Source organism: Diachasmimorpha longicaudata, chromosome 9 (genome assembly GCF_034640455.1).
Source record: "Diachasmimorpha longicaudata isolate KC_UGA_2023 chromosome 9, iyDiaLong2, whole genome shotgun sequence".
Taxonomy (NCBI): Eukaryota; Metazoa; Arthropoda; class Insecta; order Hymenoptera; family Braconidae; genus Diachasmimorpha; species Diachasmimorpha longicaudata.
In genome coordinates this window covers 2,598,211-2,669,629 of record NC_087233.1, presented here as the reverse complement: position 1 = coordinate 2,669,629, position 71,419 = coordinate 2,598,211, and the positions used below count along the sequence as shown (strand labels likewise).

Below are 71,419 nucleotides of genomic sequence, written 5' to 3'. Positions count from 1 at the left end.
TCCACACGTGCTATACACATGCAGTGGAAAACCTTTAAGATAAACAGAAAGTAATATTTTACGACCTGAGACCGACTTTAAAATAAACTCGACCCTCTAAATTTTTCTATAATAAATGTGTTTATTTGACGTGAATTTCAACTTGACATTTCAAATTGAATCATTTTCTTCACACTCGAGAAATGTTTTTTATTCCCTTTGTCCATTGTGTAGTGGAATAATCTTTTCCAATATATCAAATTTAATTACGCAGTTTGAATCTCGCGGTGATTCAAGCAACACACGCGCCCCCCTGACCGCTCGAGATATCAGGACATCACATAATGTTATGTCCTATCAAGTCACTAGTAGGACGGTGGCGCCATTCACGAATATTTGCGCCAAGGTTTAAATTCGTGGAATCCGTTAGCCGCTAAACCTCTAATGAGGACTCCGTCGATGTCAACTCGTTGAAAGGAAATAATTGGATTCAGGTTCTTCCAAATAAAATCAATGCAAACACCAGTGCTTAGGAGAGCACGTAACACACACTTTATTTAATAAGTTTTAAAACTTAAATTGAGTCTCGAATTATTAATAATGTTTCAGAGAAACTAACAATTCAAACTAGACTGAAATTTGGCGATTAATGATTTGAAGAGAGAAGCGGCAATGAAACAAGTTAGAGTCGAACTAAACTAAACTTAACTAATTTTCCAAGGGTTGGGTCCTACAACCCCCACTAGTCTATATGTTGCGCACGCAACTTGGTCGAGAAAAAGGGAAGAGGGGTAGAATAAGGAAAGCGGGGAAAAGGAAAACGCGTGACATCGCGTTTTCTCTGTCAAGGGTCTCAGGCCCCCAGCTTTCGATACAATGGACAAAGACCTCACACGTGTTGGATCAAAACATGAGCAAAAACAGAACTGGTACTTTACGACCTAGACTGTATGGACTCGAAGATTTATGATTTCCTTCTCAAGTTTCAGGTTTGGAGAAAATGTTTATCCAACGAATTTTACGGGTAAATAAATGGAAAGCTAAACTCAAGATGTTTAAGAATTATGTGTAACGGTTTTTCCCACACTGGTAGTGTTGTTTTCATTGTTCATTGTCCATTGTCCATTGTATCTACTTATTTTGTGCGTATTTTCGACACTGATCAAAAATATAAAAATTAAGATTAATTTAAATTTCGCGGACTAAGATTAATGATGTTTAGTGACATCTACTGGCTATCAAGCTCAAGACATCACAATAAGTACAAAAGGGTGTTTCAACTCGTGTGATTGGCAGCCCTCGGTCTGGCCTCGGGCAGCCAACTTCACGCTCGTTGCAGCCTCATCGCACTTGTATCGAAATATACTATCAAAGAGGATAGACCAAAGTAGAGGCTCAGTTCTGGGGGTTTGAGTGACGCCAGTTTCTCCACGTTACCGACGTGATTTCACCCCCGAAGAGACGGGGCGCCACGAGTCCTACTGTGGTATCAGCATATCGGCCAAGCGGGGGGGCTCCGTTCGTACTTGTTCAACTGTACAAATGATCAACTGTACACAGAATTTTCAAACGGTGAGAGCACCGTTTGAAAATTCTAAAATTCTAAAAAGCTAGGCTGTACATGTGGCGCTGGGTCCACATGTACAGCCTAGCTTTTTTTCTCGACAGTTGAATCCCTTCACAGTGGTGCTCTCACCGTCTGAAAATTTTGTGTACAGTTGATCATTTGTATAGTTGAACAAGTACGAACTGAGCCCCCCCGCTTGGCCGATATGCAGATACCCCAGTAGGACTCGTGGCGCCCCGTCTCCTCGGGGGTGAAATCGTGTCGGTAACGTGGAGAAACTGGCGTCAGTCAAACCCCCAGAACTGAGCCTCTACTTTGGTCTATCCTCTTTGTATACTATTATCTATGAGCTTAGCTGTGGAAATAAGCGAATATTTCGAAGATTATCGATAACAAGTCATTTGTAGGTTTTCTGAGTCATACGAAGAAAAAAGAAACAACAAATATTTTTCAGTTGTAGCAGGTGCACAACACTTGAGAATTTCTGTGGTTTCTTTGGTTGGTTTTTGCAGCAACTGCGATTAAAGTACTTAAAAAAAAGAAGATCGACTCCAAGAGTGGGGAGTATGTACATAAGTGAGAACTAAGGAAGAGTGGGGGTAAAAAATCTACAATCTCGCTCGTACGTTCTGCATGCATTGCACTAATACCGGAACAGCTGTTTACACAACACCGATAAAATTTTAACCCTCAATGTATTTTGATTTGATGGAATTTTCGTGTAAGAATAGCGCTCAAGTGATTCGTATCTATTGTTTATCAGTGTTGTAAACGTTGTTGCTGAGAAAGATCTAGTGAAAAAGTGATTCGTGGACGCTAAAAATGGCAAATGCGGATGAAGCACAATTACATCCCAAAAGCATAAAATTGCCGCCTGCTGTTGAAGTATTTGCTAATTTAAAAAATGCACAGAACTTTGCCATCGACATAGGTAAATAGAAGCACAAGATTTTTATTCTTTAGATCAAAAGAAGGACAACTGCATATCATAGCCAAATATGCGGTTTGAGGTTAGATTCCAATGGGTTTTGCAATGTTTTGTATGCTTTTTTGTCGTTGAAAGTCAATTGTGGGAAATGAATCGCAAAATACTCAATATAACTGGGTGGATACAGACAAAGTGATGTCTTATCACATACAAGTGACACTATTCGCATGCCTTATTTTTTATTCTTCTCGATTGATCGCCAGAGCGGGAGTGAAAGATGAATTTCTGTATTTCCAGAATGCAACTATCGAATGCAATTAATTTTCTACATAAATGAATTCGATCAAATGCATCTTCTCATAAACTATGATATTATTAAACCAATTACACATAAATTAAATGCTAAAGATATTGGCCTAATATTTGATATATGCTCATAAGTATAAGTTAAGGGGTTACTCTCATGTGATCACTTCGAAAAATCGATTTTTTTTTAATATTTTGACAGTAAAACCTATTGAATACATGCTGTGAAAAATTCAGACCGAAATTCATAGTATTTGATAAGTTACAGCTCATAGCCGCCGAGGTCTCGTAAGCGACTGTCTACCAGAATTTAAACTTTAAACGCATTTTTCTCGAATCATCATTTTCTGAAACTGTTATGGTCCTAGAAAAAAAAGTATTCAACCGATTGCTTTAAAATTTACATATGTTCTTCTACTCATTTATAGTTATCGTCCCTACCAAAATTGTTTATTTTCGAAAATATTTTCATATTTTTTTAAACGATTTTTAACGAAAAAGAACAAGATTTTCGTGATTTTTTTTTTGAAGTTCAATATTTTTTTTTTATGAAATTGATTATATTTGGTAGGGACGATAGCCGCAGATCTACTGAATAATAATCCATTCGATTTTTTTATCTCAGACAACATGAACAGCCGCTATCACCTTGATCAGTGAACTACCTTTTTTTGTTGGGGACTACTTTGACTTTAAAAAAATATATGTTAAAAATGTAAAAAACGAAAAAAAAATTTTTTTTCGGACAGTTCAAAATACAAATAAAAATATATTAAAAAATCAACATGATTGAAGTTTGTTGTCGCCTAAAAAAAAATTTCCTAAAAAGTGGTAAAATATAGGCGTTCACATGAGAGTAACCCCTTAACAACTCCAGCTACTGTCCATTGGTGCAGATGTTTACCCCGACTTTTCGCTGTAGGAAAATTTCCAAAAATATTTCTACTGAAAAATAGAAAAACGAGGAAATCTCTAAACTTCCCAATGGGGGTATTCATGGTTGATTAGAGCTATATAGGCGAAATTAAGGCAAAACAAAAGAAGAAATTGGACCAGTAGGTTTTGAGATGATGAAGAACATGTTTTACATATAAAGTGGAATATCTCAGAAACTAAGGTACCAATTTCGTTCAATTGCCATATCAGACTTTGTTATTGTGAGGCCTAAAACGATACGAAATTTTAGACTTTTATTGTTTTTTAAGTTCTGGTGCACATAAACTATTTTAAGGAAAAAATGAAACTGGCGACCGACCGAAGTGATGCAACTGTATTTGGATTATTTGATTTATTGTGAATATTTCGATACTTACATTATATAATGGGATTCATTGAAGTAACGCACCGATGCACGATGGATCGATAATAAACGTTGACATATGTATGACTTATTTACCAAAAGTCTGAGTTCATTACAAGATTAATTTATCATTGTGTAGAGTTTATCACTAAATTTTTCATAACATTCCTATCGAATTTCCACTCACTCAATCATTTTTTTTGCAACGTTTCGGTGCTAAAATTGAGCCCGAAAGAAAATGCATATTTTATTTAATTGATATGGAGTAAATGAATAAATAAGTGAAACATTGAAAAAGATTGGATAGTTTTCAAGATATTGAAGAAAAGCGATTTTGATATAAAGTGGAATATCTTATGAACTGATAATCTGATTCAGGCGCTCTTCAATATTAAAGATTTTATTGCCAAGAGGAAACTTTCTGTAAAATTTCAAATCGCTGAATGAATATAAACCGTAGCATTATTACGCTAACAAACCTTTTCTGGATAAAACGGACAACTTGGAATATCTTGAAAACTGTGCCAGAACGGGTGGGACATATTTTGATTGGATGCAATAGAGTACATGGAGAGGAATATTTTTGACGTGGAAAATTGAAATGAATTCGATAGTTTTTGGGGCATTTGCGAAAACCCATTCAGAACGAAACGGTAATTTATAAAAAATGGCTGGACCTATTGCGGTAAATTTTAACCCAGACTTAGTGCTTAGTTATAGTCCTTAGTAATTTGACAAAATTAGACCTTTCTCGGAATAACTTTACCCAGTTATTCATTTAATTTTCTGAAAGAGTAGGCGAAGTTCCCTATACGCACATGTAAGGTGCACAAATTTTGTATTTTTACGTATCAGACTATTCTACATAGTTTCCAAGCACAATCAGAAAATCCCGAAATTGGACAATTACAGTTTCCATGCGGATGTGAAAACGAGAATGAAAATAAATTACTACAGGTAGAATGGTGTCCTCTCGACTCCGTTGTATAGGCCGCAGTTGGTCATGACGAGTATTAAAAAAATCGAAGCGGTTAAACGTTTGAGGAGATATCGGCGAAAGCCGATTTTTGAGAAATCGTTATATCTCCACAGCTGCTTAACGAATTAAGCTGAATTTACTCCTAAAGTTTCACCAATGAAAACAGCAATTACCGAAAAATGACCACAAGTGTACATACTAGGCCGGCTCATAAAAGGAGGCAGATGATTATCAAGTTGCGATTTCTGAAGAAGGGCAATAAAAAAAAAATAGGCCATGTGATTTTTTTTTTAATTTCTAATCACGTAATTGACCTATGCTCCAGAGGATTACATTCCGTATGGAGCTTCACACATCGGATACAGACGACATGTGACAACTATTGTTTTCAACTGTCACAATGCAACGCCAGATCAGCTTACATGAACTTCCTAATTCCGTAGTGGAGAATATGGCAAACGAATCCGCTTTTTCAGAAAAAAGTTTGTGACTGAGATAAAGAGTCCACTTTCTGCTACAATAAGGGGTTTTTAGGGTTGTATAATTTATCTCACAAAAATCAAAAATAGTTTTTGAAAAAAATGGCCAAGTCCGTGTTTCAATGTACTGTGTTTTGTACGGTTTCGTCAACTTCACTGGTTTCAAAAAATGCTAAAAATAAAAAAAAGCCAAGCTTGTATAAATACACTGCCTTAATTACGAAGCCACTACTCTGAATACAACGTTTATGCCAAAAACGCCTAATATTTGGTCGAAAAAAAAATTTTTTTTTCAAAAACTATTTTTGATTTTTATGAGATTTTTAATATTTGGTCAAATATATTTCAAGTTTTTTCATCTAAATAAATTTTTATACTAATGTTAAGAAGTCTCTAGCTAACTGTATTTTTTTTATGAGACATATATATCTCTCGAATATTTTTACTTCCAACTTTTTATTCCTTATTCCTTAGCCCGGTAGCTTATTCTAATTTTGACGGCAGATGTTGGTACTCCTTAGGGTATCTTCGAGTTAGGTATAGTAAGAAGATAACATTTAAATAAAATGGAAAAGTAGATAAGAAGAAGACACGTGGGAAAAAGGAACGCAAAGACATTACTTCAGACATTTTATAAAGTCCATTATTTTGTTTTCAAAATCACCACAAACTTCTAGTCTTCGTTGAGCACATGGTTTTCTTACTTCAAATAAACAGTCTTCTTTTCTATTACATAGTTAATATTTGATATTTTCACGCGCCTTTTGCCAGAGCTGGGATGTTGAGATCGTTGTTCGCCATGTTGATAAACTGAAAAAACGAGGGAGGATGCATTCACCAACACTTCACGGCACTGTACACTGTTGTCTAGGGTCTCTAGATCGCCACCGTCTTACTAGCGAATGACCAATCACGATCGAGATACGCGGTAGCGTATCGGCCAAGTACACGTGTCATAGGCGAAAGATCGCCGAAAGCTACCAAGTATCTATACACCACACAACGTCCCCTTCCACTACCTCCAGTCCCTTTTCCTTAGTTAATAAACTTACGCGATAATTTAGATGAAAACTGGCCTTAGTTACATAATATAAATCGCGTATCAGCTTTGCACTACTCCAATTATCGGTATTATTTATTGAATATTAACGAAGATATGTGCATAGCAACGAGCTATCATGCACATTTCTCGAGTTTTTATTACGCCTATCGACTAACGGGTTACACTTAAGCCGCTCATTTGGCAGTGCGCAATGTAGTGTAACACATAATCGTGATGAGCCATTCGCTAGTAAGACGGTGGCGATCTAGAGACCCTAGACAACAGTGTACAGTGCAGTGAAGTGTTGGTGAATGCATCCTCCCTCGTTTTTTCAGTTTATCAACATGGCCGACAACGATCTCAACATCCCATCTCTGGTAGAAGGCGCTTGAAAATATCAAATATTAACTATGTAATAGAAAAGAAGACTGTTTATTTAAAGTAAGAAAACGATGTGTTCAACAAAGACTAGAAGTTTATGATGATTTTGAAAATAAAATAGTGGACCTTATAAAATGTCTGAAGTAATTTCTTTGCGTTCCTTTTTCCCATTGTCTTCGTCTTATCTACTTTTTTATCTTATTTAAATGTTATCTTCTCACTATACCTAACTCGAAGAAACCCCAAGGAGTATCAACATCTGCCGTCAAAATTAGAATAAACTACCGGGCTAAGGAATAAAGAATAAAAAGTTGGAAGTAAAAATATTCGAGACATATATATGTCTCATAAAAAAAATACAATTAGCTAGAAACTTCTCAACATTAATATAGAAATTCATTTAGGTGAAAAAACTTGAAATATATTAGGCAAAATATGAAAAATCTCATAAAAATCAAAAATAATTTTTGAAAAAAATGGTCAAGTCCACGTTTCAATGTATTGTGTTTTGCACGGTTTCGTCAACTTCACTGGTTTCAAGGAATGCTAAAAATGAAAAAAAAAACAAGTTTGCGAAAATACACTGCCTTATTTACGAAGCCACCACTCTGAATACAACGTTTATGCCAAAAACGCCTGATATTAGGTCGAAAAAAAAATGTTCAGAAAAATGCCGCGACCAACGTACTTGGCGCGGTTTCTAAAAAACCCCGTCAGATGAGAGCTGCTTTTCACTGTAGATATAGGTCTTACATTATAGGATTGGGTTCAGGAAGTGTCCCAGGACAAAAACATCATTGCTGCCTTACCGTGCCAGACTCATTGATGTGTGGATGCCAGATTATCCAATGGTATAAGTTAATAAATTCCCCTAATTCCAGGGTTGCACTTTTGAGCAGCTCTGGGTTTAAGCCATGGAGGAATTCCAACTGATTGAAATAAAACACATTATTATCTCATAATCTGCAAACATATCCTGGGGGATCCCCAACTACGTACGCTCAATCTCTCTCTCAAGAGGTGCCCCTAGAAAATGACCAAGCCATCGTTATCGAGTCAATACAAGGAATTAGGATTGCGGATTATGTGATCTCTGTTGGAAGGAAAATAGGCGCTAGCAACATTGACTCTGCTCACCGAATGCCTGGAAATCGTATTTTCGTATTTCTCAAGAACAAAAAATTCGTCCAAGAACTAACTTCTCCTGAAACCGAGCTGTATGTGGGAGAACATAAACTCAAGATAAAGTCACTCATCACGCAGAGTAGTAAAGTAATTCTAACTAGAGTTAGTCCTATCATTCCTCAATCGGTGATTGAGGAAGAATTCAAGAAGTTAAAGATCACTACAACCTCCAGCATCACCAGGATGAAAATGGGTATCAGTGAGCCAGAGTATAGCCACATTAAAGGTTTTCGCCGACAGGTATACATTAGAACAGAAGACGCGGGAAAGCTTCCGGGAATCGTGTGGTCAGTTCATTCGTCAACAATCTCCTCGTTTAAAGGCCCATATGATTGTCTCTCCAGGTTTGCATCCATTTGATTATGATGAATTTGTCAAGTTTTTTTATCGAAGCCAGAAAACACGACGATCTGGAAGCCTACCTTAAGACGTACGCCATCGACACAAAATCCTTAATAAAAAGTTTGAATCAAGCATATATATTTCTGGACAGTAAGGTCATAAAAGGATGGCTGACAACATTAATTAAACGCATTGAAAATCCTAGGGCTGACTGCAATTCCTCATCCAGCAACTATCACTCAAACATCATTAGATATGTTCATCTTAAACATGAACATATTTAATTATCACAATCAGACTCATTCCACTCAATTGCGAAGGTGTCAACTGAGAATTGTTTACTGCAACTGTCGCAGTCTTCGACTTCGTTTACCGGAATTGCAAGCAGCCGCCAACAACCTGGACATCATCGTCTGTGCAGAAACATGGCTTGACCCATCCTATACTTCTCCAATTAACTTGCCTGGCCACAAAGTAATACGTTTTGACAGAGAATATGGGCCCGGAGGAGGACTGTTGATAGCTATTAGATCGACCATTGCGTACAAGCAAATTGATAATATTAATATTTCAAGTCATTTAGTAGAAGTTGCAGGCTTTGAAATAACTAGTACCACCCCTAATCCTAATCTATTCTGCAACCGTGTACTTCGAGAAAACCAAACACGTCACAATCAGTTCCAGCAGTCCCAGACATGACTCTTCAACATGAAGCGGAGGCCACCATACCCTCCTCCGAGGAACCCAACAGATAACATTCTGAATTATTTCCCTTCTCACTCTTTTGCTTTTACTAATTGTAATGATGCTGCGAATGCTAACGCTAATCCTCGCTAATCCTAGTTCAACCGTCCATGGCCGATGGAGCATGATCTAGAATGATTACTTGTGTCTGTTGTAGCAGGCGCGCCTGATTACTTGTGTCTGTTGTAGCAGACGGGTCTGATTACTTGTGTCTGTTGTAGCAGACGGGTCTGATTACTCATGTCTGTTGTAGCAGACGGGCCTGATTACTTATGTCTGTTGTAGCAGGCAGGCCTTATCACTTATGTCTGTTGTAGCAGACGGGCCTCATCACTTATGTCTGTTGTAGCAGACGGGCCTGATTACTTGTGTCTGTTGTAGCAGACAGGCCTGATTACTTGTGTCTGTTGTAGCAGACGGGCCTGATTACTTGTGTCTGTTGTAACAGACGGGCCTGATTATTAGTGTCTGTCGTGGCAGACTAACTTGATTATTTATTTTTACCTATTTCACCTTACTCTATCACCTTTGAATTATTTCAGCATGAATGAATGTGCGTATGTGTCATGATGAATAATATACGCTTATTTTTGCTTAATGCATGTAACAATTCCGAAAGCATTCGAAGAACTGCAATCTTGTGAAGTTTGAATTTTTGGTAGTTGCTTATAAACTAGTTGCTAGTAGTTGTCTGCAGACAAGTAGTTTGTAAATATAGTTGCTTGTTATTTTCATTGAATGACATTCTCATTTAAATGTTTTTTTTCCTTTTCTAATTTGAGGAAATCTCTGTGTTGAGTTGTTTTCAGATACTGTACCCATAACGGAAATTTTCAAGTGAACCATTCTGCTGTTTCAGAAAATGAACAATGAAAGTTCGAGTCAAATACTGACATTCACACCCTTAATGAATAAGTCAATTAAGAACACTTCATTCCTCTTGCTCAACATAACCCATTGAAAATTGTAACAAACACTTTCGATAAATTATGATTGTATAGAATCAAACAAATATTAATCGGCTGTTCTTTAGCGTTGATTTCTGGGAGATTTTAGCTAAAGAACAGACTGGGGCTCTCCCTATGTGGGATCTTGGAACGCTTGAATTTTTCAGTTTGTCATAAATTAAATCAACAAATCCTTGAGTTGTAATACCTCAAACAGTCCCTGGTGTAATTGCCGGGGCGGCAATCTTTTTGCGGAGGGGAGTAGTGTTACGTGTCCCCCTTCGAAGACTCATTCATTTGTCTATGATCTGAACTTCGTCAGAATCACGACTGTCTCTTGATTAACATTAGTCTTGGTGTGTCTCTCTTCGGAGCTCTTACATGACACATCGTAATACTCCTTGTAACTAATGAACCGCCCCAAACATTTGTCAACCTGTGTTATCTTCATTCTTCGCTGGATATAACAATAATAATCTCTCCTATGTCTGGCGTACATGTAAAGTTTTGAAAAACAAGTGGGTAAACTCGACTATCACGTCGGAAAATTTACAATTGGGCAGCAACATTGAGAACACCCTCAGTTCAATCAGCCTCTCATGGACCCCGGTAGATCCAAGCTATTGTCCTTCGTGCCAGGACAATGATATATTGAGCGCTCCCTTTGATTTCGTTGAGTTCAATATCGCGTTAAACACACGAAAAAATAAGTCGTCGCCGGGAAAAGACGGCATAGATTATGTTTTACTAAAGAGGATACCCGTCAAACTCAAATTAATTCTTCTTGATATTTTTAATGGGATGTATGACAGCGCTGATTACCCATTGGACTGGAATGAGCAATTCATACATTTCATTCCTAAGGGTGATGGTGTTGGTGTTCGTCCCATTACCTTATCGTCGTGTGTAGGCAAGCTGTTTGAAACTATTGTGAAAAATCGTCTTCAATGGTGGGTAGAACATCATAATTTCTTGCCTGATTCACAGAGCGGTTTTCGAAAAGGCCGATCGTGTTATGACAGTTTGACAAATCTCTCAGTATACACGGAACGAAATCTATTGACAGGGCGTGAGACGATGGCTTTATTTCTTGATATTAAATCAGTCTTCGACAATGTTGACGTACGAATATTATTAGACAAACTAGCGGTCATGGGGTGCCCAGTTAATCTCGTGAGATTCGTCAAATCAATCACATATGAAAGAAATATTACCTCCTTATTCAATAATCAGTCTAGAAAAGTTTACAAAGGAGTTCCTCAAGGAGGGGTACTCTCGCCCCTATTATATATCATTTATGTTAATGACATTGCTAAAAATATTCCCTTGGGTGGAAGTCTCCCAATTTGCTGATGACATTAGTATCTATACCAGCTGTTCCTCACTCGCTCAAGGTACTAATATAATGGAGAGTTGGATTGAAATTCTAAAAAATAATTTAAACTCTATTGGTCTGACATTATCTCCACAAAAGACATCGATGATCCACTTTAATAAAAAAAGACAACCAATCACTAGTACAGTTATCACAATTGAAGGTCACAAAATCCAGTGCAGTTCATCTGTCCGATTTCTAGGTTTGATTTTCGATCCCAAATTATCATTTAAACACCACTTAACTAAAGTACAAAATTTAGCTCTCAAGGCATCAAACATTATAAAGTTTATGAGGGGTACGTGTTAGGGGGCTGATCCTGAGACTCTCATCATGATTTATAAAACATTCGGGCGTCCGATAATTGAATATGGATTGTTTATATACTATCCTGGCCGAAAGGTGAATAACTCAAAATTAGAACGTATACAGTACGCTGCCATTAGATATTGTATGGGATATAGGATATGAACTTCTGTTAATATTTTACTGGCTGAAAGCAAACTCCCCACAATTAGGAATCGAGCTGCATTCCTCTGTAAAACTTATATAATGAAAGTGCTCTCTAATGCCGATCTCCAAGTCTCAACCACCATTGGGGAATCAATCCCCCAAATTGATTCCTCTACATCACGACTTGCTATTCTAAAAACAAGTTTGAAAGAAACTGAACATTTGTTAAAAAATCTAGATATTAAGAGCTGCTTTAATATTTATAGTTGTCAGTACCGTACTGCGCTCAGCTCTTTACCTATCGATGTAGGACTTGGAGAAACTATTAGAACTCATGCAGCTCTACATAATAACCAAAACCCCATCATAGATAATCATTTTCCAGGGACCATAGCAATATACACAGACGGCAGTAGGACGATGGGGGGTACCTCTGTTGGTGCAGCTTTTCATTGCCCTCTGCTGAATGTTCAAAAATCCTTTTCAATCAACCCTAGAGCTTCAATATTTGCAGCGGAATGCATAGCAATTAGTGAGGCTGTGAACTTTGTGCATATGCATTCAGACAAAAATTTTGTGTTGATGAGCGACACTTTAAGTGCTCTACAATCTCTTTCTCAACCTTCCACAAGCATTAGATTAAACAAGTTTATAATTGACGTCAAAATAAAATACGAACAAATCGTACAGCATAATAATCAGGCTCTAAAATTGGTCAGGGTTCCTTCACAGTTGGGGGTGGAGGGTAATGAAGCAGCTGATCGGCTGGCGCGGGATGCGACCACTCGTGACAGTGATGAAGCTTATCAACTCCCTTTCACTCATCTCCGTGAGGAGTTCAAGCAAGAATCTTTCGACAAAACTTGCGACCTGGCTCTCGAACTTGGTCAAACCAAAAGAACGATGTATTTTAAACATTATTACGCAAGAAAACGAAAACCCTGGTTTAAGGGGAAAAAGTTGAGTCGTAAGACCGTATCATGGGTAAATAAAGCCAGGGCCAACCATCATAGTCTAGCAGAATCACTGGCGTGGGTTGGGATCATCAGCTCGCCAAGCTGCAAATGTGGACACGAGGAGGAGAATATCGGACACGTCCTCTGGGAGTGTTAATTGTATAATGGTGCTAGGCAAATAATGATTAAAAAATTATGCGACCAAAAGTTTTTTCCACCGTATTATTCTGGGGAATTTTTGGCCAGACTAGAGAAAAAATCTATTATGATCATTAGTGAATTTCTAGAAAAATGTTCGATAAGAATTTAAGCAATATAACCTTCTTGTATCCTACCATTTGTATACAAATTAAACCGACCAGGTTTAAAACTGTTTAATAAAAAAAAAAAAAAAAAAAAAAATATGCAAACACCTTCTGTGGCAATAGTTTCTGATCCTGAAGTGTGCTTGAAGATACAGAACCTCTTAAGCTAAATCCTCGTTAGTAGGGAAAACCGCGCCAAGTGCGTTGTTCGCGGCATTTGTTTTGAATATTTTTTTTCGTCCAAATACCTGGCGTTTTTGGCATAAACGTTGTCTTCAGAGTGGTGGCTTCGTAAATAAGGCAGTGTATTTTCGCAAACTTGGCTATTTTAAAATTTTTAGCATTTTTTGGAACCCGTGAAGTTAACGAAACCGTGCAAAACAAAATACATTGAAACGTGGACTTGGCCATTTTTTTCAAAAATTATTTTTGATTTTTATGAGATTATGTATTACACTACAGTACACTACACTGCGCGCTGCGAACTGAGCGGCTCAAGTGTAACCCGTTAGTTGATGGACATAATCAAACTTCGAGAAACATGCATGATAGCTCGTTGCTATGCGCATATCTTCGTCGATATTCAATAAATAAAACCGATAATTAGATCAGCGGAAAGCTGATACGCGATTTATATTATGTAACTAAGGCCAGCTTTCATCTAAATTATCGCGTAAGTTTATTAACTAAGAAAAAGGGACTGGAGGTAGTGGAAGGGGAAGTTGTGTGGTGTATAGATACTTGGTAGCTTTCGGCGATCTTTCGCGTATGAAACATGTACTCGGCCGATACGCTGCCGCGTATCTCGATATTAAAATTAAAAAGTGGTGGGGAGAGGCTGGACAACGTCGTGACGCAGTCAACTTTTGCGAGCCACCCCCATCCACGTTCTAGAATTTGGGATGCACGTGTGATCGGCAAAAAAATGACGTTCTTGGGTTTGATACAAAGAATACAAAGGGAGATCTGTTGGGATTTGTCATGGACCTTTCTCAAAAAATTTACGTCTGAATTTATGGGTTTATGACGACGCCAGTAAATCAACAGGCTTCCAATATTTGTATGAACTCCCTTGGTACGTTTGTTATTTTCAACTGTTTATTTCCGATTATTTATCCTATTACTTCCATGAATAAGCACTCTGTTATTGAATTTTAGAAGAGACGTCATTGTCCACCAGAGCACATGTGTTCAGCTATGCACTATCAATAAAAATAAAATAATTGAATTATTAATGAAATTAAACGGGACATACTGGAAGTTAAATTGACCGCCAGGTGCGCAATGCCATCTAGTTACGAACACCCAACGACGAAACAATATGCTAATCCTTGACAACTAGAAGGCTTCGTGAAATTTTGTCAATGGATTTGGACTGTGTGTATTAGAAATGGGATAGTTATAATGATTCTAAACGTGTGACTGTTATTTATTCTTTTAGTTCATACGCTCGAAAGGCACAACCGCTCTGGTTCGTTTCCTTACAGGAACCAACTAAAAAGACTAAAGGGCCACAACACATTAACAATGGTCCCACTGATGCACTTCTGTTTAGACCCAAGAAGACAGCAAAACATCACACCCCACACTTCTTAGAATTTTCACTCATAAAAATGTTTTTCAATCTCAAGTGGAAACACGAGAATGAAAAAAATACATATCGTACAAAGATCTATTCAGTCCAACTGTAAATTAATTTTTGATAAATAGTCTGAAAAGTAAACTCCAATAATGCGGAATCTAATCTTTCTAAAGGGCGCAATTTCAATGTTTATCAATTATAAGAATGTCAAAATTTGAAACTGACATTTGCTTTGTGGATATAATTCTTTTGCAGGTCTATCTTTAACAAAAATTGCCTACTACTCAACAATCAGCTATCGCAAAGCTTCTTATGATGAAGAGGAGAGTGATAACTCAGGAGATAGTGCTTATAAACTACAAAAGGGCAGTCGCCTCCACTTCGTAAAATTTGAAACTCGTCATATTGAGAATTGTCTTGACTTTGTCAAGCAGCATTTGGTGAACGCCGAGAGATTCCAGGGGAAAAGTATCAAAGTCACCGGTGGTGGTGCTTACAAGTACGCCTCATCAATCCAATCAAAATTAGGTCTTCTCGTCAATAAAGAAGACGAGATAGACTGCCTCATCAAAGGTTGCAACTTTCTCCAGAAGAACATCAGTTGCGAAGCATTCGAATTTGAGAGACATAGAAATCCAGAGTACAAATTTGAAAAAGCTGGTCCAAACATCTTCCCTTATCTTTTAGTGAATATTGGCAGTGGTGTTAGCATTTTAAAAGTGGAGTCTGAACGCGAATACGAGAGGGTTTGTATTAATTTTGCAAAATGTGTCTAATGAGGTTTATAAAGTGGTCGATTGGACAGTTATTGTAATCATTCTGACAATCAATTATGAATTTTTTTATCGACTTTTCCACATTTTTCGATGTTTAAACCATTTGTCAATAACGCTCGGGAAAGGTCTTCATGTAACAGAGCTGATTAGATTTTTGAGTTATTCGCTCCTGCGATTCTTTGAAAAATTCCTGGAAAATGGTCTAAAACAGACTAAGTGAGTATGTCTCCTGTATGAATGATGTGATTGAGATTGTCAATATCCAAATATCACTAGAGTCAAACACTCCAGTGATTACTCCAGTATTGGCTTAAACTCCCATGATCTTTTGAAAACGCAGTCAGAGTTTTCCCAACATTTTTTGGAGAGAAATTTTCAGATTTAAACGATCAAGATTTTTCATGGACAAATGATGCGAAAGAGATTATCGATAGCAGAATATGACTAAAATGTACCATTTCAGTAATTCTTCTAAAATATTCATAAGGTTATTATGTGGTTATAATAGTTGTAATTTACTTATAACTTTCAATTCACTCAGCTGAACAATGCCACTTCATTTCTGCATTGCATTTTCAAAATCTTTCCACCATGAGTTGACTACACACAAAATTTCCAAACTTGAGTTTGACTATTGCTAATTTAGTAACAAAAATTACGGTAATGCACAGAAAAATTTAGTGGTAAAGTACAAGATTTGATGTGTAATTTACGATATTTTTAAACTCGCAAATTACGATTTTGAGAACGTAAATTACATCTCGAAAAATATAAATTATGAGTCTATAAAATGTAATTTACGATTTCGGAAACATCAATTATGAGATACGATCTCGTGAATTACGTTTTTTTGGGGCATAAAATCATGTGATTTACACTTCTTGGCCCGTCATTTACGAGATCTCAATCACGTAAAATCCTTGGTTGATGAGATCGTAAATGCAATAAATTAAAAAAATTGACTTTTTTTGACAATATGAAATCATTACGTTCCAGATCATTCTGATAAACTATTCTATTAAACTATTAAAAAAATTGCAAGTGTCGAATTATTCGAATTTTCCATTAGGGTTCTGAGGGAATTGCAAAGATTCAAAGTAGGTTGGCACTTGCAGATCTGTTATTGGTTTACGAAACGTTTTGGAAAAAATGTCTCTGAAAGTTGGGCCCGAATGGCAAAAAAAGTATTTTTTGTCCATTGCATTGACGATTTCATCAATCAAGCATTTGACGTGATTGAGATCTGGTAAATAATTAACAAAGAAGCACAAAATAAGAGGTTGGATCTCGTATTCTACGTCCCAAAAAAACGTAATTTACGAGGTCGGATCTCGTAAATTACGTTTTAGAAATTGTAACTTCCGTTTTCAAACGCGTAATTGACGTTTTTTTGAAACATAATTTACGTACTTAAAAAGCACGGAAGTTACGTTTGAAATCTTATATTTTACGATTTTTTTTCTTCCCAAACATCTGACACCAAAATGAATATTCCAATCGTTTATATTTTCATTTCGTCATTATTTTTCACCGAGTATAAAAAAATCACGGAGTCAAAGAAGGTTAAACTCCTTCTCGCCTCAACTAACTTCAAGATATATTCTTTAAGAAGATCCTATTGTTTCAACCATTCACTAGGCGTCATTGATGAAAATTTTTTATCACATAAGAACACATTTTGATCTATACAGACAAACAGGTCACTACAAGTCTATAAAAGTAATATCGACCAGAAAACGTCGTCCATAAATATCCATAAATTTTCACATTTCCTTTCCGGATTGATTACAATAACTGTCCTCTACATTGGAAAGTTAATAGTATAACTCGATACAAGTTGGCGTCCCGATGCGAAGCCGAGGGCTACCAATAACACGTATTAAAACACGCACGTGTATTCGGACTATACTGTTTGTTAGTGATGCTACATTCAGGAAGTGGCGAACTGCGCGATTTTTCCTTTACTCGTAAATGAAAAACCACTTTTTCGTTACTGAGGTGCGGAAAGCGCTTCCTACCCGACTGGTTTGAGGACGATAGGTTAAATATTATAAGACCAGACTCCACCGAGATACATTACTGCTCCTAGGAGTATAGGTGCTTACCTACCCTCTACTATGCCTCTAACGGAGACTGTCGTAACTTTGGGGTGACATGACAGTCGAGCATTATTCATTATTTAAGGGGTTACATGGATTTCCTCGGGCAAAAAACGGTCTTTTTTCAATAATTCTTTTTGCATATAAAAAATGAAATATTCAGATGAAACTTTTTATTATTTAAAAGCTACATATTTAATAAACATTTTGTGAAATTTTCAAAAAAAAATATCAAGATGGCGGCCATTACGACGCCATTTCCGGCAGTCCCTCGGAAAAAAGGTGCCTCCGCGTTGTCAGCAGAACTTCTTTCAGGATTATCTGAAATGAAAGGAAAAAATTCGTGTTTTAGTAAAGACAATAAACTAGGTATTGGACGAAGGAAAAAAAAAATGAAAATTCGATTTTTGGCAGACATTTTTATAAAAAAATGCAAATTTTGATGAACATTTCTCGAAAATTTTTTATTTTTAAAAAGTTGTAATTAAAAAAAAAAAAAATCCTTCGTTCAAGACCTTGTAAATGATATCTCGAAGACTTGTGTAAAATTTCATTAAGATCGGTTGAGTAGTTCGCGAGAAATCTTGACAACCGACTTTGAAAACATAGTTTTGAGAAAAACGCGTTTAAAGTTTTGGAGACAATAAAAGTGGGGAAAAAAATTTTTTTTTTCAACTTACATTGAATCGTCGATTCCTGGGCCATAAAGTAGAGAACCTGCTGCAGCTGCAATGTCCAGGGCATCCTTTTGCTCCTGTCGATGACGAACCCTGGCTTATCTGGGCTCTAGACACTTTAAACGGCTCTAGACACTTTGAATTACCTGACCTCGAGCGTCCGTCTTTTCAGGGCTGTATCTCCGAAACTATTACTCGGATCAACTTGAAAATTTAGGACAATATTCTAGAGATGTTATAGAATTTAATAAGACAAAAAAAATCGATTTTTTGAAACCCTGAAACCCATGTAACCCCTTAACGCATTATTAATTTTTTAGTATTTCGATTACGATCCCCCCCCCCTTCGTCCACCCGTCATAGGTCTTCGTAACAAAAAACAGAATGTGGCATGGGGACGATGGGATCGGATTATCAGTCGTGTGAAATTTGCAGCTCTCGGTGTGACAAGTCTACGTCTCGTGCTGCAAACTCCACACTCCTTACAATCCTCCACCTATCGTCCTCATACCATAATCTACTATTTATCACTGCTGTTACATTCAGCCCGTGTCGAAAAGTGCCTTCTCGTTTACTCACTGGACGTAACATTACTAAGCGAAAGCATCGAAGTATACTATTTGGTAAAGTTCTTATTCTCCAATTATTAAATCTCAACTGTACAGGTTGGAGGGACAGCTACTGGAGGAGGGACGTTTTTGGGTCTAGGATCCCTCCTAACTAAAGCAAAAAGTTTTGACGAATTGTTGGAATTAGCAGAAAGAGGAGATCATAGAAACGTTGATATGCTGGTGAAAGACATTTATGGAGGTGATTATTTGTCTCAAGGACTTTCTGGTGACTTGATAGCTTCTTCTTTTGGTAAAGCGATGTCCTGCAACACTGTGAATGGTGGTAAAACTTACTCAGAGGCTGATGTTGCCCGAAGCCTTCTGTTTACAATTAGCAATGACATTGGCCAAATAGCGAGTTTGTACGCCGCCATCCATAACATGGATAAGGTTTACTTCGGAGGTTATTTTTTGAGAAATCATCCGTTGTCGATGCACACCATCTCCTTTGCTATCAAGTACTGGTCGGGTGGGAAAGTTAAACCATTATTTCTTCGGCATGAGGGCTATCTCGGTGCTATTGGAGCTTTTTTGTACGGAGCTGAACAGAGTAATGAGTACAGTTGGCTTGAAAATTATGCTGGTAGCTCTGGCTTCAAGGATTCCATAGCTACAGACATGGGGATTGAAATGGATCAGCTGGAGATCGATAGAGCAGAAAATGCTGTGACGTTTTGTCCACTTTTGAGGGACCCAGCTTCGTATAGTCCTGATACTACTGATCTTGCCCAGGATAAGGAAGCTAGGTGAGATGTTAAATTCACATCGATTCATATTGACATTGGCCACTAAACATTGTTGGATTTTTCAGCGTGGTATTTGTAAATTTAAAATACAAGGAGAGAAGTAGAGATGGATCATACCGAATGAAATATTGAAATTGACACTGTCCATATAACTTAATCGATCTATCATTACATTTTTTATTCTAAATATTCACCGATATTTGTGTAAAGACACCCATTAGATAATGAGAAGGGGCATTGTCAAACTAAGGGAAATAAAAGTAGTTCCCTGCTTGATACTTTGATGATAACCAAATATTAAGTAACTATTAAGTATCTTTATTCAAATCTCCCTTAGGTACTAAGTACATTGTTACTTAGTACGACATGTAATATTACGTACCAAGTAGATTGATACTTAATACTTAGAACTATCTTGAGTACTGAGTACTTTTCAACTTAGCACATAGGCAATTCAAACATGCCAAGTAAATTTACGTAGCAGAGTGCTCAATCAGGGTGGAAAAAAATGAAAGTTTCCAGTAGAGCTGGAAACTGTTCAATTGTACTTCTTGAAGTCTCGTTACGTTAAGATTTTCTTAGCACAATGACTGGACGTAGTTATTTCATTAATAATTTACACTTAGTTCTTGGGGCATTCATATATCTCAGAAAAATAATGGACTCGGTAAAATGTCTGATCATGCAATAGCTGAGTGTTTCTTCCACTATTATGTACTTGTTTCCATGGGTGCAATTATATTTCTACTATGTTGCTCTCTTTCTATTGAGACTTTGAGGAATAGTCTGAATTCCCACTAAATTGTTTGAGCAGTCTTGAAATCCTCCAAATTTTTTCTAGACTCCCACCTACCCTCAAAATTCTGCAAATTCCCTGTATTTTGACAATTCACAATATTTTTGTACGACGTCTCGCAATTTCCTCATAAATTATAAGATTGCTACGGATTTCCTCTAGTTTAATCAAATTTCTTATATATTTTCGGAGTTATATAATATATTTCGGACATTGAAGTATACTAATTTTAAGATTATAAAATTGGTACAAATCTATTCGGAAGCTATTCAATTCGAGTACTATACCCATGGACCTTCCATTAGGGGATCCAACTTATTTCAGAAGATGAAAAAAATGCATCCTTTTTTTTGTTTTTCTATGTATTTATTTTATTCCATCCATCCGGAAAGTTTTGGCAACTTCGACATATCGAGTCGTAACATGTATTCTCTAAAGAATAGAAGTTGAACCATTTCTGTTCCAGTAACATAAAAAAACCGAAAAATTCTCTTTATTTTTATAATTGCTTTGGAAGCATAACAATTATAATTTTGGCATTTTTCAGTTGCTTGTTTTAAAATAATTCGACTTATATGAATAATTTATCTTACTCCAGGGATTACTGGTTGCAGTGTTTCGAAGAGTCGATCGACAAATTTATTTCAAGGGCGATTTGTAGTCAACCACAAAGTCCTACTGCCAAAGAACGTGCGAGCAAACTGAAGAAAAAGTACATTAACAGACTTCATTATCTTCATCTTCAGCCTTTGTACGGTTATTAAATGGCATCGACACTAATAAATCACATTCTGATTTTTTAAGGATTCTCTCTATTATTGATTTTTTTTCAGTGCTTATGGAGCGCTAACCGTGAGAACTCTTCTTGATACGATAGAGCATTGTATGAAAGAATTTGATTTCCCAGATCCCTACTTGCAGGTAGGAAAAATCAATTATTTAATATTTTACAACAATCGATAATAAAATAATTAAATGAAGAGACCGATTGAAGGATTTTGACATGATGAAATTTCGGGATTAATAGACAAAATTATCCCTCGGTAAAAATGCCCGTGGAAAGTTTCCTCGGAGAAAATCTCACCCATAAAAATCGTTAGACCAATAGTTTGTTCGTGGATACCTACTGTATATCATGATGATATCACTTCTGGGCATTTTTCAATTTTGATATCAGAGAATGAACAGTCATAATAAAGGCTGTTAATGTGTGTTAATATCAATCGCAGCAGAAGTGCTACGTAGTAAATTTGTTAGGATGTTTATCGCAGTGGGTTTTACCTTCCATCGTATATTTTCAAATAAGTCTTTGTTTGCTGGTTATAGAGGTGATGTTTGAAGATGTTACGCACGCTTGCCACAGTTATTCTCTTCATATCCTTATCGAGATTTGTTCTCGGACTTTTTTTTTATGGGACCTTTTGAGAGAGTGTGTTTTGGAAAAAAAATCCTGTTGGAATTTGGAAAAGCGTGTGAATTTTTCAGGAAAACGAGGACGGGGTTGAAGAGGGATTTTTTTTTGCGAATTTATTCCAAAAAAGATTTAATACTAGAATATAGACGAGCAATACAGATATCATTAACTTGTTTAATATAATTGCTCAGTATGATAAATATAAAAGAAAAATTAATTACTGCATTTATATTTTTAGCAAAAGAAAAAGGAAAATGAAGAAGCATTAGCATATTTGAAAGCTCGTCTAGAGTTTCTGGATGCATTGGAGGGCGAAGAAAAGGTCAAAGCATTAATCGCAGGTGTTCTTTCTGGAAATATGTTTGACTGGGGAGCTAAGGAGGTTGCAGACCTCATGGAATCTTCGACTTTTGGGTTCGAAGATGCTCAGAGTAAAATTCCAAGTACGATAATTCAATTTTAAATCCTTCGCATGAATTGAATCTGTTGAAAATAATGATGCATCGTGATTTGCTTGTAGGTCGACCATGGCTCCAAGATGATTTGGATGAGTGGATTTTAAGACTGCGAAATGAACCTCCTCACAATTGTGCAGCTATATTTGTGGACAACAGTGGGGTGGACATTGTTCTCGGGATTTTGCCCTTCACCCGAGATTTATTGCAAAGAGGAACTCGCGTCATCCTCTGTGCCAACTCAATGCCTGCTCTCAATGATGTCACACATCCAGAGTTATTGGTGATTCTGAAGGAAGCTGGGAAGATTTGTAAAGATATAAAATATGCTCTGAAGGAAAATCGACTGATGGCCATGGAAACTGCACAAGCTGGGCCCTGTTTAGATCTAAGGTAATTATGAAAAAAATTCTCACGTAAAATAAATTTTTTACCCATGTTTTGTATAATCATCTACTTTGTCTCAATTGGTGAATTAATCATTCGAAATTAAATGTTCTATGCCTTACCATAGTCGGCAACTCATTCCCATGCATACGTTAATTAAAATTCGATTACTCTGTTCAAAAATCACTTCAAGGCCTGGATTCATTATCTTCAGAAAATGATCGGTAAATCGGTTATTTTGTTTATCTTTTATCGAACAATTTTAACCAGATTATATGTTACGTAGGGATCTTCGACCATTACAAATTTGGTTTGAAAAAAAAAGAAACAACAATCAGGTTGTGATGTGAAGGTTGTAAAGAATGTTGTAGATCACGTTCTAAAGATAATCGACTTCCGGCTTAAATAAAATTTTTTTGAATTACTTTCAGATACAAAATTATTGAAAATTAAAATGATAAATTTTTCCATGTTCTAGTCGACTGAACTTGGACCTTTGTAAAGCTATGATTAAACAGAACGTGGACCTGGTAGTAATCGAGGGAATGGGTCGTACTCTTCATACAAATCTTCATGCAAAATTGAAATGCGAATGCTTAAAACTGGCAGTAGTAAAAAATCGTTGGCTAGCAACAAGACTAGGTGGCGATATGTACGCTGTGATATGTAAATACGAGCGACCATCATTAAAAACGCCATTGAGACTGCCAACCGATCAAACCTGCCCAGAGGCGTGCAGAAACCGCGCGTTGCCTGGATTCTAATGAACAAAGTATCACAGCTGAGTAGAGTATCCGTTATGTATTGAAAGGATCAAAACAATAGCAGCATCTCATCGAGGGTTATCAGTTTTAGAAAACATTGGGAAGAAAATTTACCTGTCCGTTTTTTCAATTACGATTATTCTTCCGCGTTTCTCCTAAAGTCAGTTGCTCACTGAATAATTGCATAATTATGTGATACCAAACAGAAGTAATATCATAGTTATCATCATTTTATCATTCCAACTCTAATTTACAATTTCCTAAAAACAAATAAACTTGATTGTATCAAACTTTCTGTCATTGCCGTCAAATTTACTTAGTTTGGACTTCCTTCACGAGAGAAATAAAGATTTAAAGTTGATAAAAAAAAAATCCAGTAATAGAATGTTGATATTTTGAAAAGATATTTAAGAATATGCAGATATTCAGTGTTGCATTGAATTGACAGGTGATCATAACGTTGTCCATGTCAAAAGGACGAATAAACACCAAAGAAAACTTAGATACACGATACAATTTTTCTTTTCAATCATTATTATCTAGTAATTTCATTTTTTGGAATGAATGAACTAATCAAAAGACGGATTTATCAAACGACAATAATTGTTCTCACCCTGTAAGACAATTCTCTGTGATAATAATGTTACATGTACCTGTGCATGAAATTACATTTCTATATAATTTTAAGACTGTACCAGAAAACTATTTCATTCGATTTTCTTATAAGATTGTCAATTGTGCTTGATCATTTCTGCATGATTATTCTTGGAATAAAGTGGATCTAATGAGCAATTCGAAATGAGTAATCAGAAAATATATTATGAGTTTTATTGTTATGAAATTATGTTCAAAAATTTTCAAAAATATATTGGGACGGGAAATTTTTTTTCATATTTTAACGATAAAGTTAAATGAGGTTTGGATTAAAAAATGAAGTTTATTAAATTGAATGTATTTCGTAGTTATCCGAGTGAGAGAGTGAGAGTCAGTGGGTGTGTGTGTGCGTGTGTGTGTGTATGTTGGTAGGCTCTGAACGTAAGATTAGAATCAATCATTACTCCCAGATAATTGGTCTCCCAAACCCTTTCAATTTCACAGCCGTGTCTACATATTACTTTCATGTGCTCGCCAATATTTTGCTTCTTATGCTTAACCACCATAACCCTTGTTTTATTTACATTCATTTTCAATTTATTCATATCAAAGTACTTCTCCAGTACGTCAAGCTGTGCATTCAACTCGTTTTGGACGTTCTCTGAACTTTTACCGCTCCCAAACAGGACCATATTGTCCGCGAATAACCGTATATTGAACTCACTCCCATTTCCAGATTTTATGTCATTGATATAGATTATAAAAAGTAGTGGTCCCAGAACCGATCCTTGTGGTACACCCCAATCTACGTGAATGTTTCTTGACGATCCTGATCTATAATTTACGCTTTGAGTGCGCCCAACCAAATAAAATTTGAACCATTGCAATACTTTACCCTCAATTCCACAGTTCCTCATCTTTATTAGCACAATATTCCTATTAATAATTTTAAATGTTCGTATCAAGTCTGTGAATATCGCCTCCACAATATTTCTCCTGTCTATACTTTCTCTCCAATTAGAAAGAACTACTTGAATCGCTTCCTCACAAGATTTTTCCTCCCTAAAACCAGATTCTTCCTGTATCAACAGATGATTTCCTTCCAAAAATTGCAATAGTTGTCTCCCTACTATTTTTTCCAATAGTTTTTCATACTGCGGAAGCACATTTAGCGGCCTGAATTGTTCCGATTTTTGGGTATGTTCACTTTTTGTATCGGTATTATCTCTGCATGTTTCCACTCTTGCGCCACATAGCCTTCTTCCAGCGATGCATTAAATAGTTTAAGCATCTCATTTCCAGCAGCGTTATAAATAAGTTTCAATACTTCATTCGAAATCACTTCACTAGTTCCCTTTTTTTTCGGTAAATCATATATCAGCTCTTTTAGATAAAGCATTGTAAGTGGTGTAAATCTTTCAACTCTACAATTCATCATACTATGTAATTTACATTCCGAAGCTTCACTTTTCATACTTCTAATGCTTTTCTTCACACTACTGACAAAATGAACATTAAATCTATTAGCTATGTGACCATCATTCGATACGATCGTCTCATCAAAGTTTATTTCACATGGTAAACTATTGGTTTGGTTACTTCACAGCTTTTTTGGGTTACTTTTAATGCTATCTATTTCATATGTATTAAAAAAAAGAAGAAGGGTTGCCTCCTAATCATCACTAGGTGAAGCTTTCGACTATGCTGTACCTCGCAATTGCGTACCAGCATTTGTTTTGTCTCATTCATCGACCTGCTCTTTTTACTGTTTTAGGTTTATCCACATAGATACTACCCAGCTAGCCAGCGCTGTCGTTGGGTGATTATGAGGGAGAATAAAAAAAAATATGTGTATGAAATTCATGCACGACAGAAGTGAAACTTCTTAGCCATAGACTGTTAAAAAATTTTGTCTGAATTTTTTGTGATGTTTTTTTTTCATCTCTATTTGAACCAATTAAATGGTGGCATTTCTCGTCACGTGGTACAAGTAAAACGGTTTTACTTCGGATATTTCCCTGTTTGTTGCTAAGCAATGAAAATATCCGATAAACAATTTGTACGCGTTTCAAACCCCAAAACTGTCATTACAAAAAATCAAGTTTAAAGACCTTACCTTGACATGAGCAAATTTGGAGGAGAATCCTTGGAGATTATTGATCAAAAAATTAAAAATAATGTTCCTAATAATACAGTGAAGACAAAAGCCGCAATTCGGAAATAATTCTCTGCATTTTGTGGAGACAGAAAATATACGTTGGAAGCCACAACTACGAAATGTCACACATTTAATTCCTTGAAATTGAAATGAAAAACATAATCCACCCAAATAGCCCTCGACCTTCAAAATTCATGGGATATTTCCCTTCAGTTTCCCTGCATAGCACCGATCGGGATAAGTTTTGCAGAAAAACGCTCGGGAGTTGTGACCTGCAAAACTTATCTCTCTCGTTGCTACGCATCGAAATTGTCGGGAAATATCCGATAATTTTGAAGATTTGGGGTATTACTACTGATTATTTTTCCCACCCAAATTTCAGCCAATAGAATTGCACCATTTGTTGATATTTTGTATAGTCTACCTCGAATTTCAGCGATTATTTTTCCCATCGAAATCTTGGCCAATAGGATTGCACCATTCGACGTTATTTTATATAGTCAACACGGTATTTCAGCGGGAATTCTTGGAAATTTCACTGGAAATTTTGCATGTTGATATATATAAAAAAAAACAAATGTTGAAGTAACCCTCAATTGTATCTGACAGATTAAATGGCAATTCGTTGAAAATTATGTCTCATGGTGCAATTCTATCGGCCAAGATTTGGATGCAAAAAATAATCCCCCGAATACCACTCGAATTTCGAAATTATCTGATATTTCCCTCAAGGTTCCCTACAAACAAATAAGCTTGTCAAGTTTTCCAGAAAAATCACTCGCGCTTCGCGCTCGTGATTTTTAGACTGGAAAACTTGACACGTTCATTTGTTTGCAACGAACCTATCGGGAAATATCCGATAATTTCGGAGCTCTTGTCAAAGAGGATAGACCAAAGTAGAGGCTCAGTTCTGGGGGTTTGACTGACGCCAGTTTCTCCACGTTACCGACACGATTTCACCCCCGAGGAGACGGGGCGCCACGAGTCCTACTGGGGTATCTGCATATCGGCCAAGCGGGGGGGCTCCGTTCGTACTTGTTCAACTGTACAAATGATCAACTGTACACAGAATTTTCAGATGGTGAGAGCACCACTGTGCAGGGATTCAACTGTCGAGAGAAAAAGCTAGGCTGTACATGTGGACCCAGCGCCACATGTACAGCCTAGCTTTTTAGAATTTTAGAATTTTCAAACGGTGCTCTCATCGTTTGAAAATTCTGTGTACAGTTGATCATTTGTACAGTTGAACAAGTACGAACGGAGCCCTCCCGCTTGGCCGATATGCAGATACCCCAGTAGGACTCGTGGCGCCCCGTCTCCTCGGGGGTGAAATCGTGTCGGTAACGTGGAGAAACTGGCGTCAGTCAAACCCCCAGAACTGAGCCTCTACTTTGGTCTATCCTCTTTGGCTCTTGTGGTATTATATGCGATAATTTTCGGAAATTTGTATTGAGCCACACAGGAAGATTTCAGAAAATTTTGTCATTGAAAATTCGGGATCTCGTGGAGAAACCAAATAGAATAATCAATTTCTGTTTCATATTTCCCTGAAAATGAACGGAAAACAAGGAAATTGCATTTTTGAATTCGGGGAACATTACGATTTCATTGAAAAATCAAGGAAATTGATCTCCAATATCCATATTAGAGTACATATTTAAATAAATTACGAAATTCTGATTTTCGTACCGCTTAAAATTCGGGAATTTTACTGAAGAATAATTTAGACCGGAGATTTCATGATTTTCAAATGTGTAAAAAGCATTTTGGTAATTCCCAGTGAACTATCCCAATATTAATAAAACGGTTTATTAGTATTGTTCATCATATTAACAAAATGAGCCATGTTCCTACCCGACTCTATCACGTTTTCGTTTCTCTCCCATGTCTCTTTCCGTCCGACTGCCCCACCACGCGCGCCATCCCCTCCCTTTTCCTGTCGCATTTTCGTTACATACGATATTGGAATTACAGCCCAACGAGCGCAAAGAAGTTTCACTTCAAAAAGTATCGTTGTAAAAGGGTCCATCCTTAGGCCCCTCATAAGCCTTTTACTACTATTGCTTTATGACCTTTTGCTCTGAAAACCTTCCAGTAGATGACGTAGGGTCAATTTTTCGAATCTCCACGTTCTGGTCGCCCGCGGTCGATACATCAGAGCGTTAGTTGCAGGCGGGCTGCTTTAGTAAACAGATGAACGCAGGGGTATTGGCGATTTTTCCAATGATTCCTCATCTATTGTTCTTCCCTCGTCATACTGTTTTTCTTTTTCTATTCATCTAACTCATTTAGCAGCTCTGTTTCATAACTTTTGTAAGAATTTTGCTAAATGAAAAACGGACCCCGATTTTTTCCCCACCATCCCCCAACCAACTGCCATCTACTGGTCCATCGAAATTCACGGTAGTGTCACCTACCGTCGATCTCTAAAAAAAGGGTCTACCACCCCTTCTGAGTCATCGAGCCTGGCTCGTAAGAGAGGTCTAATGGGGCCCCATAAAAAAACGACCCTCGAAATTAATCCGCTTACTACTGTCGATGTACTGTCGATCTTTCTACTTTGCCACTGTCGACAGTACCAGGACAGTGGGTCAATTTTTGTCGACAGTGACAAGGCAGCAAGTCGGATTTTGGCTAGCTGGGTACCAATAGTTTGGCTGTGGTGTTTATTTATCGTCGTGTCCGCGTATGAGAACACGAGTGGACCTACATCTTTAAGTGGGTTCCGAACCACTGAATTTCATATGTATAATAAACCCTCTTAGCTTTACGCATTACTGCCACTGTCATTCCTTTTTTTTTTAAAGTCAACCAATCGGCTGTTGTCTGACTATTCACCGCATTTTTGAATAAATTTTCTCTCTCTTTAATGTGCTGTTTTATATCCTCATTAAACAACTTTTTTGACTTGATTTCTCTTCTAATTATTATTTCTTTCATCGGCGCTTCTGCATTTGAAATTTGCTTACATGTGTGAATAAATCTATTAGCCCTATCATCTAAGCCCCCGATATTATACGCATCTACATTTTCACAGTCAAAGACATTTTTAATTTTGGTGGTAAAATTGGTTGCATCAAGCTTGTTGCAGTCCCGAACTTTTATTTTCTCGAGGTATATGATAGAGTGATCAGTGATCCTTGGATTGTTTGATACTGTCACGTCTATTTCAGTATTACTAAATACCAAGTCAATTATTGTTGAGCTATCTTTTTTAATGCGGGTGGATTCATTTATACATTGTTTCATTCCCAGCCCAGCCAATACAGTTCTTAATTTTTTGGAGTAGAATCGGTTTGTCAAAACATCAATATTAAAATCTCCAAGCCAAATACAGTTTTCTTCTCTATCAACAGGTTCACATAACTACTCTATATACCTGATAAATTCTGAATCACTGGCCGTTGGTATGTTACGTTCCCGTGTTGGGGGAGCTCCGTTTGTACTTTATCAACTGTACAAATGATCAACTGTACAGAGAATTTTCAAACGGTGAGAGCACCACTGTGCAGGGATTCAACTGTCGAGACAAAAAGGTAAGCTGTACATGTGGCGCTGGGTCCACATGTACAGCCACATGAGCCCCCAAAGAGGATAGACCAAAGTAGAGGCTCAGTTCTGGGGGTTTGACTGACGCCAGTTTCTCCACGTTACCGACACGATTTCACCCTCGAGGAGACGGGGCGCCACGAGTCCTACTGGGGTATCGGCATATCGGCCAAGCGGGGGGGCTCCGTTCGTACTTGTTCAACTGTACAAATGATCAACTGTACACAGAATTTTCAGACGGTGAGAGCACCACTGTGAAGGGATTCAACTGTCGAGAGAAAAAGCTAGGCTGTACATATGGACCCAGCGCTACATGTACAGCCTAGCTTTTTAGAATTTTAGAATTTTCAAACGGTGCTCTCACCGTTTGAAAATTCTGTGTACAGTTGATCATTTGTACAGTTGAACAAGTACGAACGGAGCCCCCCCGCTTGGCCGATAGGCAGATACCCCAGTAGGACTCGTGGCGCCCCGTCTCCTCGGGGGTGAAATCGTGTCGGTAACGTGGAGAAACTGGCGTCAGTCAAACCCCCAGAACTGAGCCTCTACTTTGGTCTATCCTCTTTGTGAGCCCCCCCCGTGTTGTTGGCTGGTTTCCAGATGGCAGGTCCGATGCCCGTGGAGTGCAAAACCACTCTGCTTCACAAGTGCGCAATTTTTAAATTGAATAAATGAACACAAACACCAATGTATGGGATTATCATAATGAAAGTTTTATTATTAGGTTGTAGACTTAAACTGAACTTTTCCGCAGTCTAAAATCCATCTGCCTTACAATCTTCCTCCAATTTTTATCCTAAGTATCAGGACGAAGGGCCCTGTTCCACAATAAGGAGTAGGGGACCAATTGTGGCCTTGAGCTCAGTTAGGGGGTTGGCTCTACACCCCCACGATCCTCTGGGCTTACTCAGCCTGGACTCCGGGGCTACATTATTTTAACAAAGGGGCCTCACATGTGAATTTTAACGAGAGAGAGAAAATACTTGAGTTTCTCTCGGCGAAATTAGACTGTCTCCGAGAAAAGGTTTTATGGCTTGAACGGTTTGATGTGGGACTCAAATTACACTTGGAAAGTCTATTACAAAAAATTACACAAAGAATGTTTTATTTGGGAGGCTTGAGCTACGTCAATAAATTGCTGTCGAATTGATCATTTATTTAACCCATTGAGTAATTTTTCATTTTATTCCGGCCAGCATCACGGCGTAAATAAAATAATTATTTATAATTAATGAGTGAATGTATAAACAAATAAAAATCTAGTACATTCATGTACTAACGATGTATAATCGAATACATAAGTTAGTAGTTTTTCTAATTATTGTACCCTTCCTGCTAAGTACGCGGGGTTCCTGTTTAGATCTCCCCTTGTCAACATAACCTCGATAAGAATGTCCGGAACAACGCTGTGTCGTCTGTGTGGAAAAAACACGAAAGAATATATCAATATGTTCAGTGATGAAGGATTAAAACGGAAATTGGGAATAAAAACTGCTACTTGTTTACAGATTCCTGTGAGTTTAAATATCGTAATATAGATCAAAACCTGTATGGGAAAGTAATGCAACCTAATAGTCTTTAATAGTCGACCCGTTGATAGTCGATTCCTTTAATATAAAATATTCCCATTTAAGTTAAAAAATAATCCCGATGTAATAGAAAGTTATCTCGAGTGCATTTGTCGATAGATTGGGCCGAATGATAACATACTAATACATTTGCTCACTTATTGCAATTAATTTGATAATGAAACGTGAAAATCTCATGATAGTGCTGATTTCTCAAAAGTAGGAGAAATCATCAAATTTTTTCTGGTATCATTTGCGTTCATAAGAACATGGTTAGTGTTCTGGATTGAATATCCAAGGGTTGAGGAAGTTTAAAAAAAATCCTTTATTCGTGTAAGGCACTCAAATCTTTGATAAATGAAGATTGACATGAAGGAGCGAGATACTCTCCAGATGGGTTGAAGTTACTCGTGTAATGAGTGTTTTGGAACTGAACTACATAGCTAATGAAGGCATGTCTCAGAGTTTTTTTTTGGAAAAGTGAGGAGTGGGGGTATTAGAGACATTGAGGCTCAATGGTTCAGGAGACGTTTGGCGCTAGTTTTGGGGATTTTACGTGGAATACATATTTGTGATGTTTTTAGAGATTACAAATGTTTTCTAAGGATTTAACTTACGTACTACGGTCAATGTATTTATCTATTTGTTTAGCTGCGAAAATAAGAGAATATTTTGAAGGTTATTGATAATAAGTGTTTCAGGATTTTCTAGTTTTTACAGAAAATAACGACTAAATCCCTTAAAATATAGTTGGTATACAACATTAAGTAAGGTCGTGTCAAATATTCATGCGAAACGGTACGTATTACCAAAATCATTTTTCCCGAACTATTTTATTTTATTGAACCCATTCGGTTATCCGGTATTTTTTTCTCAGAAAAATAAAACGATGACATAAACCGTTACGTAAGTTTTTAATTAACGATTTCATATTAATTTTCCTTATTACTTTACATTTCAATAATTAAAAAATAATTCTTTCATTAATATAATGTTATATTGTAGGATCATATCATTTTTGAAATAGGTTTTGACAATTAAATCACTTGGAAGAGGATAAAGGTTTTTCCTCACGATTTGATCATCATAAATTCTGATATAGATGATTTTTCACTCTAAAAAATTTATAATTCTATAATTAAACTGTTAGAGATCTATAGTTAGATGGCACTTCTTGCATTTCGATAATAGGAAAAATCATTTCTTGAATAAGAATCACCGGCAGAAATTACCCATTACCATAATTATTCAGTCATAAAATCAACTAGGGTAAACATATATTAAATGCACACTTAACTCTTGACCTGCCCCTTCCAGGTACGAATTTCTGCTAAATTATTGTGTACGTGGCATTGAAGCTATTCAATGCCAAGAACAGTTATCAAAAAATTTTAGCTTTACGAGACCCTGCGTTACCTGACGTTAAGGGTAGGGACATGACGGACCATGGCAACGTATGTAGGTACACTTACAGATGATGAACAGTATAAAGATATATGGATGTAAACCTGATAAATTATAGACGATACAGAATGTTATTTCTTCCAATATCTTGGGCCACCCTTCTACGCATATTAATTCACAACATTAAAATTAAAATCTAATAATGTATGTAGAGAATGAGAATAGATGGGGAATATTCTGTAATATCAGTTACTATTAATGGTTAAGTTTGTGAATGAGCCCCGCAGTACTTGCTTATGGCAAGCAAACATTTCCTCCGTCCTCCTATCATACGGACTCTACATCCATCACAGTGGTCCTCATCAATTGCCGCAGCGTTTTCACAGACATTCTACCTGAGATCCGGGTAGAATCCCCTGATGTGAATCTACTATGTATTTACTATAAATTATTTAGTAAAGCGTTGGCTAAACAGTATATTTTACGAATTCCATTTAAGGTGTCGGTGTGTGATGTGCTGCCAACAATAATCTGCCATCGTTGCTGCGCCAAACTAGACGACTCTTACGAGCTGTTCGAGAGAGCATCTAAAGTTCAAGTATTCTTGGAGAGCATTTATCACCCAATAAGTGAATTGCAAATAAAAGAAGATCCAGACTCACCGTATCCAGAGAAGTTGGAGAATCTGACAAAATTATCAAAAAAAGATGGAAAAAGAAAAAAGGATGTACCCTCCAAGCCCAGAATCTCCGAAACTTTTCAAGGCTACCCCTGGACTTGCGTTCTCTGTAGTTCCGGAGTCCTGGACTCTTTTCCAGATTTATGTCAACACTATACGAATGTACACAATCGTTCGCCCATTTTCAAATGCATCCACTGTGCGAGACAGTACGATAGATATCGAAGCTTTACGAAACATTGTATATTGCACCAGAGCACCAAAAAGTTTCAGTAAGGCACCACATCATAATAACTGGGAATGTTCGAAAAATTTCAAAAGGATTCTTTTAAAGACCATACAATTGTCGTACAAATCGCATTTTTTAAATTCATATTCTACTCGATATTTGGTAGAAAAAAGCCATGTTACTTGCCATTTTGTAAGAATTTTTTTCATTTAGATTTTTAGTCTATTTTTGAGAACTAATTTTCGAAAGAATTTGCACCATATTTTGTTTTATTTCGCATCAGAGAATATAAAATTTATGCCCTAGTATTCTTACGAAAAAACTCAATATAATATTCCAATAAAACAATATAGCTCGATTCATTTTTTCAAACCAAATTCCGTCGAACTGGAACCGAATGATAAGAATACCTTTGGGTAATATTATTCCTATAACAATAGCTCTTCTTTCCAAACCTGCAATATGATCTTTCACATTTTCACAGTTCTTTTTACGGAATGTCCATAATTTTTTTTGTGACGTTTTAATTACAGATGTGAACTCTGTCAAAAAACGTTTAATCAAAAGTCGATGCTAAATACTCATGCCCTTGTTCATACTGATGATAGACCTTACGAGTGTAAAATATGCAAAAAATCATTTAAAAGTAATTACGCATTGGAAGTGCATTCGAAGCTTCACCTGCCAATAGAGAAAAGATCGAAATTCACCTGTGAACGCTGCAATAGAAGGTAAATTAATGGATTTGACTTTACATTTGAATATATTACATGGTTCAAACAAATTTACCCATATGTACCAAACATTTACAATAGATCTACTTTTTTAATACTTCCAATTATGCAAAATTATTTCTTGAGGTTCATTTCTCGTTTACAAAAATAGGCTTCAGAAAATCGGAAATTTAAAACAGTCATTTCAAACCATCGTTTATCGTCTAATGAGCTATATGCCGAATATGGGAAGATTTAGCATGTCGTTCCCCCCTTCCATGTAATAATTACATATTTTTAATTTCTCTCCTTTGACTTATTCTGTTTGAGATAGCGACGAGGATGCGGTGCCGATTTGGGATCAGTGGGAAAAATAAAAAGAAACACGAGACACGTTAGCTGATGGGAGATGCACTGTTCAGTTTATTGTAAAACAATTTGAGGCGTAACCTCGCGTCCTTTGAAAGAATTTTGTCACAATAGAGTTTGTTAATTTCAATTCACGCACTGCTGGTGATGTACTAAGTCTGTTATAGAGTTTTAAAATACGCGATTGAAAATCTGAGGCTTTCTTGAGACGTTAAACTGAGAATAACTACAAACACTTGAACGTCTGTTGCTCGTCAACGTTGTAGATGAACTGGGGGTCAGAAACGTCCGTTGAATAGACGCATCTAAGCGCGTGGTAGGTTTTTATCCATCTATAGGATTTTGAGAGAAACTATTTGAATTTTAATAACAAAAAATTGATAATTAGTTATCGTCGCGATAGACTCTAATTGGTGATGTACAGTTTGATAATTATGGAGAACACTATTCTTAGATAAATTGAGTCCGATTCCAATTTGCGAGTATTCTATCGAGAATTGCTTATTGGTTTAATGGCGTATTCACCGTTGATCGTTGAACTATTTGAGACTGAAGGTATATCTGTCTTTGGGTCTTTTTATATACCCAAGGGTTGTTTGGATGGGATTAGCAACCCAAGGCTTTGGAAAGTTCGAGACGAGAATCGAGTGATTTTGCTCTCTCTTTTAAACATATTCCTTAATATCTACTCAAGATACTTTTTAATAATGTTCCATTTTCTAGAACTATTAAAAAATATATACTTGTAACTTTCGACGAACTCGGAATAACAAAATGCCAATTTAAAGTTACATATATTTGTATATTAAAAAATCGAATAGAAAACATAACATACTCAAAAGAGTATACCCGGACGTTAATGTGTGCATAATGTATACCTTAATGTGTCTGCACGATACGCTCGGTAATCTTTTGTTGTTATTTTTGCCACCAGATTTACAACGAAAAGAGCCCTAGAGTGCCACGAAAAAATGCACAACGGAGAAAGAAATTTTATGTGTGATGTCTGTGGAAAATCGTTCGTGTCTAAAGGATCTCTGATCACTCATTTCGATAGTCATTCTAAGGAGAAAAATTACGTGTGTAACATTTGTGATCGAGGCTTCAGAACTGATAGACTTCTCAGTAAGTATTTTAAACTAATTTTGTCATAAGGTTACGATGAGTTCCTCTCTTCCAATGAATAATGTTGCTGCGACTATTGATCATTAGAAGTAGCGGATGAGGCGTTAAGTGAAGTTATTGTCCAGATAAGCGTCCCAAAGTCAGTTGGGATAGACGGACTATTATTTCTCCACCCCTATCGTCATCTCTCTTCTCATGACTTATAACAAATCGTCCAATCGTTTACTAATTTTCTTTATTGAATTTCGAATCCGACTTTCTACTTTGAACAGCGAATCCGACATTGAGGATCACATTGCGAACGTGTCTTTTCTTTTTTCATTGCGTGGGATAAAATTGTACATCTTCTGATTTCCATCTAACGTCAAAGCTCATTTTCGACAAATATGCAATATTGCAACGTTATTCAGTCGTGATTGCAGTATTGCGATACGAGAATACTTACTGGATCTTACTTCGTAACCATGCTTCAGATGCCAGCTATAGCGAAAAATAAATTGGATTGGATAATTTAAAGATTGTTCAATGATTGTTTTTGTGGTTCAGTGATCATCAGGAATTTTTTATAGGGCTTTATTCGTACATTATTATTTCAATGAATAAATATGCCCACATTTATCTTCCGTTTATTTTTCTGAAGTAATTACTGATTACTACTTTTGGTCAAAGTAATTGCATATGAAGTATTACTTTGTAAAGATAATTGGATTGGAAAGAATTAGTTCCCATTTCAACGAATTACTGATTAATTGGATAACCATTCAATAAATTAGAAATTAACTCATGTACTTTGTAATTTGAGAATGGAAATTTTCAATTACCAGAATACTTTTGAATCTCATTTTAAGAATTTTCATAATTTTTTAATATCATTTACACGGGAAAATTTTAGAGTAGTTCTACGACAAATGTAATTCGAAAGTCCCATCACTGATTTTCACTTTCCCAAGTGATAATTATCCATTCACCCGAACTTTGTATTCCACAGATAAACATTCTCTATCTCATACATCAGTAACACCGTACCAATGTGAAATTTGCTACAAATCATTCAAAACGAAAGGCACTTTGACAGCTCATAGAAGGATTCACACGGGGGCGACGCCTTACAAGTGCGATATCTGTGAAAGAAGTTTCAGATATTTGGCAGTTTTAACAGTAAAAATCAGTTCTTACATATCTCCCTTCATTATATGCATAACGAAAGCCTTTAACGGGAGGCACTCAGATTGTTCGATGTTCCCGAAAATTCTGCAAAAATGTAACGTTACTGAGTGGCAAATCAACTATGTGTTTTTTTTTTCATATTCTTTAACGCTTTATTTTAAGGGGTAATTCATGTTTGGTCGATTTTCATAATTGCGACCACGCCATGTGGATCAGTACCATCTTGCCCCACTCTCTCTTAAAACAGACAAGAAAAACATCATTTCTTCAATATTTTTTCAAGGAAATATGGTGGAGAGATTTTGAACAAACAGAGGAAACGTTTTATAAAATTTGTAAACAAACATAATCAACAAATAGGTAATCTTATAAGGCTCATGAACACCCCTCGCGCTACTTTAAATTTATTAAACGACGCCAGTGAATGTATCCGTACCTCACTCATCATTAACACTTGAAATTAAGTAATAGAACACTCTAAAAGGTTTAATCAAATTTTTTCAGTAGTAATACCCCAAGACCTTCAAAATTATCGGATATTTCCCGAGAGTTTTGTTGCGTAGCAACGAGAGGGATATGTTTCGCAGGTTAAAAAACCCGAGCGCGAAAACTTGACAAGCTTATTTGTTTGTAGGGAACCTTGAGGGAAATATCAGATAATTTCGAAGTTCGAGTGGTATTCGGGGGATTATTTTTTGCATCCAAATCTTGGCCGATAGAATTGCACCATGAGACATAATTTTCAACGAATTGCCATTTAATCTGTCAGATACAATTGAGGGTTACTTCAACATTTGTTTTTTTTTATATATATCAACATGCAAAATTTCCAGTGAAATTTCCAAGAATTTCCGCTGAAATACCGTGTTGGCTATACAAAATAACGTCGAATGGTGCAATCCTATTGGCCGAGATTTGGATGGGAAAAATAATCGCTGAAATTCGAGGTAGGTTATACAAAATATCAACAAATGGTGCAATTCTATTGGCTGAAATTTGGGTGGGAAAAATAATCACTGTCAAATATTATTCTCGATATTTTTCAGAATTTTCGGAGACAAAAAAAATGTACTGACTCACTTGATGCACAATCCGTCGAATCTTTATCATCATTAAATATGGAAAATGATTTGCAGGTTCATAAACGTCAACACACCGGAGAGAAACCTTACGCCTGTCTAAACTGCAACAAGAATTTCACTAACTTAGCAAATTACAATAAACATGTGAAAAGAATGCACCATCATCTATCAATTCCCCAAAATTCAAGGGATGAAGCATTAGAAACTGTAATTGGAGAGCATGAATTAATGGATATGAACAATATATAATCGAATGCTCTAATGATGTGAACGTTATTGGCATTTGATGAGGCATATTTTTCAACAATGATTCATTAAAATGTAAAGAGACGAGCTTTTTTTATACTTTGAGTAAGAAATGTTATCATATAATGATATTTACAATGATAAATTATCATGAAGTTTTCTTATTTCTGGTGTAAATGTTACCGGCCACTTGGCCTCCCTCCCAGGTATTTCTGCTTAACCCTTTCGCTACGGACGCATTCTCCGGCGCGCTTCTCTCGCTGAGTGAGCCGCCGCGCCAAAAGTGTGCATTTGCGGAACAACTGTAATCGCCCGTGATACGCTCAATACCGCGGTATAACTATGGAGATAACAAATATACTCTGCTCACAAAACTTCGCGGTTGACTATAGTCACCGTTCGTACATAGCGAGCGTCAGGGGTTGGGTGACTATAGTCACCGCTCGTGCATAGCGAGCGTGAGGTGTTGGGTGACTATAGTCACCGCTCGTAGCGAAAGGGTTAAGTCGATCAATAATGTTCGCATTGCCTTTGTGCGAGGTCCTATTATATCAGGATTAAGGAGGGAGCCTGCTTTAGAGATTTCAAAAAATCTATATTTTCAAGGATTTTTTTGGAAAGGAAAGAAATGTCTAATTGAAATGAAACTTTTAGGATTTATTCTTATATATTTGAAGAGTCTTCTCAATTTTTTTTATTATTATACATTAGATATTCTTCATGTTTGAAGAAATTTACGGAGGCACCTTGAGTGTGCAATTTCTGTGTGGCGGACAAGATGCAGGTCGCAATTTTCATGTGAAACAAAAAAACAAAAGAAATTTTCAATTTTCAATAGTGTAATTCCTAGGTGAACCACGAAAATTCAACAAAAAGTGAAAAATTCAACAACTTTTCGCAGATTGAAAAAAAATGCATTAAAAAAAAACAAAAACTTATTTTAAATCGTTCAAAAACCGGATTAATGTTAACTTTCTTAAGATATGTTAGGTTCACCTAGAAGAGAATTTAATTCCAAATACAACGCATTTTGATTCGTTTCGTTTAGGACGTTTTTTCCTATCTTGCCCGTCAATTTGCAAAATCAAAGTTTTCGTGATGCTCGTGGATCTGCTCGACGCTTGCTCACTATTTCGTCTGTATCTCCGGAAATAATCCGAATTTTGTTCTGAAATTTTGGAGACATATTCTTGGATAGTTTAGGAAGTGATTTACGCAAAAAAACGATTTTTTGAAGCCTCTAAAACAGGCTCCCCCCTTAAAGGGCCCGTTCCTAGGGCCAAAAAGGATTAACTCAATAGATCCTCAGTTCTCCGGGCTCAAGTGATCCCAGACTAGGCGCGGTGCGGCCCCATGACGAGGGTGGGCACTACGCACTACTCCGGGGGGGGGGGGCTCCGTTCGTACTTGTTCAATTGTACAAATGGTCAACTGTACATAAAATTTTCAGATGGGGAGAGCATCACTGTGCAGGGATTCAACTGTCGAGAGAAAAAACTCGGCATAGTCACATCTGTACATGCGGCGCAGGGTCGGTTAAACAGCGTCGACAACGTAGAGATTGATAGTTTTTTCTCTCGACAGTTGAATCCCTGCACAGTGGTGCTCTCACCGTCTGAAAATTCTGTGTACAGTTGACCATCTGTACAGTTGAACAAGTTCGAACGGAGCCCCTCCGTTCCTACCCTCGGCTCTTCCAATGTCGTCCTATCAATATCACCAGTAGGACGGTGGCGCCATTGCAAACCATTTAACGTTTTGCATTTTGAAGGTGGAGCTGTCAGCCGCTAATGTTGTCTATGGTAGCATCAGCCAAAGAGGAGCTCCGGGTAGTTGGCGACTCATTACTGAAAATTAATTATTTAATTTAGCCAGGTCGTTTGACAGTCCTTAGCCGGTGATTGACAGACTACATTGTTACATTGTTACATTGGTACATTGTTATAACTTTCCTCTTCCAGTTTACAAATGTCACTGTCACACATAGATTGCAACATCAGTGCCCTTGTTCTGTGAGCCTCTTCTATATTTCTATCCTCAAGAAGCTTAATGATAAACTCCAGAATAGGGACGTCATGTGTATTCTTAATGAGCGCCGCGTAATTAGCGTCATTCGTTGCGATACAGAACAATGCATTTAGAATACAATAAAAACTGGACGTTTGGAGAACGTGAATAATTCTATCATCTCCCATGTCGATTCCAGCTACCAATTCCCCCGCTTGAAACATGGAAATTTCTCGATGCCACGTACTTGCAGGTTAGTTTGTCGTAGCTCGTTCGCGTTTTCCACTGACTTGCATTAGAATATTGACATTAATGAAACTACATATATTAATTATGAGAAATAGAGAGAATAACCTTGTAGCATACTCATTTCCAGACACAAAATTTTCACTTTAGATCACAGAACATTCCACTGGCAGGAGTACGCCGTCAGTAACAGTTCAATCCACAGAATCGGTTTGTATCCATGCAAATTTCACATACGTTAATGAATTAATTCCGGAAAATGCTTTTGTAGTGCTGCAAAAAGTAAATCCACCTGGCTGCACCCCACAAGAAATAATATGGTGGTTATCATGATGCGATTTCCCCCACTCCGAGGCAATCCCGACTCAACGCCATTTTTATGTCCCCAAATAGTTTTTTTCAATTTTTGGGTGTAGGATTCGTTTGTTGGAGTCTGACAATCACCTACAAACGATTTCCTATCGATTGAGCTATTGTCGAACTTAATTCGTCGAATTTTTTTTTTTTGGAGCCAACTTCCGTGTTTTTGGCTCCCAATATTTAAAAAATCCATTAAAGAATTAATTTAATCCGGCAAACGATAAAAGTAGTCTGTCAATCACCGGCTAACGACTGTCAAACGACCTGGCTAATCTAAATAATTAATTTTCATTAATGAGAAGCGAACTACACGGAGCTAAAGAGGATAGACTAAAATAGAGGCTCAGTCCTGGGGTTTTGAGTAAGGTATGACTCAATAGCATCGGTAAAATTGAACCACCTTTCTGATTAATGATTTTTTTCTAGCTACTTAAACTTTGTTTTTTATCGGCGAGTTTTCCCAATAGTTTTTTATGTTTGCACAGTTTTGATTTCTCGTAACTTTTCAAAGGATTATTTCAGTGTAACAAATTTAAAGCATACGTGCAAATGCAGCGAATTAAATTTTTATTAGCGTGTTGTATTATTACTCGTCGTAGCCTGGGTGGTGCATGGATGAGAGCGTGTAATAAGGCTGTATTCTATTCTCCAAGCGACTTGCGAACAGCGCCGCCTTCAGAACGACTTCTCGTTGCCATCACACATGAACGACTGGTACACTCCGTGATGCCCCTCGTCCTTTTATATTGCGATCCTTCCGCGGAATATAAACATAATGATGGGGATCACTGGGGAATACATTAGTACGAAACCTACAGTTTTCAGGAGTCGATTGTTTCAATTCTAGCAACAAATAGCCATGAGCTGGCAAAGTTGCATCAAAATAGGCTTCTTGCAGAAATTTTGGATCTTCTGGATATATTTGACGAGCCAAATGGGCAATTTGTGCACGATCCCTGGGATTTTCAACTACGACGATGTAATTTGTATTCAGTGAAATGTCTCTCTGTCCTTTTCCTTGGTGGAATAAATTTTGAGATATAAACATTACACTGAGATTTTTATGATGACTTCCTTTTGTAAATAAATCAACTATTGCACCATGCGAGGATTCCCGCATCAAATCGTCCTCGACAATCAATTTTGGCTGATTATCATCAAAATCTCCAGATCTTGGTAGGCCTTCACGAAATTCGACAAAAGTATTATCATAATCCGAATATCCATTCTGCCACTCAGCGTAATAAAAGATCACTTTTTCAATTTTTTGTGTATCGCACATTTGCTTAATTTCCCTCAAAAACCTTTTAAGAAAAAATGTTTTTCCACAACCCGTGGGGCCGCAAATCATTGGAGTAAAGGGATGTTTCCACCTCGTGTCCATATTGAGTTCTGATTAATTATGCCCAAAATCTCATCATTTTATACAATTTTACGATATCAGAAAATATCATGGATTTGGAAATGCTAGAGGGGGAGTGGCGTAATGCACCTGTATTGGGGTTCATGCCTATGGCTAGGGCGAGAACAATGCGCGTAGGCGGGGATGTGCAGTAGCCCCCCTGCGGCGCCAATAGTAAAATCCCTGACTTTAGCCTGAATTTTCTCGCACAAGCTGCAGTCGTCTAATGACCATTCACAATTGCGGACCCAAGCGATTTAGCGGGGCCCAGTAGTCCTTCCGAAGGAAATACTCCACCTCCACAGGGTGACTTTGATTGGATAAATAATTTTGATCTTGAGTTATTCGGTGATTTTGCCACTGAAAATAATTTTGATAAAGATTTATTCGAAAATTTCAATTCTGAGCTCTTTGATATTCAATGTGGTGGTGGTGAAAATGTGATGAGTGTTCCTAAGGCTTTGGAATCTGTTGAAGAGTTTAATCTAGATTTACTAGATCAACAGAATTGTAAGTATCTAGCTTCATACCGCCTATAATACCGAGAACAAATTTTAGGCATATTTTTTTTCTCGAAAAATACTACACTTAATTTCAGATCAACAAACTGGCCGCGAAGAAGAGATTGAAAATCTATCGCCGGGCTTAAGAGCAATACGACGATCACGCCAGAGACTTCCACGTTTCAAACTCGACACACATGTGATGGAGTTTGCAATCAACCCTTGACCTGAAAGTCGTGACCCTGCCGACTGGGTTGAAGAAGCTTTTCGTGATGTCTATAATAAAATTATTGAGGCTGGAGGACGTGGTATGAATCGAATGTGCCTTACATTCAATTTTGCAAATATGCAAAGAGACAATGCCTGGATAAGTCCACGTGCGATCAACGGATATGAGTTTCACGATCTATGGAATCTTGTCAGCTCTATCGCGCAGAGCGCAAACCGTTTCGGATGTGCCGATACGTTTTGGATCAAACTTCACGTGGCTGAAGCCCCGGTAGGTCAAGGTTTTCTTGAAGACGACATGAAAAGAAGGCTTAGTAGAAAATGTATCCTTCATATTTCGAATGAAGATGGCTTGTGTCTAGCCCGATCACTTGTTGTGGCCAAAGCACATGCCAAAAAATTGAAAACCAGAGCGGATAAGGGCAAGATACACGAGGTATGGCAAGCCATACGACAATGCAAGGGAAGAATGGAGCGTGAAGAGGCCAAAAGACGAACTCAAAGATAACCACTATGAGCCAATCCAAAATTTACCTTCATTCTTTGGCGTGAAGTATTATTGTGAGCATTGTAACAAACCTTACACTCCGCAAGGACATGTTTCTGATAAGACTAAAATAGTGTGTGACGATTGTAATCGAGAATTTCACGGTCAATTGTACTTCGAACAACATAAGAAGCCAGGATCTTTCAGCGGAAATAATCCCACCGTCTGTGACCACATAAAATTGTGTAGACAATGTAATGCGAAAATTGATTATCGCAAAACTCAGAATCATGTGTGTCATAGATATTATTGCAATGTATGTCAAAAGGACGAAGATATTTCTCATGTCTGCTATATGCCTACCTTAAAGAGCAAGAAAAAATTGACTTTGAAACGCGTGGCGTTTGTTTTCTACGACACTGAAACCAGACAGAATAAGCTGCGGCGAGGACCTACTGACGTGAACGTACACGTTCCTAATCTTTGCGTTGCACAAACTGTGTGTGATCGCTGTGCAGATATGAACGACGATGACATTGTGAACGCCAACGATAATCACGGAAATCCATGTGGCGTTTGTAAACATCGGGAAAATGTTTTCGATGGTGACGATCCTGTGCGAGGATTTGTTGATTACATCACGTCGATGGGTAAGACGCATAAAAAAAGTAGTTTGTATTGCTCATAACGCGAAAGGCTATGATTCACAATTCATTTTGAGAGACGTCATGAAGCGCATTAACAGCGAAATTAAAGCAATAATTAACGGAACAAACATTATCTTGATGGATTTTGGGGATAATAAATTTATAGATAGTTTAAATTATTTTCACATGGCTCTTGAAAGTTTACCGAACGCTTTTGGATTGGGGAATATAGCCAAAGGCTATTTTCCACATTTTTTCAATACAAAAGACACTGAAAACCACGTAGGTCTTATACCTGATAGGAAATATTACGGTGCTGACACTATGGGTGTATAAGATCGTGAAAAATTCTTATCGTGGTATAATGACCGCGTCGAAGAAAATTATGAATTTGATTTTCATAAAGAAATTCTTCATTATTGCAGACTTGATGTTACAATTTTGAGACGAACCTGTGTTGAATTTCGAAAATTGATTATGAATGCTGGAAATGTCTGTTCTTTTACAGAGTGTGTAACGATTGCGTCTACATGCATGCGTATTTTTCAAACAAGTTTCTTAAAAGACAAGCAGATAGGCATTATACCTCAGGGAGGATATCCTTTAAGGAAAACGCAGTCGAAAATCGCAATTTAATGACTCCTGTGGTGCGAACATTGCGAGAATCATCGAATAATACATGCCGGACGAACTCGTGAGCACAGAACAAAATCAGGCCTGCGTCTAGATGGTTTTTGGGAAGATACCGCGAATAATAATAAGAAATATGCATAGCAGTTTCACGGATGTTATTGGCACGGATGCCCACTGTGTTTCAAATTCAATAGAGATAAAGAGTTGAGCCACAAGGTTACACTAGAGAGTCTATATGAGAGAACAGGGGCGATTACATGGGAATTGTGAAACTCGGGTTATGAAGTCGTTGAAATGTGGCAATGCGATTTTCCTCGTCAAAAAAACACAGATCGTGCGTTGGCGAATTTTGTAGAAAACGTTGATCAGCAGATGTTCATAGCCCTGGATCCACGCGATGCTTTTTTCGGGGGACGAACAGGAAATACCGTAACACATTATGACGTAAAAGATAATGAAAGAATTCGCTATGCTGATATTTGTTCGTTATACCCATACGTTTTAAAGACAGGGATTTTCTCGATTGGTCACCCCACTGTCCATGTGGAGCGTGATTGTCAGCTTATATGCCCTAACAATAATATTTCGCGGATAGAAGGTCTTGTGAAATGTCGCGTTTTACCCCCTCGTCAATTATTTCACCCTGTTTGACCAGTAAAAGCCCATCGAAAGTTACTGTTCCTTCTCTGTCGATCATGCTGCAATGATCTTGTACAAGACAATTGCCCTCATGATGACCCCGCTGATCGCGAATTTTTGGGAACTTGGGTTGCCCCAGAACTTCGTAAAGCCGTAAATGGGATATAAAATATTGGTAATCAGCGAACTTTGGGAGTATAAGAGAACTACGCGTTATAATCCTGTGACGCGAACAAGTGGATTATTTGCCGAGTACATTAACACTTTTTTGAAAATAAAACAAGAGGCTTTGGATTGGCCTGCTGAGTGTGTAGATGATGAATCAAAGGATAGATATATTGCTGAATATGAGGCGCGAGAAGGTAGAAAACTTGACAAGGATAAAATTCAAAAGAATGGCGGATTAAGAGCAGTAGCAAAACTTTGTTTAAACTGCCTCTGGGGTAAATTTGGGGAGAGAGAAAACTTGACAAAAAAAGCTATTATTCGAACACATGAGCAATTTGCAAATATAATGTTTAATCCTGAAATTGAAGTAACAGGACTTGTTCCTGTTGATAACGACATTCTCTTCATGTCCTGGAAACATTTAAACGGAGCCGCGGAAATGTCCACTAAGGCTAATGTCGTTATTGCGGCTTATACAACCGCTAACGCGCGTCTAAAGTTGTATTCTTATCTAGAAAAACAACAAGAACGTGTTTTATATTATGATACAGATTCGGTCATTGACCTTAGTGATGGAACAAATGAATTACCGCTAGGGAATTTTCTAGGGGATTTGACCGACGAGGTAGAGGCTTACGGAGAAGGAGGTTTTATTACTCCTGTTGTGTCTGGGGGGCCTAAATTTTACACTTATCGCGTAGAAAAACCGGACGGCAGTATCGCGGAAGTTGGTAAAATAAAAGGGGTTAGACTGAATTATGAATCGCGTAAACGAATTCATTACGACTCGATTCGCGGGTTCATTCTCGATAAAGCAGATCCCTACCAGATCGACTATCAGGGTATTTGTCGGACAGTGTATCATGACGTCATCACGAAACCTGAGAGCAAGATCATACGTGTGACAGGCCCTAAATGTCGGCATGATCGTTTTGCGACTCTGCCCTATCCACCAGTAAAAGATCCGTGATCATCGCTTAGCTTTCTACTTCGTTTCATGTTTCTAAACTGAGCTCCCTGTTGCAGGAACCATATTGTTTTGTACTCATTGGAAAGCTTATTAAATGAGCTACAAAATGGCACCTGACTCATCCAATTCTGATCATTTTTCACTCACTTCCGACAGTTTTAAGCGAAAAATTAATTTGTATAGTTTAAGCGAAAAATTGACTTTAATTGGATTTTTGGGTGCCCCAAATTAGACTAGATCGGGGTATATACAGGGTGTCCCAGAATTGAACGTCGAGACTTCAAACTTAAGTTGGGGGTGAAATTCTCGATGGAAAAGTCCTGAGCGACTTTTTGATCAGACGCACCCTCTTCAACTTATTCAGGGTTGAAGTTGGACGAATCAGGGGCGTGGGATAACCGGTCGCACGACGGTGAGGAGAACATGCGAGTGTGGTCGTGTCCCCACCAAACCGTACTACTCTCCTGCGGCGGCCGAAAGAGATAGCTGGCGGCGGTGGGCAAGAGGAAGGGGGGGGGGATGAAAAAATGAACACCCGCCCGCTACATAAAAATTATTTACTCCTCCCCTAATTAATGCCAAGGGATGAAACCAAGGGCATTCGATGGAGGGATAAATTCCCCATCGATTGAGGCCCATTACATCTCTTAATCTAATCGAAAAGGAGAAAAAAACAGCGTTGAAAATTACAGCGCTGGAAAAAAAACCCGGCGATTTAATTTTCTAAAGCCCCATTGGCCCTGTATGAGATTTTCATTTTTTCTTTCAGCGAAGGAGAAAAAAAATGATCAATCGCTGATGATTTTTTTTTTGGGTGTTTTTTTTTCATTTCCCTCCCCTTCCTCCTACCCACCGCCGCCAGTCATCTCTTTCTGCCGCCGCAGGGGAGTAGTACCGTATGGTGGGGACACCACCACACTCGAACGTTTCCCTCACCGTCGTGCGACCGGGTATTCCACGCCCCTGATTCGTCCAACTTCAACCCTGAATAAGTTGAAGAGGGGGCGTCTGATCAAAAAGTCGCTAAGGACTTTTCGATCCAGAATTTCACCCCCAACTTAAGTTTAAAGTCTGGACGTTCAATTCTGGGACACCCTGTATATATCATTGTTAAGGACATTTATCACTCTTCACAACGGCATGTGATAAATTCCTTCTCGAAGAAATTTCATGAAGTTATTGGACATTATTTCCATTTTTCTCGTTATGTCACACTCGAAAAATAGATTTTTTTGGCATTTATCGATCCTTTAGACTTGACCAACGGGGATTTGTCTTATGTCGATCGATAGATTTCATCGAGGTCTTCAAATTGATACCTTATAGTATCCACTCCATGCACGAGATCAATCGCTATGAGCGATAATGTACTGATTTTAGCATGTCACGTTTTGAAAATTTCCAGGATTTTCTTCCAAAACCACGAGATTTGATGGGTTTAGACTTGAATATGTAGGAATATTTCATATTCGACTCGGAAGGCATTACATTAACTTGAAATTGACACCTGAATTATTTGATTCTGGCAAATTATCATCAACTTATGACTATTTTTATCCAACATTGAATTTTAAGATATTTATTCAATAATTCAGATTGGTTTGGATTTTTCTATCACTAATTGATCATTGAATGGAACCATTCATGTTTCATTTTGAAGGGTATTTAATATGCTTCAAAATGGTGTATGGTAATTTGCAATAGATTAGTTTTTTGTTAAGTTATTGAAGATTTTTTCCAGTTTTTTCATTATGTCACACTAAAAAATTAAACTTTTTGCCATTTTTGGGTACTTTAAACTTGACCAACGGGATTTTTTCATGCTTCAGTCAAAATATAGGAAATTACCACAAAATTGACACCTGAAGTATTTGATTCTACCGCTTTTTCAGCCACTTATGACCATTTTTGGCCAACATTGAATAATCTGATGTTTTTTTTATTTGAAAATTTGAAAAAAATCCAGATGATCTCTTATATTCCCGGAAAAAAAATTATGGAATATAGATTTTACAATTCTCTTTCCATTTTTAATCCAAAAACGCCGAAATATTGATTTTTCTTCGTAAAAAAAATATGTTATGCAAGACCACGCCCCTTTTCGAAGATTGTTCTAAAAAAAAATCAACCCGGACATTTCCTTATTATGTTGCTGTAGAAAATAGGTAAATATCTGTTCATATAAAAAAATCGCATTTGTTATTAAATTTATTTATTCTTTGGTTGAATTGTTTGAGATAGATGCAGTTGTAGTCGAAAATGTTACAGAAAAATGAAGATGGATGATCTGGTATGTTTATCACGACTCTCTAGACCTACATGAAGGCGAATCCACATCAATTTAAAATCAATAATATTGAGTGTTCGATTATGGAGAAGTATAGTCTCAGATTACAAGGAGGGTAACAGTGTATAGAGCCCTAAGGGTATCTAGGGTCGCAAGAAATACCAGGGTACCTTTAGACCTGGTTGAAAGGGCTAAACACCCTTTGAATTTATATTCCTCTTTATTTCTATTACTCTATATTTCACTTGAAATTAATCAAAGTTAATCTCCTATAATCACATCACATGAAGAATTGATATACATAAATAGCAGAATTAATAAACACAATATTAACATAGTTTAATTCACACCAATTCTAAACCAAATTGTAAAAAAACAAAAAACAAAAGATGAGTTCATTTTCAGATGCAAACGCCTTTTTCCAGTTCCTTCGGACGAGTTCTGACGGTTCGTCTTCCTCTTTTAACTTGTTATTAATGAAAAAAAAGAAGGAAGTAGATATCAAAAGACAATTCGAGGTGAGCAGAGAAAACCAGAAAAATGGAAGACGAGATAGTTTATCGTGCTCAGATCGTCGATACGGATCATAATTTTGAGGAGGAAATCTGGTTTTGGAGTCGTTTGCCGAATGGGACTAATCGCGTAGTTTGTGAGCGGAAGATTATGGACAGAGAGAGACCTGTGAACAGAAATATTCCTCCCACCCCACCAATAGTAAATTAAACAAATGCATCGAATGGAATAGGAAATGGTTCTCATGACAATGCCGCGAAAAAAAAACAGAAAGAAATAGGTAAATGAAACTATAAATTGGTTAACTATGGAAAATTGGTGGACTGTAAATCTAAATGATATAAAACTCTGAAAATTATTCAAATACATAAAAAGAAGTTGAATGTTACTCTTCAAAAGAAGTTATAGAAAAAGACAAGAATTTTTTTTGACTGAAATTATATGAAAATAGCAATTTAAAATTTTGAATACTTATTCTTACATATAATTTTGTAATTTTCAGACGAAAGGGGAGAGTTGGCGTACGCAGACGAAGATCGAAGCGAATAATCATGAGATCAAAATATTATTAGTCTTCTACGACAGATGGGAATTCTGAATTGCAAACGAGATACTGAAAGGGTCAAAGAGTTGGAAAAAAAATCAAATGTATAATGAAAAATAACAAATAAATAATTATGATTATTTTTCCCATCCAAATCTTGGCCAATAGGATTGCACCATTCGACGTTATTTTATATAGTCAACACGGTATTTCAGCGGAAATTCTTGGAAATTTCACTGGAAATTTTGCATGTTGATATATATAAAAAAAAACAAATGTTGAAGTAACCCTCAATTGTATCTGACAGATTAAATGGCAATTCGTTGAAAATTATGTCTCATGGTGCAATTCTATCGGTCAAGATTTGGATGCAAAAAATAATCCCCCGAATACCACTCGAACTTCGAAATTATCTGATATTTCCCTCAAGGTTCCCCACAAACAAATAAGCTTGTCAAGTTTTCCAGAAAAATCACTCGCGCTTCGCGTTCGTGATTTTTAGACTGGAAAACTTGACACGTTCATTTGTTTGCAACGAACCTATCGGGAAATATCCGATAATTTCGGAGCTCTTGTGGTATTATATGCGATAATTTTTTTCATCCCAATTTCAACCAATCAAATGGTGGCATTTCCCGTCACGTGGTACAAGTAAGAGAGTTTTACTTCGGATATTTTTCGGATATTTCCCTGTTTGTTGCTAAGCAATGAAAATATCCGACAAACAATTTGTACGCGTTTCAAACCCCAAAACTGTCATTAGAAAAAATCAAGTTCAAAGACTTTACCTCGACATGAGCAGATTTAGAGGAGAATCCTTGGAGATTATTGATCAAAAAATTGAAAATAATGTTCCTAATAATACAGTGAAGACAAAAGCCACAATTTGGAAACAATCCTCTGCATTTTGTGCAGACAGAAAATATACGTTGGAGAAGCCACAACTACGAGTGAAAAACCATACTATATGACGTAAAATGCCACATATTTAATTGGTTGAAATTGGAATGAAAAAAATAATCCAGCCAAATACCCCTCGACCTTCAAAATTAATCGGATATTTCCCTCCAGTTTCCCTGCGTAGCACCGATCGGGATAAGATTCGCAGACAAACCCTCGCGCTTCGCGCTCGGGTTTTTTAACCTGCGAACCTTATCCCTCTCATTTCTAGCTATGCGTGTTGACGATAATCTTAGATGTTTGCTAGAAAAGAAATGAAAGCTCAAGCTACGGTTTTTTGGAAATTAAAAAAAATAGACAAAGAAATCATTGGTAATAGAGAATAAAGTAATGGAGTAACAGTAAAATGTATTTGAATTCAATTGACTCATCAGTCTTTCATGATTCAAGGTTTTTGTTTACAAGAGAATTTTGTATAACACCTACCTCAAGTATCAGGGCATTCTGTGTTTGTAAGGCTTACCCAAGGTTAAATTATCTCATTGATCTAGGAGCGAATAATAACAAGTATAAAAATAATGCAATGAGCAATCGAGAAATTATTTATTATACTAAAAACACAAAGAATATTGAATGAGCAAGGGTTTATTATAACAACAACAAGTCAAGAGTATTTGGAATATTTCAATTTTACATTGTTGAGGATGCAGGAAAACTGAAATATTAAAAGTTGTATTTCCAAGTTTTTTGGGATGAAGGAAGAGATAACTATGAAAATAGAATAATTATCCAATCTGGATGATTATTCAATCTTGCTATCCATCGTGCTAATTCATGATAATTAATATGCTAATTTTTGGATTAAACTTCTCCTCATTAGGTCAATCTTAGGCTCTTGGGTCAATCAAAATTAGGTCAATAAGAAATTAGATTAGAAAGGTTTTTTTGTAATCATCTATCAGAACATGGGAGGCATTTTTCACGTTTTTAGAAAGAAGGATTATTTCTGTCATCATTTTTTTATTTTGTATGTTCGATTTCTTGATAATTATGCTAAATTTAGGATTAAACTTGTGATAATTGGGTCAATTATTCAGCAATTAGATTTAGAAGCTTTTTTCAAATCATTCATTAGAACGTGGGAGATATTTTTCGCGCTTTTAGAAATGAGAATTATTTCTATAGTTTATTTTTATTTTTTTCCTTTGTATTATTGGTTTCTATTGTGAATTTTATATTTTTTATCATTATTTGAAAAGAATGAGAGGTTACTTGTAAGAATTAAATGAATGAATTGAATAAAATTGAAGATCTCCACTGAATATTTCAATCCTGAAAAAGAAAGAAACGTGTTCAGCTCTGTACAAGGAGAAATATAAAAAAAACAAAAAATTGTTGGATCCAAAATACTTTTTTCAGGAATTTCTTTAGCAATTCATTTCTCTTCAATTTCTTGGAGGGGCCGGCAGCATCATTATCGCTGGCAACAATAAGTGGCTTACATACCAGTAAGTCCTTGAGTGACACCACTTGATCATCGACCAAAGTGATACAAACAGGTTCTTGGACGCAAAAATAAAACGAGGTAACTGGAAACATAAGAAATAGTAAAAATTATCAGTAAAATGTGATGATGGGAAAGTAGAATGTAATAGAACGGCACACAATTGTATGGTAGGGAAAAATTACAAGTTCTGATGACGGATCCGATGCATTGAACATGTTGCCCTTTGGAAAATTCACAAACATAATCAAGAGGATACTCAGATATTTTTACATCGACGAAGAATTTGTCAGCTGCAATGGAACCGAAGCAAGTATTTGTGCTGTCAGTCTGTTTCTCAATCACAGCCCAAGGAGTTTTAACAAAACCTTTGACAGCTGGGAAAAAAAGAACGAAATGAAAATACGAAAAATATAGATTGGTCACACGAAATAATGAGAAATATCTAGGAATATCAAGGCTACTGATAGATATTTCCAATAACGAGAAGGCAGATCAAGGCATTGGTTGATGTATAGAGCTTATTTTACTGAGTTTTACTGATTTTTTTTCTTGTTTTTTTGGAAGGAAAAACAAGAGTAAATTTTTAATTGAAATTGGAGAAAAAACGGTAGTTTAGATTGAGAATTGAAAAAAAAAATTAAATCATCGAAATTCCATCTAAGTTCTGTGGATAATGATAAAACTGATTGATATATGTATTGGATGCAACTGGAGATAGAGGGACATCAAAGAAATAAACATACCAACAATTTTCTTGTACTTTGAAAGTCCAATTAAAGGAACAACTTCAGGAGCGATATTGGACTGAGAAGGTGGGAGAGTTTTCAAATTTCCCAAATCATTAATGACTGTATTTGACTGGATGACCAATTCAAAAGGAGTAGTTCCTGAGTTGAAGCGATCTGAGACTTGCTTGGGAATGGCACCATCGATGTGAACGACTTGAAAAAAAAGAAAAATGTAAATAAATTAAAAATGATGACGGTTGAAACTAAAAGTGGAACATATAGAATAATGACAGGATAAGGAGCAGACAGAATGAGATAATAATAATTCACGTGTTGAATCAGCAGTTTATCCAAAAACGTGTCAGTGTCACCCCACATTACACATTGAACTATTTCGCCATCATTATTATGCACAAAAAATGTGCATACAGTTTAACAGTACCATTTTTGCAGGTGACAATTTCAGATCCCTTCACGAGATGAACGACCATAACAATCTCACTGCAGCGAAAATGAAAAGGGAAAAATGAGAATGAAGAAAGAAAAGGATTAAACTAAATGATAACACTTACACTAATTTTGTAGTGAATGGGGAAATGCTCTGCAAATAGTCGGAAGACGTCAGAAGTTCGTAATCCAAAAAGAGATTGGAATCGGCTGGAGTATCGTCGACTTGAGGATCTGCAGGGCGATCAATTTGAATCTCTGCATTGGGAGCAGGAATATCTACTCCTGACAGTGAGTTAGAGCAGGAGGGGGTGGAGAAATCGGACATGATTGAATTATCAGTGAGGTAATAGAAGATCATCAATTAAATGTAATTGAATTTTAGAATCAATTGGATTGCTGTGAGCAAAGCGTATCGTCTTTTACGTCGATAAATGACAGATGAAAAAGAAGAAAGTCGAGAGCTGATTCATTTATTTTTAAAAAGAATAATACATGTGGAACAAAAAAACAATATGGAGACTATTGGAACACTTTAGTGTATGATACAGACTATCGCTTCAGCAAAGAACGAACCAAAAATTGAGTGAAAATATTCGGATGGAAAACGCGAAAGAATATAATAAGGAAGAACAAAAACCGAGCATTTGAATAATATCTTGACAAAATTGATACTTGAGTAAATGTATAGCACGGATTATTGGACTTACCTTATATTATCATAATTAAATTATATTGTAATAAATAAAAAACTTACCCGATAGTTGAAAATTTTGTAGTAATGGAACTTTTGATCACTTAGAATTTGTGCATAAATTAGTGCGAAAAGAACGACTTGCAGTACATGAGGATACGATGGGTAGCGATCACAAGCTGGTCTACGCTTAATTTAGAGATGTTTTTCTGTTAGTGGATAGTTGACAAAATAAAGAAAATAGTTAAATGAAGAAACATGAATTGAAGGATAAAATATCAGTAAGTCATTCGATGACCATTCGATGACCAAAACCATGCAATTTAGCTAGCGCGCGCAAAGCGCGCGTTCCGCCTAGTGGAAGAAAAACGGTGGGATCCCAAGTCCAGGCCCTTGTTACTCTAGGAGCCATAGGAGCCGAGAAAAACGCGAAAAACGAAAAAATCAATTTTAAAATATTCCCGGAGCCATAGAAAAATCGGAAATCGTCTCGCGAATCCACTGGCGCCGGTTAAATTGCCCTAGCTAAGATATTTCCAAAGATATGGAAGAAAAATGGTGGGATCCCAAATCCAGGCCGTTTTTGCTCTAGGAGCTACAGGAGCCGAGAAAAAGGCGAAAAACGAAAAAAACGATTGTAGAATATTCCCGGACCCCTAGAAAAATCGGAAATCGTCTCACGAATCGACTGGCGCCATCCAAATTGCCCTAGCTAAGATATTTCCAATGATATGGAAGAAAGATGGTTGGATCCCTCATCCAGGGCCGTTTTGCTTTAGGAGCCGTAGGAGTCGAGAATATCCCGAAAAACGAAAAAATCGAGTTTAGAATATTCCCGGAACCCTAGAAAAATCGGGAATCGTCTCACGAATCCAATGGCGCCGGCCAAATTGCCCTAGGTATGATATTTCCAGGGATATGCACGAATAACGGTGTGATCCCAAATCCAGGCCCTTTTTGCTCTAGGAGCCATAGGAGCCGAGAAAAACGCGAAAAACGAAAAAAACTCGTTGCACTCCGGGAGTGCAGGCAGAAGTGAAAACTTGAACTTATAGCGCGTTTGACACTTTTTTGTGTGAGCATTTTTAGGTGCGCTAGCGACATGAGAAATTGTACATAAAAAATCAAGTTTATCAAAGCAATGTGGGCACTTTTTTGAATGGACATGAAGTATAATAATATAGAAACTATATTCGAAGGAAGTGGTTTCATTTAAATGAGTAAATAGTAAATACAAAATACTAGTAAACACTACTACTAGTAAATATTAGTAAAATACTAGTAAATATTAGTAAATAGTAAATACAAAATTCATCAATTCTCATCCATAATTTCAAGAACTCTTACATCATCATTATCAGCATTTTCATCAAATTCTAAAACATCATTCCGCCACTGATCACCCATGCAGTGCAACAATGCACTCCCCAAAAGAAAATAGTTCCTCCCCACATGCATCGAAATCCAGTGCGATGGTGGGATGAGCACTGTGCACGAGCAAAACGGCTCCGCAAAGCTGCGTTTAAAACGTGGCGGTTTACGAATAACATTCAAGATATGGTTAAATATAAGAAGTCAGTAGCGCAAGCCACCAAACTATTTAAACAAAAGAAAAAAGAAAATTTCATTCAATTTTCAGAAACTATAGATTCTAGGAAAAATATTAAATATGTTTAGAGAACGTGCAAAGTCCTGAAAAACGCATGGATCAAAGCTGATTCTGAATCCCACTCAGACGCTGATCAAATACGAAAAGCCGCCCTCAATGCCTTAGACGAAATTGCTCCTGCAGCATGCACTCCGAATCCCGACGAACCAATAACGTAAACCCCCCAAACAATTTTTGACCGAATTTTTGAATACTCGGAATTTTTAGCCGCTCTACGACCAAAAAGAGATGATTCCACCCCAGGAATGGACGGGGTGACGTACAAACTCATGAAAAAATTAACTCCGGAAATTCAACTTGTATTATTAGATTTGTACAACGAGATGTATACAACTGGTGAGTACCCTAATGAATGGAAACATTCGTTCATTCACCTAGTACCAAAAGTGAATAAAAAAGATGTAAGGCCTATAGCACTGACTCCTTGCATTGTCAAGATTTTTGAGACTATGGTTAAAAATCGCCTACAGTGGTGGTGCGAAACTAAAAATTTAATCCCTTCTTGTCAAACTGGCTTTCGACCTGGCCTTTCTTGCAAAGACAACCTATCCAATCTAATTTTAAATATAGAACATAATTTTAAACTTAAAGAAGAAACAATTGCCACATTCATTGACGTCCAAGGTGCATTTGATAACGTCATTCCTGAAATATTGATTGATAAACTAGCGAGGGCGCAGTGTCCACTAAACTCCCTAAAGTTCATTAAATTCTAAGTTTGTGAAAGATTCATCCATTCTACTTTTCTGGAGGAAAATGTCCTCACAGTGCGAAAAGGAGTACCACAGGGTGGAGTACTTTCTCCACTATTGTTTACAATATATACCAATGATTTAGCTGAGAACATAAATTGTAAAATTAATTTTTCCATGTTCGCGCATGACATTGCCCTGTACTGCTCTTATAAAGGACTAGAAACGGTAATTAAATTATTAGAAGACTCAATTGCTCAACTATCAACTAATTTAAAACATTTAGGTCTTGACTTAGCACCAGATAAAACCGTTGTAGTTCAATTCACTAACAAAAGAGTACAAAATGAAAAAGTTATAATAAAAGTCGATACAAAAACAATCAGCACAAGTCTCGTGGCAAAATTTTTAGGGATATACTTTGACGAACAGCTTAATTTTAAATACCAAGTTGGCAAAATCCAGGAAAAAACCCTCAGATCGCTCAACATAATTAAATTTCTAAGGTGTACTTGGTGGGGATCCGATCCCTCTACCCTCATTATGTTATATAAAAGCTTCATCAGGTCCATAATTGACTATGGATTGTTTATCTATATACCGAGCACTCAAGTCATGATAAACAAACTTGAAACAATACAATATGCTGCCATTCGTTTCGCATGAAGGTATAGGTGTACTACCCCCACCAATGTCCTACTGGGCGAATCAAAACTCACACTAGTACGCGACAGGGCACAGTTTCTATGCAAAACGTACCTAATCAAAGCAATCACTAACCACTCATCTCAGATCTACAATATGATACATCATTGTTTTGAATTGAACGTTTTTCCTCAAAGAGCTCCCGATAAACTGATCGTCAAATGTGTCAGAGAAATCCTCCCTCTCCAAGAACAATTATTCTCCGACAAGAACTACCACATATTTACTCACTCATTTGACGCTTACATTCTCCCCATAGATATAAATATCAAGCTAAGTCACACGGCACAAAACAGTACCGACCCCAACTCGTATGTTAAAGATGCACTTACCAAAGGTTTTGCAGACTACTGTTACATCTACAGGGTGGCGATCAGGTAGGGGCGAACTCTAAACAGGCATGTTTTGGGGGTGATTCTGAGCAGAAAAGTCCTTTTCTACTTTTCGATCGGACTCACCCCCGCAGAGATATGGGGGTGAAAAGAACGGCCAATGGGGCGCGAGCATTGCGCGGCTCTCCGTCCGTGTGCCGCGGGTAAGCAGTGTGCGTGCTTCCCCTTCTCCTCGGGCGGACGTTCCATTCCAAATTAATAATAAACAATCGCGGGCAAATTTCAGAGGGGATAGCTCGCGATTTTCGCGGAATCCGGAGCAATAACCGCGTTATCTTGATTATCACGTAAACAAATGGATTTACGGCCTTTTGTCACAAGACATTTTTTGCAGAGAATAAAATTATCTACAATAAATGTCTCCTGGTGGAATCCCGTAAATCCATTTGTTTATTGAATAATTGGATTTGAATTTTAAACAACAATCCGCGATTAATTATCAAATTAAGACATCTACGCGATTTTTCGATAAGATCATTAATGTTTAAAATTGCATTTCTCGCAAAAAAGCCGTCTTGACAAAATGTTGTAAACCCATTTGTTTACAAGATAATTGCCAAAACGGGTTTTTTGTTGGAAAAATTCGGAAAATCGTGGGCATCCCCCTTGGCGTTCCAAAGCTAATTATTTAAATGTTAATTATCTCATTATGCAATAGCCCTACAGTGTTTTGTCAAGAGATCTTTTTTATTGTAAATTTAATTTACAACAAGAAAGGTCTCTTGACAAAACACTGTAGGGCTATTGCATAATGTGCATAGTGTTTTGTCAAGAGATCTTTTTTATTGTAAATTTAATTTACAACAAGAAAGATCTCTTGACAAAACACTGTAGGGCTATTGCATAATGAGATAATTAACATTTAAATAATTAGCTTTGGAACGCCAAGGGGGATGCCCACGATTTTCCGAATTTTTCCAACAAAAAACCCGTTTTGCCAATTATCTTGTAAACAAATGGGTTTGCAACATTTTGTCAAGACGGCTTTTTTGCGAGAAATGCAATTTTAAACATTAATGATCTTATCGAAAAATCGCGTAGATGTCTTAATTTGATAATTAATCGCGGATTGTTGTTTAAAATTCAAATCCAATTATTCAATAAACAAATGGATTTACGGGATTCCACCAGGAGACATTTATTGTAGATAATTTTATTCTCTGCAAAAAATGTCTTGTGACAAAAGGCCGTAAATCCATTTGTTTACGTGATAATCAAGATAACGCGGTTATTGCTCCGGATTCCGCGAAAATCGCGAGCTATCCCCTCTGAAATTTGCCCGCGATTGTTTATTATTAATTATCTCGATAATAGGCTCTTTTACAGCATTTTGTCAAGAGACCTTTCTTGTTGTAAATTAAATTTACAATAAAAAAGATCTCTTGACAAAACACTGTAGGGCTATTGCATAATGAGATAATTAACATTTAAATAATTAGCTTTGGAACGCCAAGGGGGATGCCCGCGGTTTTCAGAATCTTGTCTTTTAATAAATAATACTAAGGTAAATAATAATCGGTTTTTAATCATCCTAGCGCCCCCCCCCCCTGAAAGGATTGTCATGAAATATCTTTCCCTTTGTCTCTCTCTTACTCACTAGCGGAATGGAACGTCCGCCCGAGGAGAAGGGGAAGCACGCACACTGCTTACCCGCGGCACACGGACGGAGAGCCGCGCAATGCTCGCGCCCCATTGGCCGTTCTTTTCACCCCCATATCTCTGCAGGGGTGAGTCCGATCGAAAAGTAGAAAAGGACTTTTCTGCTCAGAATCACCCCCAAAACATGCCTGTTTAGAGTTCGCCCCTACCTGATCGCCACCCTGTATACTGACGGCAGCAAAAAAGTGACTAATAACTGTGCTGGAGCAGCGTGTTACTCGCCTGAACTAAATATCTCATAAAAATCAAAAATAATTTTTGAAAAAAATGGCCAAGTCCACGTTTCAATGCATTATGTTATGCACGGTTTCGTTAATTTCACTGGTGTCAAAAAATGCTAAAAATCAAAAAAAAGCCAAGCTTGTATAAATACACTGCCTTATTTACAAAGCCACCACTCTGAACACAAGATTTATGCAAAAAACGCCGGATATTTGGTCGAAAAAAAAAATTCAAAAAAAACGCCGCGACCAACGTACTTGACGCGGTTTCTAAAAAACCCCATCAGGTGAGAACTGCTATAAACGCAGATATAGGACCTACATCATAGGATTGGGTACAGGAAGTGTCCCTGGACAAAAACGTCATTGCTGCTTTACGGTGCCAGACTTATTGATCTGTGGATGCCAGATTATCCAATGGTATAAGTTAAAAATTCCCCTAATTCCAGGATTGCACTATTGGGCAGCTCTGGGCTTACACCATGGAGGGATTCTAACTGATTTGAATAAAACACATATCATCTCATAATCTGCAAGCACCTCCGGTGGCAATATAGTTCCTGATCCTGAAGTATGCTTCAGGATAAAGAACCTCCTAAGCTAACTCCTCGTTAGTAGGAAAAACCGCGCCAAGTACGTTGGTCGCGGCGTTTTTTTTGAATTTTTTTTTTCGACCAAATATCAGGCGTTTTTTGCATAAATCTTGTGTTCAGAGTGGTGGCTTTGTAAATAAGGCAGTGTATTTATACAAGCTTGGCTTTTTTTTGATTTTTAGCATTTTTTGACACCAGTGAAATTAACGAAACCGTGCATAACATAATGCATTGAAACGTGGACTTGGCCATTTTTTTCAAAAATTATTTTTGATTTTTATGAGATTTTTACTATTTTTCCAAATATATTTCAAGTTTTTTTACCTAGATGAATTTTCATATTAATGTTAAGAAGTTGCCAGCTAATTGTATTTTTTTGAGGCCATACGAGAGCTGGAGTTATGATGAGTGAGTGGGTGTTGGGGGTAGGATTGAAGGATAAAGGGTTGTCCAAACCGGATTTCCATCTCGAAACCTAAGCACCTTTCCTTCTTAAGCTGTCCATACGTAGAATATTTTTTCATTTTTCGATTGTTTTCGTAGTTTAATTGTTGCCGCCGGTACATGCCCCTCTTGGTTAGTTGTACCGATGTCTTCCTGAACAGTTAGCATGTATCAACTATTTTTAATTTTTTCTGTAGACTATACGAGAGCTAGAGTGATGATGAGTGAGTGGATGTTGGGGGTGGAATTGAAGGATTTAGGTCTGTCCAAACGGGGTTTCAATCTCGAAATCTAAGCACCTTTCCTTGTTCAGCTGTTCACACGTGGAGTATTTTTTCATTTTTCAATTGTTTTCATAGGCTAATCGTTGGTGCCGGTACATGCCCCTGTTGGTTAGGTGTACTGATGTGTTCATGGATAGGTGGCATGTATCGGCTTTGTTTAATACTATATCAAATATAATTTTCAAGTTTTTTCACGTAAAGGAGCTTTTATACTAATGTTAAGAAGTCTCTAGTGAATTGTATTGTTTTTTATGTTTTTATGAGAAATATATATATATATTTTGAATATTTTTACTTCTAACTTTTTATTCCCTATTCCTTACCCCGGTAGCTTATTCTAATTTTGACCGCAGATATTGGTATTCCTTGGGGTTTCTTTAAGTTAGGTATATTAACAAGATGACCTTTGAATAAATAAAAACGAAAAATAGAAAAGTATATAAGAAAAAAACAATGTGAAAAAGGAACGCAAAAAAATTAGTTTAGACATTTTATAAGGTCCATTATTTTTTTTTATTGTCAAATTCATCACAAACTTCTTGTCTCCGGTGATCACCTACTTTTCTTATTTTACATAAACAGTCTTTTTCTCTATTGTCTACTTAATATTTCACATTTTCAAATACCTTCGTACGTTTAAGTTTTTCTTATAATTATATTTTAACATTAATAATGTTACGCTATATTATATTCTAACTAGACTCATATTTAACATGGACATAGATGATTTTATATTTAATAATAATTAACAGACTTTTCTTTATATTATCTATCACAATATTCCTGAGGTATGGAATTCATTAACAATTATTTGTTTTACTTCATCAATTAAAAATACAGCTATTTTATTTTTATTTTTCGGAAATTACTAACGCACATTTCCGTGTGAAATTTTAACCTAAAAAATCGTCGACGGACGCCGGTGGTTTTCCCCCCCCTAAAAACATATGCAATAAATGGATCACATAGCTCAATGGCCCAGGTGAGGGTTTCCAAGCTTGGACGATAGGCTCAAGCTTGGCCCAACCTCGGTTACCAAGCCTCGGGATTCCTAGTTTGGACCAAGGTTGAACCTGTGGTAATTCCTAGGTAAAACCAAGTTTGGCGATTCCCTGTGAATTAAAGCTTGGCTACCAAGGCAATTCCTATCTTGGTGCAAGCTTGGATCACCGAGCTTGGATTGATAAGCTTGAACCAAGTTCGAGCCAATATGTTCTAGTAAAAATTCAATAGTTTATATTTTGTACAGATATGAATCCATATTTTTTATAAATAAATATATTATTTATTTTATTTTCTTTAATTTTTTGCAAATTCAAAAATTTAGCTTGGACGATAGGATCAAGCTTGGCCCAACCTCGGTTACCAAGCCTCGGGATTCCTAGTTTGGACCAAGGTTGAACCTGTGGTAATTCCTAGGTAAAACCAAGTTTGGCGATTCCCTGTGAATTAGAGCTTGGCTACCAAGGCAATTCCTATCTTGGTCCAAACTTGGATCTCCGAGCTTGGATTGATAAGCTTGAACCAAGTTCGAGCCAATATGTTCTAGTAAAAATTCAATAGTTTATATTTTGTACAGATATGATTCCATATTTTTTATAAATAAATATATTATTTATTTTATTTTCTTTAATTTTTTGCAAATTCAAAAATTTCTAACTGGTTATCGTCCGAGGGCTTTGAGTCAAACCGGAAAATTATAAACAAAATTCGCACATTGGCACTCTGGAAGGATCGTGAAGGTGGTACTGCGGAACGAAAACGAGTTCGGGCAGAGGCAGCCAATTAATAACTGGCTTATTCATTTTTCAACTCGGTTGTTTTCGTTTGCACATTTATTCTATTTCAAATTTATCGTTTTTTATGTTGTATTTGAAACCTTATATCTCTCTAATAAAAAAAAGAATCAACGGACTGTAATGGTTGGGCGGGTGCGGTGTTGCTCCGGCGGTCATCGAGGCTAAGCAGCGTTTCGTTGGGATACTACTTGGATGGGTGACCGTTTGGGAACACCTACACTCGGGGAAAAAAAAAGTCGGTCCCATGGCACCGCAGGGGAAGGGAACAAAATGTAAAAACCCGAGAGGGTATACATGTGAAAATAAATAATAATAATAATAAAAAAAAAATGTATTTCAATACGACTGCCAAAAGTGAGTTTTTTTGCACAGCCAGCTAAACTTATTTTTTTTTAAGCCAAACTTGGAAGTCGAGTTTGGGTGCCGCTTGGATCAAGGTTGGTCCAAGTCTGGACGCCGAACTTGGTTCAAGCTTGGACCAAGTTTGGTCCAAGCTTGGATCCCAAGTTTGGTCCAAGCTTGGACCAAACTTGGGATCCAAGCTCGCACGGGCGTTACCAACCAAGGGCTAGCCAAGATTGGTCCAAGTTTGGAAACCAAGCTCGAACCAACCTAGCCTAGTCTCGGTCCAAGCTTGGTCCAAGCTTGGACCAATGGTGAATTCCCACCTGGGGGGCTCCGAATATTGGCGCGGATAACTTAATTAACGTTTTATATATTTCAAAGCTTACCAGGTCGTCGTTACTCTCCATAACTGCCAGAGGTGGGATGTTATTAAGATTGTTGTTGGCCATGTTGATACACTGAAAAAACAATAGACGATGCATTCACCAACACTTCACTGCACTGTACACTTTTATCTAGGGACAAAAAAAAATCGCCAGCGTCTTACTAGCGAATGGCCAATCACGATTAGGTATTTCACTATAGTACACTACACTGCGCGCTGCCAACTGAGCGGCACCAATGTAGCCGTTTAGTGATCGACATAATAAAAACTCGAGAAATGTGCATGTTAGCTCGTTGCTATGCGCGTATTTTCCTTAATATTCCATAAATAAAACCGATAATTGGTTCACTGGAAAGCTGATACGCGATTTATATTACGTAACTAAGGGCAGTTTTCACCTAAATTATCGCATAATGTTATTAAGTGAGAAAAAAGGATTGGAGGTAGTGGAAGGGGAAGTTGTGAGGTGTATAGATACTTGGTAGCGTTCGGCGATCTTTCGCGTATGAAACGTGTACTTGGCCGATACGCTACCGCGTATCTCGATTCGCTTATCCAGTAAACTGAACACCGCCACTTCAAGTTATAGTGCAGAATGTTTCGCACTATTACTTGCAACAAAATTAATTACTGATAATCCGGGACAAAAATATGTTATCATGTCCGATTCTCTCAGTGCCTTACAATCCCTCAATTCCCCCAGACAGACGGTTAAATCTAATCCATTCATTACCAAGATAAAAGAAAAATATTGGGATTTGACAAAAAACGGAACTGAAATAAAATTTCTATGGATCCCGTCACACTGTGAAATTGAGGGAAATGAGGCTGCTGACAGGCTAGTGGCAAACCCGGTAGACGATATAGCAGATGAATTCGCTATTGCTTTCACAGATTATCGAAATCAGTTTAAAGTAGAGGAGTGCTCTAATACAGCAAACATGATTATTACACAAGCAACGAACCATAAGAAAAAAGGTGCTAAGTACTTTCAAGTATATTATAAACAATCTCCACTCCCCTGGTACAAGAAATGTAAACTGACCAGGGAATCTATTGTAACTGTCAATCGTATTAGAGCAAACCATTACCATCTAGGAGCATCACTGCACCGGGTTGGAATTATAAACGACCCGAGCTGCACATATGGAGCCGAATTACAGGATTTCGACCACATCCTGTGGCACTGCTCAAATTTCCAAACCCAAAGAAACCAATTGTAATTTAGGCTAAGTAAATCTGCCTGTACTCCTCCTTATACAACGAACAAATTTGCGAATGGAACAGACTTCAAGTACATAGAAATAATTTGCCGATATTTAAAGGAATGTAAGTTGAGAATTTAGTCCTAGCTTTAGATTGATAGTGTAAATAAATCTTATGTACAGATTTCCACACTTTAAATAATAAAAAAAAAAAAAAATTCTAAAACTGAAACAATAGGTCTATGGTAACTAAAGTGTGAAATGAACAATTTTGATTTAAATCCATTTATATTTCTTGGCAATAATGCATCACTAGTAGTTTTGTAATTTTTTGTGCTAAGATTGCGATCATTGGACATCGTTAAATCAAATTCTTCATATAAAACCGCATCCATTTTCAAGACAAGTCTATAATCAAAAATAAAAATGTAGATTTTTTTAAAGCTATAATCGTAGCATATATATTTTTTCCGACCATCCGAATTTCCGATCGTCGATTCACGTCCCTAGTGAAATTCTCTACTAAATTGAGTATATTTTTGATCTTTCGGGTTTTCCTACTTTTCCGGTTTTCCCATAATTTTTTGCGATTTTCCGACCATCGAATCATGTCCCTAGTACAATTCTCTAATAAAACGGGTATATTTTCGATTTTTCAGGTGTTCCTACTTTTCCGGCTTTTCGATAATTTTTAATTCTTAGCTGAAATGAGCATACTGATAATTTTCCTAATTCCCCAAAATTTCGAGATTTTCTGTAATTTTGTGGAAATTTATCAACTTCAAACTTTAAATGCAGCGCCTTTTTAAACGCTAGCGCCAAACTTGTATTCTTATACTGTAACTGTTGTTGTAAAACAGGAAGTTGTTTCCCTAGCGGAAGAAAGAAACAGCTCATATATACCTATGCGTATACTAATAGCAGTGATGTCAGACGGGGGCAAAAATCCCACGCGTGGGGGTTTCATGCGCAACTCCCTCGCGCGACTACTGCTGCGGAGTGGGGCAGTGGGAGACGTGTGGGTCCCGCATCTGGCATCACTGTAAAATCTCATCTGTCGCGAGTTCACGAGAAAATGCTCACCCACAAAAGTGCCCAACGCGCCATAAGAAGTTTTCACTTCAAAAATCGAGTTCAGAATATACCCCTATAAAAATGGGAAATCGTCTCACGAAACGACTGGTGCCAGCCAAATGGCCCTAGGTATGGTATTTCCAGGGATATGCAAGAAAAATGGTTGGATCCCACATCCAGGGCCTTTTTGCTTTAGGAGTCATAGGAGCCGAGAAAAACGCGCAAACCGAAAAAAACGATTTTAAAATATTCTCGGACCCCTAGAAAGATCGGAAATCGCCTCACGAATCCAATGGCGCCAGCCAAATTGTCCTAGCTATGATATTTCCAAAGATATGGGCAAAAGACTGTGTGATCCCAAATCCGGGCCCGTTTTGCTCTAGAAGGCCCAGGAGCCGAGAAAAACGCGAAAAACGAAAAAATCGACTTTAGAAAATTCCCGGATCCCTAGAAAAATCGGATATCGTCTCACGAATGCAATGGCGCCAGCCAAATTGTCCTAGCTATGATATTTCCAAAGATATGGGCGAAAAACGGTGTGATCCCAAATCCGGGCCCGTTGTGCTCTAGGAGGCCCAGGAGCCGAGAAAAACGCAAAAACCGAAAAAATCGACTGTGGACCATTCCCGGACCCCTAGAAAAATCGGAAATCGTCTCACGAATCCAATGGCGCCAGCCAAATTGTCCTAGCTATGATATTTCCAAAGATATGGGCGAAAAACGGTGTGATCCCAAATCCGGGCCCGTTATGCCCTAGGAGGCCCAGGAGCCGAGAAAACGCGAAAAACGAAAAAATCGACTTTAGAAAATTCCCGGACCCCCAGAATGTTGCGTTCCAAGCGGGTTCGCTGGCTTCCAGGTGGCAGGTCCGATGCCCGTGGAGTGCTAAACCACTCTGCTTCCAAGTGGGAATTTTAAATTAAATAATCAAACACAGACACAAAATTTAGTCAGATTAGATTTTCAAGGTTTTATTAATAAGTTCGAGCCTTAACTTAATCTTTTGGCGTCTGAAGTCGAACTGCCTTACAATTATTCTTAAATTTTAGCTTAGGAGTCAGGACGAAGGGCCTGTTCCACAAATAGGAGTAGGGGACCAATCGTGGCCTTGAGCTCAGTTAGGGGGTTGGCTCTACACCCCCACAATCCTCTGGGCTTACTCAGCTTTATCTCCGGGGATACATGATCTTAACAAAAGGCCCTCACATGTGGCTTTTGAAGAAAGAGAGAAAATACTTGAGTTTCTCTCGGAGAAATTAGTCTGTCTCCGGGAAAAGGTTTTACGACTTGCACGGTTTGATGTGGGACTCCAATTACATTTCGAAACTATTACAAAAAATTATACAAAGAATGGTTTATTTTAGAGGCTTGCACTACGTCAATAAATTTTAAGATTTATTACTTGTTTCCGCTCACAAGTTTCTGAAACTAACCATTTCAAGAGGCTGCGTTCCTTTATCTTTAAAAGTATTTAAAATAATACAAAGGTTTCCTTAAAAGTTTACATTATCGGTTTTCTCAAAAGTTTAAATTATTGAGTACAATATTTGAACGCAAAAGCAAGGCCTAGTAATAAAATGGAAGTCATAGGGACCCTATATGAGAAATAGCGATCTACGCGACACCTTCCCCCTTATTTAAAAAGATTGTTTATCAACATCTTTTTACTATCTTAATACTAATTTTATATAAAGTGGTAAACCTTAAAATAATCGTGATTATATATCCTTACACTTAAGTTCCTAAAGTCATCTCGACATCACTATTTTTTATGAATGCGTGTTTTAATTTATTCGTGTGGACAATTTTTCGTTTGACACGATCAAGCGCAATCTCTGCATTTAATTCACCAAGCATCCGAATTATCTCATACGGTCCTGTCCAGTTAACGTCAAATTTCGAAGTCTTTGGTTCCTTTTTTAAATATACATGATCTCCAACGGAGAAGGTTTGTTGGTTTGAATTTTTATCGTAATAAAGTTTACTCTTTTCTTTTGCTTTCTCTGAATTCTCTGCCGCCCTTGCCTGGGTAGTAGTGATTCTAGTGAAGAGGTCATCAAGGTATTTAACGAATGTGCGGGGTATTTTTTCATTTGCGAATTCGGAAGGGAGCCGGGCCTTAACGCCAAATACAAGTTCATGAGGCGAAAAACCAGTTCCTTCGTGAACAGAAGTATTATATGCAAAAATCCCAAACCTAATCCAATCATCCCAATCGGTTTTTGTACAGTAATGTTTTAAATAGTCAATAAATGTGCGATGGGCGCGTTCCAATGATCCTAACGATTCGGGATGAAACGCGGTTGAGGTGATTCTCTGAATTTTGAATATTTTGCATACGTTGGTCATAATTTTACTAATGAAATTACTCCCTTGATCGGTATGAATTGTCCTAGGACACCCAAATCGACTGATAAATTCTTCGGATAAAGCGAGGGCGATTGTTACTGAATCAATGGTTGAAAGCGGAATCGCATCTGAATATTTTGTAAGGTTATCCTGAATTGTCAATAAATAGCGATTATTTCTGGTAGTAATTGGTAGGGGCCCGACGATATCCATCTGGATTTTGTCAAAAGCTCTTTTCGGGGTATCAGTAATGCGCATGGGCTGTTTTGTCTCCCTAGCAAGAATTTTATTTCTCTGACAGCTCTCACACGAGCGAACAAAATCTGCAATTTGCTTGCGCATTCGGGGCCAATAAACATTTTCGCGAATTTTATAATAGAGTTTTGTTACACCGGGATGTCCTGATGCAACTGATTCATGATATTCTCGAATTATTTGGTCTCTTACTTTAACTTCTGGGAACTCGATTTCTCCAGTACAGACGGTGATGATATAGCTGGAATTATTGAAAATATCTTTTAGGAGTGTCCCTACTTCTAACCATTCAAATGGATTTAATTCGGAATCATAAGCAGCAATACTGAAAGTTTTGACTTCTTTATTATCCATAATTAATTTTAAGGATTTAAAGGCATTCCTGAGATCGGATAAATTTGCTTCGGTGGTGGAGGATTCGCGGATTACCAAATGAAAAACAAGATGTTCTCTTTCGGTTTGATATGTCAATGTGTCGCCAACTTGGCAATTAGCGTTTTTCAATTTTGTTAAGGGGAAAAGATCTCTTTTAAGTAGTTCCTGACCTACTTCCGAGGTGATGTTGAAATCGAGAGGAACGAAATGAAGTAAATGATCTTTTCTAAGCTGTAGATAATCTTTTGAATGAAAAATAGTCGGAAAGGGTTTGAAGACTGTCGGTAGTTTGTCGGGCTGAATGTTATTAACTTTACTAGTGAAAGTATTAGCAGGTTGTCCATGTTGAAAGCTAGATTCTATTGAATGGCATGCTATTGAGGCCTTTCCTATCTTGAATCGATTCTCTGGTGGGGTTCCCTCGTTGGTGGCAACTGTAACATCCATCTGGGCCGGAGTCCTCTTCCTGGGACACTTAATCACGGTTTTCAGGTAGGTATGCTCAGTCTCAATGCCACGTTTCACTCCCCTGGCCGGGACCTGAAGCGGTGTACCGGAGTAAACACCGTTAGCCAACAGGTTGACGGACCAGGGTGAGTGTGCTGATGTTGATGATGATTCTTATTCAATTATACCCGCTCCCTCAGAGAGTAATCTCTCGTCAGGGAGGGTTTCGTCCATTTCGTCAGCTGTATGATAATCGTCGCTGTCAGTGTCAGTTTCCAAAATTGTTGATTCTAAATTTTTGTTATTTTCTAAAGAACTGTCATTAGCCTCATTAAAATTCGTTACTATGCTCCCGCGCGCCAGGAACAAAGTACATATTAATTCTTCAAATTCATAAAATTCTTTATTGCCATGCTCATCCCAATCCTCATTGAAATTGGAACCCAATGACTCGTCTGCGCAGTCGAGTATCGTATTCAAATTTCTGGGATATAAGGAGGCCTCTGTATGTTCGTCTATGATATATACTTGGGATTCAGGAGAAGGATTTTTATGAAGATCAATGGGATTACGAGAGAGAGCGTCTGCGTTCGAGTTTATTTTACCGGGTTTGTATACTATATTATAGTCGTATTCATTTAATCGAATTCTCCAGCGCATTAGTTTTGAAGTGGGATCCTTCGCATTATGCAACCATACTAAAGGACGATGGTCAGTAACGAGGGTAAATTGATGACCATATAAATATGGCCGGAAATGTTCAACGCCAAATATAATCGCGAGAAGTTCTTTTTCAGTAGTAGAATAATTAATTTCCGCGTCCTTCAGTGTACGAGAAGCATACGCGATGGGGAGGTCCTTTCCGATAGGTCCCTGACTCAACACTGCACCAATGGCATAATTCGATGCATCGGTTGTTACGAGAAAGGGTTCAGAAAATTTAGGGAATTGAAGAAGAGGTTCGGAGCAGAGGATGTCCTTTAATTCATTAAATGAAGCTTGGGCGTTTTTATCCCAGATAAAAGCATTTTCTTTCTTTAATAATCGGGTCAATGGTTTGGCGAGTTTTGCCATATTGTGAATGAAACGACGGTAATAACCGACCAGACCGAGAAACTGTTTAATATTTTTTCTAGTTTTAGGGACGGGAAAATTCTTGACAGCTGTCACTTTCGTTGGATCAGGTCTAACCCCTTTATCTGTGATCTCGTGGCCTAAATAAATCAACTCACGTCGAAGGAAGTGGCATTTGTCGGGTTGAAGACTTAACCCTGCGTTTTGTAGACGTGCCAATAGATTTTTCAATTTTCGAGAATGTTCCTCTAATGAACTAGCATAAACAACTATGTCATCCATGTATACGAATAATTCAACACCCTGTAACCCGGAAAGGACTTTGTCCATCACACGCTGAAAGGTTGCAGGGGCATTTTTAAGACCAAAAGGCATTTTATTAAATTCATAGAACCCAAACGGAGTAGAAAATGCTGTTTTCTGTTTTGATTTTTCGTCCATGGGGATTTGGTGAAATCCCGAGGCTAAATCTAACGAACTGAAATACTTTGTGCCACCGAGTTGATCTAATATTTCTGTAATATTTGGAAGGGGGTACGCGTCACTAATCGTTTTTTCATTTAAAGCTCTGTAATCAATCACCATCCGCCACCGAGGTTTTCCCGAAGAATCGGCCTTCTTGGGTACAATCCACACAGGTGAATTATATGGTGATGTTGATGGAGTAATTATTTCATTTTCAAGTAGGGTTTCGACCTGTTTTCTAATTTCCTCCTTATGCACAAGGGGAAATCGATATTGTTTTGTATTTATTGGGATCTCATCCGTAGTAAAAAGGGTATGTTTAGCAGCAGACGTTGATCCCAATTTATCACCAGGTAAATAAAATTGATAAGGAAACTCACTAATAACTTGGAGGAGACTTGTCTGTTCGATTTCATTTAGATTTGATAAGTTCAATACTTTAATTAATTTAGAAATTCTTTCGGCAGTGTCTTTAGGGTGTGATTTCAAAGGGTTTTTTGATCGCGTGTTCTCTTGTATTGAGGATACAATATCAAAGTCCTCCAATTGCACAGGGGAGAGAGTAAAAGTGACGTGACTCAAAGTAGTATTAATTGCGAAAACTCTTACGATTCCATTT

The 71,419-nt window shown here is 37.3% G+C and overlaps 5 protein-coding genes across 11 annotated transcripts; 3 read left to right on the top strand and 2 right to left on the bottom strand.

The window, feature by feature from the left end:
- Positions 1-1,877: 1,877 nt before the first annotated feature.
- LOC135166225 (4'-phosphopantetheine phosphatase) lies at positions 1,878-24,367 on the top strand. Its single transcript, XM_064128304.1, has 8 exons — positions 1,878-2,477; positions 15,106-15,596; positions 19,068-19,759; positions 21,154-21,306; positions 21,389-21,476; positions 22,208-22,412; positions 22,490-22,817; positions 23,290-24,367. Exons 1-8 carry the CDS (start codon positions 2,369-2,371, stop codon positions 23,573-23,575), a joined length of 2,352 nt encoding a protein of 783 aa, XP_063984374.1. The 5' UTR covers positions 1,878-2,368; the 3' UTR covers positions 23,576-24,367.
- A 6,865-nt stretch (positions 24,368-31,232) lies between these two features.
- On the top strand, positions 31,233-38,599 carry LOC135166257 (zinc finger protein 39-like). 3 transcript variants are annotated; one of them, XM_064128348.1, is made up of 6 exons: positions 31,233-31,390; positions 33,348-33,799; positions 34,290-34,487; positions 35,773-35,963; positions 36,952-37,121; positions 38,267-38,599. In XM_064128348.1, the coding sequence occupies exons 1-6, from the start codon at positions 31,268-31,270 to the stop codon at positions 38,459-38,461; spliced, it is 1,329 nt and encodes a 442-aa protein (XP_063984418.1). In that variant the 5' UTR covers positions 31,233-31,267; the 3' UTR covers positions 38,462-38,599. The 3 variants fall into 3 exon arrangements, with proteins under 3 accessions (XP_063984418.1, XP_063984417.1, XP_063984419.1); XM_064128347.1 differs by lacking the exon at positions 31,233-31,390 and adding an exon at positions 32,279-33,269; XM_064128349.1 differs by lacking the exons at positions 31,233-31,390; positions 36,952-37,121 and adding an exon at positions 32,377-33,269 and having other exon boundaries at positions 38,267-38,406.
- Positions 38,600-40,164: 1,565 nt separating this feature from the next.
- LOC135166261 (uncharacterized) lies at positions 40,165-40,689 on the bottom strand. 3 transcript variants are annotated; one of them, XM_064128354.1, is made up of 2 exons: positions 40,388-40,689; positions 40,165-40,305 (listed from the first exon to the last, which is right to left on the bottom strand). In XM_064128354.1, the coding sequence occupies exons 1-2, from the start codon at positions 40,687-40,689 to the stop codon at positions 40,239-40,241; spliced, it is 369 nt and encodes a 122-aa protein (XP_063984424.1). In that variant the 3' UTR covers positions 40,165-40,238. The 3 variants fall into 3 exon arrangements, with proteins under 3 accessions (XP_063984424.1, XP_063984425.1, XP_063984428.1); XM_064128355.1 differs by having other exon boundaries at positions 40,167-40,305; positions 40,380-40,689; XM_064128358.1 differs by having other exon boundaries at positions 40,167-40,305; positions 40,396-40,689.
- On the top strand, positions 40,583-51,668 carry LOC135166260 (uncharacterized). 2 transcript variants are annotated; one of them, XM_064128352.1, is made up of 5 exons: positions 40,583-40,718; positions 40,862-40,921; positions 41,374-44,341; positions 49,441-49,828; positions 50,051-51,668. In XM_064128352.1, the coding sequence occupies exons 3-4, from the start codon at positions 44,047-44,049 to the stop codon at positions 49,623-49,625; spliced, it is 480 nt and encodes a 159-aa protein (XP_063984422.1). In that variant the 5' UTR covers positions 40,583-40,718; positions 40,862-40,921; positions 41,374-44,046; the 3' UTR covers positions 49,626-49,828; positions 50,051-51,668. The 2 variants fall into 2 exon arrangements, with proteins under 2 accessions (XP_063984422.1, XP_063984423.1); XM_064128353.1 differs by lacking the exon at positions 41,374-44,341.
- A 526-nt stretch (positions 51,669-52,194) lies between these two features.
- On the bottom strand, positions 52,195-54,035 carry LOC135166259 (uncharacterized). 2 transcript variants are annotated; one of them, XM_064128351.1, is made up of 6 exons: positions 53,800-54,035; positions 53,670-53,728; positions 53,243-53,440; positions 52,682-52,873; positions 52,403-52,581; positions 52,195-52,324 (listed from the first exon to the last, which is right to left on the bottom strand). In XM_064128351.1, the coding sequence occupies exons 1-6, from the start codon at positions 54,033-54,035 to the stop codon at positions 52,319-52,321; spliced, it is 870 nt and encodes a 289-aa protein (XP_063984421.1). In that variant the 3' UTR covers positions 52,195-52,318. The 2 variants fall into 2 exon arrangements, with proteins under 2 accessions (XP_063984421.1, XP_063984420.1); XM_064128350.1 differs by lacking the exon at positions 52,195-52,324 and having other exon boundaries at positions 52,346-52,581.
- Positions 54,036-71,419: the final 17,384 nt, after the last annotated feature.

What these genes read in the sequence shown, in the direction of transcription:
- LOC135166260 (XM_064128352.1), top strand. Translation starts at nt 44,047, where the DNA reads ATGCCTACCTTAAAGAGCAAGAAAAAATTGACTTTGAAACGCGTGGCG. An exon ending in TGATTACATCACGTCGATGG is followed by an intron (nt 44,342 to 49,440) that starts GTAAGACGCATA and finishes GTTCATTTTCAG; the next exon opens with ATGCAAACGCCTTTTTCCAG.
- LOC135166225 (XM_064128304.1), top strand. Translation starts at nt 2,369, where the DNA reads ATGGCAAATGCGGATGAAGCACAATTACATCCCAAAAGCATAAAATTG. An exon ending in CTGAACGCGAATACGAGAGG is followed by an intron (nt 15,597 to 19,067) that starts GTTTGTATTAAT and finishes TCAACTGTACAG; the next exon opens with GTTGGAGGGACAGCTACTGG. An exon ending in TCCCAGATCCCTACTTGCAG is followed by an intron (nt 21,477 to 22,207) that starts GTAGGAAAAATC and finishes TTATATTTTTAG; the next exon opens with CAAAAGAAAAAGGAAAATGA.
- LOC135166259 (XM_064128350.1), bottom strand. Translation starts at nt 54,035, where the DNA reads ATGATCTTCTATTACCTCACTGATAATTCAATCATGTCCGATTTCTCC. An exon ending in AATTGTCACCTGCAAAAATG is followed by an intron (nt 53,441 to 53,669) that starts GTACTGTTAAAC and finishes TTTTTTTTCAAG; the next exon opens with TCGTTCACATCGATGGTGCC. An exon ending in CGGATCCGTCATCAGAACTT is followed by an intron (nt 52,582 to 52,681) that starts GTAATTTTTCCC and finishes TTATGTTTCCAG; the next exon opens with TTACCTCGTTTTATTTTTGC.
- LOC135166261 (XM_064128354.1), bottom strand. Translation starts at nt 40,689, where the DNA reads ATGTTTCAAGCGGGGGAATTGGTAGCTGGAATCGACATGGGAGATGAT. An exon ending in AGTTATAACAATGTACCAAT is followed by an intron (nt 40,306 to 40,387) that starts GTAACAATGTAA and finishes ATTAATTTTCAG; the next exon opens with TAATGAGTCGCCAACTACCC.
- LOC135166257 (XM_064128347.1), top strand. Translation starts at nt 33,123, where the DNA reads ATGAGCCCCGCAGTACTTGCTTATGGCAAGCAAACATTTCCTCCGTCC. An exon ending in CAGAGCACCAAAAAGTTTCA is followed by an intron (nt 33,800 to 34,289) that starts GTAAGGCACCAC and finishes TTTTAATTACAG; the next exon opens with ATGTGAACTCTGTCAAAAAA. An exon ending in TGTGAACGCTGCAATAGAAG is followed by an intron (nt 34,488 to 35,772) that starts GTAAATTAATGG and finishes TTTTGCCACCAG; the next exon opens with ATTTACAACGAAAAGAGCCC.